Source organism: Arachis hypogaea, chromosome 8 (assembly GCF_003086295.3).
Source record: "Arachis hypogaea cultivar Tifrunner chromosome 8, arahy.Tifrunner.gnm2.J5K5, whole genome shotgun sequence".
Taxonomy (NCBI): domain Eukaryota; kingdom Viridiplantae; phylum Streptophyta; class Magnoliopsida; order Fabales; family Fabaceae; genus Arachis; species Arachis hypogaea.
This window is the reverse complement of record NC_092043.1, coordinates 40,106,581-40,167,528: the sequence shown is the minus strand read 5'-3', so window position 1 is coordinate 40,167,528 and position 60,948 is coordinate 40,106,581. Positions and strand designations below refer to the sequence as shown.

The window sequence follows — 60,948 nt, the reverse complement described above, 5'->3', positions numbered from 1 at the left end:
TAAAAGATAAAAAAAGTTAATATTAATTTAAATACAAGATAAATATAAGAAATGCATTAATTACTTAATATTTTTCAACGTGTAAACAAATTTAAAATATTAATAAAAAGGAGATGCAATAACAAATTAACAATACAATATCAAATTAAATAATATGCCAAAAATATATTTTTTATTTTTTATTTTGCCAAAAATATATTTTTTTTATTTTTTATTTATGTATTTATTAGTTTCTTTTTAACTATTAAGTAGCGTGCCGTTTATTTTAAGGTACTAAGACTGAAATTGAAAGATTGAGACTCAATATAATGTTTGTTGGCTCAGAGATTGGTACTAAAATTTTTGTCTCTATTTTTAAAATTTCAGTATTTTAGTATCTCCAAAAAGTGGAGACACAGGAGACTGAAATTTTTAGAAATAAAGACTGAAACTTTAATAACATTTTATTACCTAAAATACTCTCATTTTAATTAATTAATTTTAATTTTATTCTTGTTTCAATTTCTGTTTTTTATTTTACACCAAATAAAATACTAAAATTTATTTCAATCTCAATTTTTTAGTCTCTATCTCTTCACCAAACACTACCTAAAAAAATTAGAAGGGATTGGATTAAACATCACTAGCTATGCCGAAAACGTTAAAAGTAGTCTATATAGTACTGGATTGTAACAATTATATTAAAAATTAAAAGCTTCTACTATTACAAATGACATATCGTAAAATTATTTGATCTTTTAATTATGTTATAAGTTTATAACAAATCAAATTTTACATATTATGCACTTATGCTTTCTTTCAAAAAATTATATGCATCCGCTATTCAACTTTATTATTGTTATTGAGGTTATTAAATGATTTTTTAAAGAATTTTTAACTTATTTATTGTATTAAAATTTAAAAATAAAAAACTTTGATTTTCTAACACATGAGACTATTATCAATAAAATTCGAATTTTTTATTTCAGTAATTTATATCCTAACTCAATTATCTGTGTGATCAGAATATTGGTTAGCAAAAATTATTATTATTATGTTTAATTATTCTACAAATCTTCATAATTTTACTAAACTTTTAATTGAATTTTTATATTTTTTATTTAAATTTTTATATCATTTAATTTTTTTAATTAAATCACAATTGACATTAAACGTCAAAAAAAAATATTACTAAACTTTGAATTTACTTATTTATCCATATTTTATACTTATAATATGATTCATCTGAATCAAAAATTCCTCTCCTTTTCATTTCTCTTCTTCTACGGTCTCTAAGATAACACATAGATATATAGATCTAAATTAAAGAACTTTTTTTCTCTTTTCGGATTGCTCAATATAAAAGAACTCCAACCTCAAAAAAAGAAAACACTTATATTTCTGATGTGTACTCCAATAGACTCGGCAGAGATCACAACTGAAGGACCGATCATTAAGTCTAGAAACGGCCGAAAATTTCCAACCAAGTCATTCACACATCTGCATTATCCTCTAACCGTTACTCACAAACAGGAAGCCACTACCAAAACACGATCACAAATCAAGGATATCAACAACGGCACTTACCAAATATCTCGGAGCAAACAAAGCTCACATCAACGTACCAGTCACCTATATATACCAGGCTACACAACCCACAAAAGACAGGTTACAGAAGTCATTCTCACTTTATTACTCTTTTCTCTCTTTACTCAAATACTTACTTTAGCGTCGGAGTGCTTTTTGCAGGTGCTCCCGCCGCCGTGTTTCAGAGGGCCGAGGTCAAACCACACCGTTGCGCCTGGACGACGTATAGCTCAGTCTGTGATCCCAGTGCCCAACTGAAGAATACACACCTCGGCGCACTCAGGACGGAACATTTGGCGCCCACTGTGGGGCCCGAAGTTACATTAACCCCACTTTCTTTTATATATAGCACTGTATTTTCTTTCCACGCAGGATTTCCCAATCCCCACAAATGACGGATAATGGAGTTCATTAGCCCACTCAGGCCGAACTTATGGCCCAGATGATCGAGCTGCAGACAGAAGTCAAAAGGCTTGCCAAATTATCCACTCAAAGCACTTCTGGCAAGCATGAGGATGACGGATACAGAGGAAAAAGCAATGCAGACCTATTGAGTATTGACCCACCGAGGGAGAAACTGACCTTGGACAATCCGTTTTCTGAAGAGATAACCAATTACCAGATGCCAACACATTTTAAACTACCTTCTTCATTCGAGCCATATAAGGGGATTGGTGACCCCCGGACTCATATTAAGAAATTTCAATCTATGATGTTCTTTAATGGCCCTAATAACGAACCTGTTCTTTGCAGAGCCTTCCCTACTTACCTTGATAGCGCAGCTCTCCTTTGGTTTTCAAAACTACCAAAAGGATCAATCTCTTCTTTCGAGGAATTGGCAAAATTCTTCATAGATTACTTTGCTGCAGCACGGATATATGTACACGGATCAGACTACCTCGGCACCATTCGCCAAGGTCCCCAAGAAAGCCTGAAGGACTATCTTACCAGATTTGCGGAAGCAACAATGGAGATTCCCGATCTAGATCCCGCCGTCCACCTGCATGCTTTGAAAGCCGGCCTCAAGCCCGGAAAATTCAGAGAAACAATTGCAGTAACAAAACCAAAAACCTTGGAAGAATTCCGAGAAAGCGCGGCCGGACAAATAGAGATTGAAGAACTCTGTGAGGCCGAAAAAGCAAAACGAAGGCAACCCAAGGGGGAAGAAAGCCGAACAATAAGGTCGAACGACAACAAAGATCCTAGGAAACCATTCAAGCTTACCCCAAAGTTTGACAATTATACGAGGTTCAACACCAAGAGGGAGAAGATAATCAAAGAAATACTCAACGCTAAGATCATAAAACCACCAGTAAGAGCGGGGAGCTACCAAGACCAACGATTTGTCGACCGAAGTAAACATTGCGCCTTCCACCAAAAATACGGACACACAACCGACGAGTGTGTAATAGCTAAGGATCTGCTGGAAAGATTAGCTCGACAAGGCCTCCTAGACAAATATATTGAAGGAAGAAAGCATAAAGACAACAGCAGAGACCGAAATGACTATCGACAGACCTCGAAAAGTAAAGAAGACAACAAATGGCCACACAATACACCACCAAAGGCCATCATAAATTGCATATCCGGAGGATTTGCCGGAGGAGGAGAAACGACCTCAGCATGAAAGCGAAGCTACCGAGCAATGCTGGCAATCGAAGGAGCCACGCCGCCAAACAACAAAGACAAACCCGACCTCCAAATCACCTTCAGCCAGGCGAACATCAGCTCGGCAGCACCGAACTTAGACGACCCAGTGGTAATATCTGTCCAAACAGGCAAACTATTGGTAAGAAAAGTCCTCCTGGACCCAGGTAGTAGTGCAGATGTACTTTTCTATTCTACCTTTTTAAAAATGAAATTATCCGAAAAACTTGTGCAACCCTCGTCCGGGGAGCTAGTAGGTTTCTCCGGGGAAAGGGTCCCAATCAAAGGATACATATGGCTAAAAACAACCCTAGGAGAGAACTCATTATCAAAAACTATTGACTTACAATACCTGATAGTTGACTGCCCCAGTCCTTACAACGTTATCCTCGGAAGACCTGCTCTGAACATGTTCAGAGCAGTAGTATCCACTTATCATCTATGTGTTAAGTTTCAGGCACAGGACGGAAGTATAGTGACACTCCACTCAGACCGACAACAAGCTCGGCAATGTTACAATGCAAGTCTAAAAAGAGCGGCCTCGGGAAAAGAACACCAACAACAGGTTGGAGACATTCACAACACACATGAGGTACTATCCCTCGCAGAACTCGACCCAAGGGAAGACACTAAAGAAAGACCTCACTCGGCAGATGAGCTCCAGAAAGTCTCATTGACAGCAAAGCCAGGACAGGTCACATACATCGGCCAAGCACTACAAGGAGAAGAAAGATCGGAACTCATAAAAGTACTGAAAGACAACGCCGACCTATTTTCATGGACCCCAGCGGACATGCCCGGCATAAACCCTAATATCATATGTCATAAGCTCGCCACGAATAGCTCTGCCTGACCTATAGCTCAAAAGAAAAGGAACCTCAGAGCAGAGAAATCAAAAGCGGCCCTAGAAGAAACTGGAAAGCTCCTTAAAGATAATTTCATCAAAGAGATTCGATTCACAACATGGTTATCAAACGTGGTAATGGTAAGAAAGAACTCAGGTAAATGGCGCATGTGCGTCGACTTTACAGATTTAAACAAAGCATGTCCTAAGGTTGCTTACCCCCTACCTTGCATCGATAAGCTTATAGACAATGCATCAGGTTTCAAAAGCTTAAGCTTCATGGATGCATACTCTGGCTACAACCAGATCCTTATGCATCCAGAAGACCAAAGCAAAACAGCATTTATAACCAAACATGGAAATTTTTGTTATAAAGTAATGCCATTTGGCCTAAAGAATGCAGGTGCAACCTACCAACGACTGATGGATAAAGTATTCCACAACAAATAGGTCAGAATATGGAGATCTACGTGGATGATATGGTCGCCAAGACAGCCCAAGGGATGTCGCACTGTGACGATCTCAAGGAGATATTCGAGCAAATCCGAATATACAACATGAGACTCAACCCAGAGAAGTGTGCTTTCGGAGTACAGGGGGGCAAATTCCTCGGGTTCATGTTGACCTCACGCGGAATTGAAGCAAACCATGAAAAATGCAGGGCAATACTTCATATGACGAGCCCTAAAACGAAGAAAGAAGTACAACAACTGGCAGGAAGAATAGCGGCATTATCTAGATTTTTACCAGCAGTATCAAGCCGATCATACCATTTCTTCCAAACTATATCAAAGGCCAAGAAATTCCAATGGACCGAGGATTGCGAGAAAGCATTTGGAGAACTTAAAACCACTCTATCATCACCACCAGTACTACAAAAACCAGAAGTCGGTAAACCTCTATACTTATACTTGTCAGTTTCTAATTATTCTATAAGCTCGGCTCTTGTCACTGAAGCAGGAAAAGTACAACAACCAGTATGCTTCGTTAGCAGAGTTATGCAACCAACAGAGCAAAAATACCCAAAAGTTGAACAGCTGGCCCTGGCGCTAGTAATAACAGCAAGAAGACTAAGACCATACTTCCAAAGCCACACGATAATAGTAAGGACGAACCAACCGCTAAGGCAGATACTAACAAAACCAGAGCTCGCCGGACGCATGATCAAATGGTCCATAGAACTTTCAGAATTTGACATCCAGTTTCAATCAAGGTCGGCCCTAAAGGCACAGATCCTTGCAGATTTCATTTTCGAGCTAACCCTGACAAGAACAACAGGCCGTGGGAATTACATGTGGACGGAGCGTCTAGCCGAAGAGGAAATGGGGCTGGTATAATTCTGAAAGAAGGAGACGAAGTAATAGCCAAACAATCCCTCCAATTCAACTTCCCGGCAAGCAATAACCAGGCAGAGTATGAGGCCCTCATAACGGGACTCAAGCTCGCCCTGAACCTTGAAGTTCGAAGCCTGACAGCACATTGCGACTCCCTCCTAGTGGTGCAACAAATCCGAGGAGAATTTCAGGTAAAAGATCCTTTACTAGAGCGATATTGGCTCATGGCAAAGTATCTTATTTCAAAATTCAATTCATTTATCATATTGCACGTAAATAGAGAGAAAAATTTTAGAGCAGATATCTTATCCAAACTCGCCGCCACTAGGGCAGACACACAAATATCAACGTTATCCCAACTCACACTTGAAAAGCCTAGCATCGAACCATTATCAGTTACAAACATTACTCACCTCCAAGATTGGAGAACTCCTTTCCTTGAATACATCAATACAGGTACCATACCCAAAGATGAGCTCAACCCACAAAACATCAGAAGAAGGGCCAGCCTTTACACAAACGTGGCAGGAGAACTATACAGGCGCGGTTTCTTACAACCATTGCTGAAATGCCTATTTAGGAGGCAAAAGAGGTAATGGACGAAATCCACGAGGGGGTATGCGGAAACCACATAGGAGGCCGATCCCTTGCCGCCAAGATTGTCCGAACAGGATACTACTGGCCGACCTTGAAGCAAGATTGCATAACAAAAGTAAAGACTTGTGACAACTGTCAGAGACACTCAGCTATATCTACAAAGCCGGCCGAGGTATTACACAGCATGGAGGTAAGCTGGCCATTCCATAGATGGGGACTCGACATCCTCGGCCCATTTCCAGTAGCTCCAGGCCAGGTAAAATTTCTTTTGGTAGCAATAGACTATTTTTCAAAATGGATAGAAGCTCAACCATTAGCAAGAATAACGGCCGAAAAGGTACGATCTTTTATATGGAAAAACATTATATGCCGGTTTGGAATACCAAGAGAAATAACATTTGATAATGGTAGACAATTTACAGACAGTAAGCTCGGTTCATTTCTAAAGAATTTTAATATACATCATCATTTTAGCTCGGTGGAATACCCGCAAACTAACGGATAAGCCAAGGCTACTAACCGAGTTATATTATAGGCTATAAAGTGAAAACTCAATAGCGCAAAGGGAGAATGGGCAGACCTCATCCCGGAAGTACTATGGAACTACAATACAACAATACAAAGTACCACGGGGGAAACACCCTTCAAATTAGTCTACGGGTCTGAAGCATTAATTCCCGTTGAAGTCGGCATTCTAACTTTGAGAACCAAACTATATAATGAACAACAAAACGTGAATAGAAGAAATGCCGAGCTCGATCTAACTGAAGAAGAAAGGGAGGTCGCCGCTATCAAACAAAGAACAAAAAAACAATTAGCCGAGAGAAAGCACAATAAAAGAGTATATCCGAGGACATTCACAACTGGAGATCTTGTACTCAGGTGAACAGAAGAAGCAAGATGACCTCCCACACACGGCAAACTCGCCGCAAATTGGGAAGGACCTTTCCAGATAGCAAAAGTACTCGGATTGGGGGCTTACCAACTTCAAACACTGCAAGGCAATACAATACCAGGGAATTGGAATGTCTCTTCATTAAAAGTTTATAGATCATGATATGTACCAACAGCGGATGAAGGTACTCTTTTTTTCCCTTAGAGCTTTTCTCCCAAAAAAAAAGGGTTTTTGCCTAAGGAGGGTTTTAATGAGGCCGGATGCCCAACTCATTCAAATAAACGTCAATGACTACCTTCTTAAACAATCTTGATTCCTATAAACATAGCATATATTAATAAACCCAAAAGGTGCAATATCGTCAGCCCGGCCTAACCTCGGCCAAAACAAACACCATCCAAAGTTCAAACAAAATAAAATGACCAGAACTCGGTCAACAACGCCAAACAGTCAAAGAGCCATAAACAAAATAAAATAAACTAAGAAGGAGGAACAGTCTCATCATGTTCCTCCACAGTGCCATCTACAACTAACTTCCCATCTACCACTATTTTAGTCACATCTAGCTTACTACTATCAAATTCTGGAACAAACACGGCAATTTGACTAACGGCACGTTCAAAACCATAGGAGAACATCTCCATCCCGTTCTCCTCTAGCTCATGGACACGAGAAGTAAGTCGATCTTTAGCAAGGTCGCTCTCTTGAACTTCAACCTGTAACGACCAAATTTGACCTTGCAAACGGCCGACCTCCTCCAACGCCTCCTTCAATTTCGTTTCAGCATCAGCAAGAGCTTCTCCTTTTTCCTTCAGAGCTTCTTCTAGCCTAGCAATCCTATCTTTATATGCATTTTCTGTCGCAGCAATCTTATTCACCACTGCCTGCTGCTCGGCACCAATAAGCTCGGTTGTGCGACCAACACACAACAAACGAGCTGCAACGACCTACCAAAACAAACCCGACGTGAGATAGAACAGAGCAAATACAAAATATACTAAAGCAAAACAAAAAATCAACCTGAACAAATTTCCCAAGCTCTTCAACACCGGCCCGGCGAGTCATGAGCATATCTCCCGGATACTGTGATGCACGTTCAGAAAGTCCAGCAAAATCGAACTGCTCACTCCAAAGGGAATGAGAACTCGCACCAGAAACAAAACCATGCAACCCCCGCTGCTTGCCAAACGATAACTTACTACCCCCAGCAACCTCTTTATCGCCTTCAGAAATCACCTCCACAGATTTCTCAGCAACATCCCTCTTTCTCTTAAAAGAAGAGGCCGGCTGAAAAATGGAATGAGCAACATCACCTCCCCCCTCTCTCCCAGCCTCGGAAGCATCACTGAACTTCTCCTTTTTTTCTCTTAAGAAAAGACTGGAAACATGAAGGATCAAGGTTAGGAACTCGTCCACCTGGTTAAAAACAAAGGGTCAGAATAAACCGACAATATAAAGAGCAACGCACACAAGCAAAACAAAATTACCTATATACGTTTTCAAACCTTCCTCATCCCCTGAATCGTAATAACGAAGAATATCGGGTATAGACAAACATAACCCTTCAGCAAAAGTCTCTACCAAGAAATCTACCAACCCTTCCTCCTCCTCACTTCGCTCAACAGCCTCAAGTATTTGACAAGGCTCCGAACACCAATACAACGGAAACCTCTCTATTAACTCATCATCAAGGTAGAATGGATACTCAGACTCCACAGAACGCACTTTCACAAATAAAGACTTGAAATTTTTAAAAGAGGACTTATAAAGAAGAAAGAGGGAACGACCAGGGAAACTACTCAAACACACCCACATACCCCTACCCACCCCTTTCGCTTGAAACAAAGAAAAAAGCACAGCAAGAGAGCAAGGAACAGAAAGAAAACTCGTCAAACATTCAAAGGCGCACAAGAATGCCCACGAATTAGGATGCAATTGCGAGGGCGCGCAGTTCAACTGAGTCAGAACATCACATTCAAAGTCAGAAAATGGAAACTTAACACGAAGCTCAATGAGAACAGGAGTATAAAAATAAAAATACCGCCAATCCCCCTTCTCTCACAAACCCTATCCTCACTGGAACAAGGAAGAAACTCAACGACCGCACCTGAATCCTCCCTCACAACATTCAAAGCTCGAAGCCCACTAACGGCGTTAGCGCTAACAAAAGACGACGAACGAGTCCTCACGTCGTCATGCACCCAGTAATAAAGGTCAGTTTTATTCTCTTCAACAGTCTTTTCCTTTTCTTTCTCCCTCACCATTTCGAAAGTAAACAAAAAACAGAAGAACAGAGCAAGCGAAAAATAACCTCAGGAAAGAAACAAACCTCTAGAAGACATGGTCCGCCAAGAAGAATTCGAAGCAGCAAAATGTAATTTCCAAAAACAATCGGAAGATATCATTACTAGCCCACTAACTTAGTGGGTAACCAAACCCACAACCATTAAAACCGCATCGAAAAACCCAAACGTGAAAGAAGCGCATTAAAAGGGGGACACGTTTTACGAGAAGTATGAGTCTCACCAAAGTCTTCACAAATTCTCCAAAAAAAAAAAAAGTCAGCTCTAAGTCAAAAGCTCGCCTACCACTCCGATGCATTGCTAGCTGAGCTTGGGGGCTATGATGTGTACCCCAATAGACTCGGCAGAGATCACAACTGAAGGACCGATCATTAAGCCCAGAAATGGCCGAAAATTCCCAACCAAGTTATTCACACATCAGCATTATCCTCTAACCGTTACTCACAAACAGGAAGCCACTACTAAAACACGATCACAAATCAAGGATATCAACAACGGCACTTACCAAATATCTCGGAGCAAACAAAGCTCACATCAACGTACCAGTCGCCTATATATACCAGGCTACACAACCCACAAAAGACAGGTTACAGAAGTCGTTCTCACTTTATTACTCTTTTCTCTCTTTACTCAAATACTTACTTGAGCGTCGGAGTGCTTTTTGCAGGTGCTCCCGCCGCCGTGTTTAAGATGGCCGAGGTCAAACCACACCGTTGCGCCTGGACGACGTATAGCTCAGTCTGTGATCCCAGTGCCCAACTGAAGAATACACACCTCGGCGCACTCAGGATGGAACAATTTCTATCAGAAAACAGCAACTGTACTCTCTTTATCTTTCACCTTTACATTCATCTCCATCTTCATCTCTATTTTCATCTCCATTTTCTATTTTGACTTATTTTTTTTATGCTTCTTATTCTTCATATTTTGCATATATAATCTTTTTTTCTTTCATATACTTTTATTTGTATTTTTTTATTGATCGCAAATATCATTTTTTAACCTCTGATTTATTGAATTTCTTCACTTCTTTAGCTTTATCTAAAACCAGATAATCTTCAATCATGGGAATCACCTTCTTTTGACCGAGTTTTATTTCTAAAGTTATTTGTCACTAATTTTTTTTCTCTTGCTATTTGTTCTTCCACGTCAAACAAAAAATACAAAACTATTTCAAAAAATTTAATCAAGTGAATAAAAAAATTCCTCAAAACAACAAGAACAAATAAAATCACATCAAATTAAGTCATCAATCTTTTTTATAGATTACAATTTCGTATATTTATTTTTAATGGTAGCTTCACAAGCAAAAAAACGCAACGCATGTGTAGAGTTCATGGTGGTCTTCTACTCTAACTTTAGAATATTTATTTTTTAACAAAATATTTTGTTACATTAGACGTTTTTTTGCCGGTAGAGACTTAATTGAAACAAATTAATAAATAATATAGAGATCTAATTGAAAAAAAAATATATAAATCCAATTAAAAATTCAATGAAACTATAAAAATTGATAAAATAATTAAATCTTATTATTATTATTATTATTATTATTATTATTATTATTATTATTATTATTATTATTATTATTATTATAGTTTTGCTAAATTTATAATTAGGTCTCTATATTTTTTTAATTGAATTTTATATTATTTTTAATTTTATAATTAAGTTGTTATTGTAAAAATGTCAGAATTAATGAAATACTTTTTTATAAATTAAAAATATACATAATAAAAAATTTAATTAGATTTTTATTACATATTTTTTAAGAAAAATATTTTGTTAATTTTAATAATTTTTTATAAAAAATACCTTAATATAAAATTAAAAGTAATATAAGGGAAATTTACATAAATAAAATGAGTGAAAGAAATCCTTGCGCAAATACAACATTGAAAAATTGTAGACGAAAATGCAACAATCCCACTTATATGTAATCTGCAACACTCTAATGCGGATTCCAAATACACGTAATCCGCTACACCCTGTTGCGAATTACGCTGAGAGCCTGACATCATATAAACCGCTACACCCTGTAGCGGTTTATGACCAAATGTGCAGAAAGCATAATCCGCTATACCCTGTAGCGGATTATGAGTAGAGTGGCTCACTATAAAAACCACGTGAGACTGTAGCGGATTCCATTTGAGGAGAGTGGAAAAGAAACTTAGAGAGAGAAAGTAGAGAGAAGGGAGAGGATATTGTTGGAGCAGTGGAACAATAGAAGATGAAAGGCGGTTGTACTGGCTCGACGGCGTTGCTCACGTAGCCGGAACCATCAATGAAGAGGTAAGTCTCTTTATTTTCTTTCAATTGGATAATATCTGTATATTTTATTTAATATTAAGGAAGTTATTTATTAATTAGAAAGATAGAGACTTAGTTTAGCTTTGGGTTTGAAAATGAAAATTTGAAATTTAAACTTTGAAATTTAAAATTTAAAATTAAATATAGAGAATTTGGAATTTAAGTTGTGGATAGTAAATTAGTAATTTTAAAACCTATGTAGTTTAACACTTGAAACATAAGCTATGGTTTGGTGATGTCATTGTTAGAAATTAAGCAGGTGTTCTTTATTTCTGAATATGCAGCCAACCCGATGTATTTATAGCGTCTGTAGGCAACAGAATATGTCGTTACATGATAGGACCATACCTTACTTGGAGAGGGTTGGATTGTACCACCTGGCTAGGCTCAACGCGCATTGGTTCTGGTTGGATGAGCCTTTGGTCAATGCATTTATCGAGAGGTGGCGGCTTGAGACCCACAGTTTTATATGCCATTCAGAGAGTGTACTATCACGCTCCAGAATGTGGCATATCAGTTGGGGCTGCCTGTGGATGGCCACACTATTTCTGGGTGCATGACTGACTTCCACCTGCACATTGAGGGGCCAGATCAGCATAGGAGTGATTCCAATAGTTATTTGGTGATCTTCTGCCACTGGATAAGAGAAAGTTATACACGATCCACTTCACATGGTTCCATGAGCGGTTCAGGGTGTTACTGACTGATGCTTCCGAGAAGACCGTGCTCATATATGCATGTGCATATATTATGATGCTTCTGTTGACACAGTCGGTTATAGCGTACGGTCACTAGTCTGATATAGTTTGCAGTGATTGAGTGGCATCAGATAGACAGGATCTTCCCACAGCTAGGGGGCATACAGCATCTGCCTGAGCCAGCTCTGAACATAGAGTATCTTTATAGTAAGGATGATAAGGTGGAGATAGATGGTTCCCAACTTACTATAGGACATGGCATCAGCATTGGGACGAGCGAGTTTGCTTTGTGTTGAGTATCCAGAGAGTGGCTGATCCTGGTCCATCCGCTGAGTACCTGGACTGGTGGTACCGAGTTGCACATAGGATTATGTCATCAGGGATTGCGTTCACAAATCCCAGGCCGACACAAGTTCCAGACGATGCTGTACTCAGAGGGTCGTCGCAGGCGCCCATTAGAGTACCAGCGTCAGATATGCCCTATAACAGACGTGTGGAGCAGAGACGACGCATTGGTACACGTGCCACTAGTCGCGAGTGCCGCTGGCTCGACGACATGATGCAAGAGGAGCAGGTTGGTGGTGATGACGGAGGCCAGGCAGATCATCGCCTTCGTCGATCTAGTGCTAGACGACGGCCTGCTCGTGCTGGATGAGCACCTTCCGTCCACCATGATGACGAGGCTAGATCGTCCCGTGGTCACCCTACTGACACTCACGTTGGTGGGACTGCAAAGGCTAGTATGGGTGGTACAACTTTTACTCACGTATCTAGCTCTCAGGTACTGCATGAGTGTAACACGCAGATGTTTACTGATCTTGCTACCACTATTTTCACCATGGATTTGGACGATCAGTTAGCTGGACCACAGTTCTATGTGAATTTCGCTGAGATCATACGGGGTGACGACGTTCATCAGTACCAGAGTCTGATTCTAGGTGGTCTGTCCGAGCCTCCGGAGTACAGGCCACAGCCAGCAGATGTGCCGTCCCAGGTTCCTGAGTCCCAGTTTTCGGTCGACCTTAATGAGCCTACAGACAACCCATAGGACCCTTGGTTTGGCATGGGGGGGACGCCGCCATCTGCATTTGGAGTTGGGCTACAGGATGCTCCACCCGGAGATCAGCAAGCGACCAGAGTGAGCCTCCGACTCGATGTGGCACAGGGTTGCACCTACTTGGTCCATTTGGGGCCGACCATGATGATGATGGTGGCCAGTAGTAGCGCCCATTGTGTTTGTTCCGACCGTTATCATTGTATGAATCATGACTTATTTATTTTCTGTTAGTTTTAACAACTTGTGACAATATTTGTATGACTTATATAGTTAACTTATTTTTTGTTAGTGTTAATGTCTGGTGAGTTATTTTTTTACGACTTATTGCTTATGACGATTACATTTTGTATCAATTCGTCCACTTTGCATCATGAGTTGTTACTATCACATAGGTATTCCTGATTTTTTATAGTGAGCCACTCTACTCATAATCCACTACAGGGTGTAGCGGATTATGCTTTTTGCACATTTGATCATAAACCGCTACAGGGTGTAGCGATTTATGTGATGTCAGGGTAATCCGCGACAGGATTTAGCGAATTACGTGTATTTGAAATCTGTGTTAGGGTGTCGCAGATTACATATAAGTGTGGGATTGTTGCATTTCCTTCTGCGGTTTCCCAATGTTGTATTTGCGTAAAGGCTTCTTTCGCTCATTTTATTTATGTAAATTACCCGTAATATAAATATTTTATTAAAAAAATATAAAAACTTAATTATAAATTTGATAGAACTATAACAAATAACAAAATAATTAAATTTTAGGTTTAATTACTCTGTTGGTCCTTATAGTTTTACTAAATTTTTAATTAGGTTCCTATACTTTTTTTTTCTTTCAATTAGGTCTCTATATTGCTTTAATTTTGTTATTAAGTCATTTCTAGTATAAAAATATTAGAATTAACGGAATGTTTCTTCACAAATTGAAGATATTTATAATTAAAAACTTAATTAAATCTTTAACTGCATGTATTTTAGAAAAAATATTATGTTAATTTTAATATTTTAATATGTAAAGAAAGTAATTATAAAATTAAAAGTAGTGTAAAAACTCAATTAAAAAAATATAAAAATTTAATTAAAACTTTAGTGAAACTATAAAAACAAAATAATTAAACCTAAACCTTGTTGATGTTTCAAATACACTTTTCTCCCTGTTCGGACCTTGGGCAATGGGCATAGACATTAGCTCTGTTTGATTAATTATATAAAATAAAAATTAATTTATTTTTAAGTTAAAATTAAAACGATATTATATTTTTATTTTTATCTATTATATATTTTTTCATTATCATCAACAGCTATCTCAGATTATTATCATATCTCTATTATCTCTTTTTTATTGTGTAGGAAGATATTTTTATTTATTGATTTCTAAAAACAAGAAATAAGTAGTTAAGAAGTGGTAAATATTAAAAAAATACATGAGAAAAAGAAACATTAAAATAAAGGATATAAAAAAATAGGGATAAGTATTGTTTTGGTCTCTCACGTTGAGGGTCGGAATCAAAATCGTTCTCAACGTAATTTTCGATTTAGAATCATACTTAACGTTTTTTTCGTATTAAAATCGTCCTTTTAATTTTTTTTGGACCAAAATACCCTCACCACTACCAACACAATTACCTCCTCCACAGCACCACCACCAACACCAACACCACCACCACAACCAACACCAACACCAACACCAACACCAACACCACCACAACCACCACCACCGCCACCACTAACAACAACAGAATAAACAAAAGAAAAAAATTGAGACCTGGGAAGCAGAAATTTGGAGCAGGGAAGGAGAAGGAAAACACAGCACCAAAACAGCACAATGAACAAAAGTGATGGATTTAGGCAGTATTCTATTTGTTGAATTCAACAACCAATTACAAGTAAGTAATAAGAATCCAAACAATTACACTCAACTGAATCCAACAATGAAGGTCACATTGAAACAAGAACTCAGCAGCAATAACAACTTAAATTCATACATTAAGCAAAAATCATTCCTGCACAAGCAACCATTAACAATATTTAGCAGCTGATTCACTCCAAATCGTCATGAACAAACACACAGCAGCAAGAGACAGGGGTGCAGCAGAATTAGACAAGCCAATTTAGCACTGGGCAAATCAATGAAACAGTAACATTTCTAAACAGCAGCATTAATCAAAACAAAAAACCTAAATTCACTATCCAGCTCAGATTTTCTAACCACCTGGGAAGCAAAAAATTGGAGCAGGGAAGGAGAAGGAAACGTGATGGTGAGAAACGGGCGGAGCAACTCAGCTGGCCTGGTGGTGGCGCTGGCGACGTGGCAGTGGTCAGGACGCAGTGAAATGGAAACATGAATTTTGTCCTGTTCTAACCTTCAAAGACAGTGGGAGAAGCGATGGAGCAAGGAGAAGGGGAAAGGGCTTCGCACGAAGGGGAGGGGCCTGGACACCGCAGCGGCGCTGGGTTGGGTCGCCATGGCTCGTCGATGGTGGAGGCTACGGGTCAGTGGTTCGGCCATGAGGAGGTTGGTTCGCGATGGTGGTTCGACGCTGAAATTAGACGCGAGGGGGAGAAGAGGGTAGAGGGTCGCGGGGGTGGTTGGCTGGGTTAGGGTTCGGATAGGGGATGGTGACGGGTTGGGACGCCGGTATGGGCGCAGTGGCGAAGGTTGGGTGGCAACGCCGTCACTGGGGGGCGTGGTAGCTGTTCGGTGGCAGAGTAGAGGAGAGTGAGGCAAGGGGACAGAGAAGAGATGAGAGAAGAGGAAAAAGAAAGGGGAGAGGGGAAAAGCTGATCGCGGTGGCTCGCTGGGGCTGTTCGGTGGCAGAGGAGAGGAGAGTGGGGGCAAGGAGATAGAGAAGAGATGAGAGAAGAGCAAGAAGAAAGAGGAGAGGGGGAGCGGTGGCTCGCTGGGGATTAGGGATAGTTTAGGAATAAAATTAAAAATTTTATTAAAAAGCACGATTTTAATACAAAAAAAAATGTTAAGTATGATTCTAAATCAAAAATTACGTTGGGGACGGTTTCGATTCTGACCCTCAACGTGAGGGACCAAAATAATACTTATCCCAAAAAAATACATCAGCAAAGAGACTTCTCAATACCATTTTCTACGACTGCGTATCCTTTTTTTTAAAGACCACTTAAAGGCAATTAAGACAGAACTTTTACAAAAATATTTGCCTTTAAATTAATATTATAAAATGAAATATCTTTTATATTTTTATTTGTAATTATATAATAGATGAAGAAATTTAATTTTAATTTTTTATCTATTTTAAATATCAGATTTAATTTATAAATTAAATAATTTTCAAAAAATTCCAAACACAATTTATTATTATTGAATTTAGCTCACATGTATTTTTGGATACATGATAAATTTATTATTAATAAAAAATTTAAATTTTATTATTTAATAGATACAACACAAATATATTAAAATTTTAAATTTTTTATATTTTTAATAAAAAGATTTTTAATTTGTTTAGCTAAATCCATTATTATTTGTTGGTCGTATTTTATTACGGTATTTAGTGAGGCTGTATTTGTGTACACCGTATGATTATTTAAGGAAATACGACAAGTACTACTAGTAGTATACAGTACTAACAGTAGTAATGAGGCGTGAGAGAATAAAAAAGGGGGGAAGGAGGTGGGAAAAGGTGGAGACACAGGAAAAGATGGGGGCGCTACGCTGAAACATCACGTGAAGACAACATTAACCCCGACAACTACGTTGTCAACACGCAACGCCACATTCTGGGCCCCACCCCACATACGCGGCCACTTCTAATTGGTTCTCTTTTTCTCACGCACCGTTTTCGCCGTCGGTGCCGCCTCCATCCAACACACATTTATCTATTTTATTTTATTTTATTATTCTCATTTTCCTCACGCTCGGCTCAACCCACTTCTTCATCTTTTATCCGAATACGACAACTCTATTATTTTCAACTTAGTAATTTCAAGATTATCTTCATGTTGTTTTAATTAATATTTATTTTTGTATGATAAAAATTAAAATAAAAGAAAATAAAAACAGGTAAAGAGAAATGAGGCACGAAGCAGCGTATCACCCAAAACAAGAGCAAGAAGTGGAGCTGCCCCGTACAAGGATGACCGTTGGATTGAAAATTGAGCATGGAGATTTGCGCCGCAACGCAATAAACCAATACACGAATCTCGAGAGATCAATTACCCACGCTCCTTAATCCTCATCATGGAACCTGAACCTGAAAAAGCTCCTTTTTTATTCCTTTTTTCTTTAAAATTTTGATTATTTATTTTTAGTCATTGAATTACAAAACCGTGTCGTGGAGAGTTGGGTTGGGACCACAGTGACAGCATCAAGCAAAGTGAGCTTTGCTTCTCTCCTTTTTTCATTTTACTTAAAATTGTAACAATTTTCTATAGCAACGTCCGCGCAGCCGTCCACGTGACCACGTTAAACATTATTATTATTATTATAAACTATAAAGCCGCTTCTAGTAGCATTTTCATTTTTCATGATAATATTAAGGTGCCGCAACAAATTAAAATTAAACTCAGTTTTATTTCATTGTGCCTTTTAATAGTTTAATCAATACCAATTGGAGTAGTTAATTAAATTATGCTATTTGATTAGCGATGGTTAATCTAAATTATACATTTTATACTCTATAAAAAATAGAAAAAATTAAATAAAGGTAAATATACCAATGGGTTTTTCAAAGAGAGAAAAAAAAAAAAAACCTAATCAGAGTCGCAACAATGCCGGCGACGTGTCTGTCAGATCTCATCCAACAAATAACACACATCATCAAAATTAAAATAAACAATCGAAGGACATTCCCTCGTTTAATCGGAAAATGGCATCAAAATCGTTTGAACTTCACCGGATCCAGTTTAACCATCAAACACACATTATACTAACTAATTAATAATTATTTAAAATTAGCAGATTAAAAATTATTTACCTATACTCTTCCGTACCATAAATATTTTCTACTGAGAAGGAACAACAATTAACCAACACTGAATAGTTCGTTCATCTTCCCTTATCACATTATCATTGCTTCCCCCAACTGAAGCAAAATTTTATTTCTATACATTAAAATGTAACTCAAAACTAAAAACTTAAACACAATATAACAGATCTAAATAAGCAGAGGAGCTTTCGATTAATAGGACGAAAGACTGCATTAAAAACCATATATTATAAAATTAATTAACATCACTTGCAGGAACAACCATGAGAAACAAGGAGCAATTTCTCGGTTGCAAAAAAAGGCCACATGTGCCAGGTTTTCAGTTATGGACTTTTTATATACAAAAGAAAAAACCGTAAGGTTATGATCGTCATCGCCTTCATCTTCAAGGTCAACAAATCCAAATCCTCGTGTTAGCTTCTACTCACTCATCTCCCTCTCTCTTTTTAACACGTAACAACTTTGAGAGAGTGGTTCTTCTGTTTCGTCTTTTTTTTTTTTCATTTTTTTAACCTAATAAGTAAAAATTAAGAAAATGGCGAAAATTTTGGTCTCTGAACGAAAAAGAGAGAACGCCAAAACGGTGCCGTATCAAGCGACCTCAGGAGGAGGAGCGATGTTGAGGTCGAGATCCAACAGTCCCTTACGTGGCACGCCCTCGTAGTCCACCACGGAGGAAGAGTCGGAGTCGCTGCACGCGCCACCTATGAAACACATCTCGCGGCGGCTCACGTTCTCCGCCGCACGCGCGAACGCGTCAAAGAACATAACAGGACGCGACGCCGGGAACGCCATGACGGCGGAAGCGGAGGCGGACGAAAACGGCTTCAGCGTGAGTTCTAGCTGCGGCTGCGACTGCGGCTGCGCCGACGGTGGCGGCGGCGGCGGGGAAGACGAATCGAGCGTGCTACTCTGGCTAGGGCTACGCGCGGCGTTGCTGTTGTTAATGTTAACGAAGCTGTTGCTGTTGTTAAGAAGCTCCGCCGGAGTCGGAAAATTGGTCTTAGCCTTGGCGCCACGGAACTCCCTTGCGGCGGCGTCGTAGGCACGCGCCGCCTCCTCCGCTGTATCAAAAGTTCCAAGCCAGACGCGCGTCTTCTTGCCAGGGTCGCGGATCTCGGCAGCGTAACGTCCCCATGGGCGTTTCCTAACGCCTCTGTAACGGATCTCTTTGGCGTTGTGTGCGGTGAGATTGGGTCCGTTAAGTGCGGTCGCTCTGTCCCTTGGAGCCATCGGTTTCTTGTTTTTCTGTTAAGATTCAAACGTAACAGAAATGAAGAAAGTGTGAGAAGTGGTTGCGGTGGAGGGGTTTGTGATTGTGTGTTGGGATTGAGACAATGTCTGAAGGAAGCGATGGGGGTTGTGGGTAGTTTTATAGCAGAATGTGTAGAGAGAGAAAAGCAAGAGAGAGAAAGTAGTGTGTTATGCGTGCGTGTATAGTAAATAAAGAAGCTAAAGCTACGCTCCTTTTAGGCGATTGTTGCTTACACAAACGTGGCTTCCGTAACACAAACCACTTTTGTTTGTTTCATGCCTGCATTCCACTCACCTCCTGCCACCTTAGTGGAGTCATTTAACACTTTTCTTTTGTTTCATCCCTTTAGGTCTTAGTTACTATACCGGTATACCGACACCTTCTTGAGGCTGCAAAAATCGAACCACTCAATAAATCAATAAAATTAGTGATTAATTGATTTAATTAGAATTCAATCAGAGTTTAATCAATTTAATTAAATATTAAATAAATTTTTTAAAAATTTAATATATAATTTTAAATATATAAATTTAATAATATTTAATTTAATAAAATTTAAAATTATAATTTTATATAATAAATTATTTATAATTTAATATTAAAAATTTATAAACAATTTTAAATAGCAATATTTATAACTAAGAACAATCAAATACATACAATAATAAATACATAATGTTTTATTATTAAAAAAACATTAACAAATAAATTTTTAATTAAACATGTTAAATTTCACAAAATCTTATTAAACAAATATACATAATTAGTGACTGACTTTTAATAAAATCATAAATATAAATTCAACAAAAATAAAAAAAATAAGTTTTTAACTTAACTAGAATCTATTCGTAACCTACTAATTTTGTTATCAATATGATAATATTTTAACCCCATCAATCACTACCATACACACAAAAAAAAAAGAGCAGCAAAAACACACCACACAAAAATAAAGAGTCATTCTTTAGTACATAAATCGTATAATAATAAGCTGCATTTTGAAATATATCGAGTTCAACATAAAAATTAAACTCAAACTCTCATATTCAAACTTTCACGCTTTTAAATTACTGCAAACAGAAAAAATGATATTAGTAAAATCAGTAAGACCAACATTATTTCATTCATTGAGTCATGAAACTCAAAAAATAATATCAGCTAGACCTACTCAACTAAAAAGAACACTAAATACAGCAACACAGATTCTTCTCTTAAACGCAACATGAACAATTTTAATTTGAAAAAAGATTAATATCACCTAAAGTACGAAAAATAGAATTCAAAGTATTTTTTTCTTTTCACAATGAAGCACGCATATATTCCTCTCTTAAATGTAAACGAAACAACCGATTCTAATCCAAATGAGCCGAATTCAAAGTTTCTAGTTCCGAAAAATAAACTCTGCTGAATCAGAAAGGAGAATAAAAAAATCGAAGAGGCGAAACTTGTCGAGCAAGAAGTTAGGAAAGAGGTGACTGTTGGTAAGGTAATGGTTGTAGCAAGGGCAATCACTCTTGTTGCGGAAGTGAGTGATGATGCACATATAGCAGAAGCTGTGTTCACGATGGCAGAGATAGAGGTCGGCGCCAATAGTGGTAGAGATGATGGAGGCGTTTCTTCTGTGCGTTGGAGACTTGGAGGAAATTAGGGTTGAAACTTGGAAGGAAGAGGGAGAAGGAGGTGTTCTTGCGAGTAGGGGTGGAAACAGGTCAGGTCAGGCCAGACTTTGATCTTAACAGGCCTGGTCTATCATGTAGTCAATTGGCCTGAGTCTGGCCTGCAACCTATTATAGGCTTTTTTTAAAGTACTAAGTCTATCATGTAATTCAGCCTGGCCTGGCGTGAAATCTGTTAAAAGGCCTGATAATTTTTTTTACAAAAATAAAAATATTCTTTAAAAATTATTTTTTAATAAACATGTTTAAATGTAATATGTCATATTTAATATTTATAAAAAAATTTAAATTTTAAAGTATTTAAAATATACAAAACTATTTATAATTAAATATAACAAATTTAAAATATCTCATAATTTTATTAATAATAAAAAATTATTTATATATGTAATTATGTATTAACAGGCCTAGGCATATGTGACAGGCCAATAAAGCTAATTAATGAACTTGGACTTGACTTATTAACATAATAAGACTTTTATAAGAACTTGAGTCTGTGCCTATTTTATAACAGGTCAGACCAAACACAGGCTAGGCTAGGCTAGGCTACAGGCCCCTAGCAAGCTGCCTGACCTTTTCCTACTCTTATTTGTGAGGCTAGGTTTGAAAATTGGGGACTGGGTTAGTAATTTAAGATTTTCTTTTTTTCTTCTGATGTCAAAACGATGTTGTTTCTGAATTTGGCTTACAAAATCAGACTTTTTAAAAGTCCGACCAATTCTACTGAATAACCATCAGTTTTATTGGTTTTTAAACTGATTTTTTGTAGAACAATTTTAGAGTTAACTAGACCGACTAAATGATCAATTTCTAATTAATTTGATCAAATCAACCGGTCCGATTTTTTAAACCTTGCGTCTTCCTTCTCTTCATTGTTTTTTCAATTCTCAATTTTGTATTATGTCTTTAATTCTTTTAGAAAGAAAAATATGAAAATTAATTTTTTTACGGTTAATTTTATCATTTTCTTTCATTTTCTTATTTTCTTTTCTCTCTTATTAGATAAATATTTTTTTAGCTAGATAATATTCAAGATAATTCCAATGTATTTAACTATCTATTAATGAATGGAGTTTTAGTATTAAATTACTCAAATTTTTACGCATAATTATTAATTTCCTAATAACTAAATGTATTATTTTTATTTTTCTTAAAAATTCTCTACATATTTTTTAATTTTGTCAACAAATATCTTAAGATAACCAATTAAGATACTTATAATAAAAAATAATATATTACTTATAATAATATCTTAATATATTACTTATAAAAAATATCTTAAGATTATCAATTAAGATACAAATATATTTAAATCCGTTTTTTTAAAATAATAAAAAATTACTTATAATAATCTTAAATAATTCTAATTTCAATAAGGATTTTAAAGACATTAATTAAATAAAACCTAGATAATAAGTGTCTCAGGCGGCACATCATCATCAAAATCCTAAGGAAAATAGTATAGACTATAGAGTCTTACGCTGGCTGGCCGTTAGAGTGGCAAAACCAAAAGTGAAACTTTAGAACCTCAAATAAGGAATTCCGAACTTCCAAATTTGCATCTAATGAAAAATATGCTTGTCCTATTTTAGTTTTGTTCCATTTACGTCAAACTCAATTTAATTTCACATACTACCTAAGAAACGTCGCATTTCGAAATTAAATTGAGGTAAGCACTTCTAACTATATACAATCCAATAGAATATGTTTATTGTGCTAAACATCCTCTCATCCGATCCGAAGCTGAAAATCAAAACCAGAACGCACTTTTTTCTTTTGGTGTATGATAATTTTTCATTTGAAGAGCAAACATACATGGTGGTATATTTGCTAGAAGAAAAAAAGGGGGAGGGATTAGAGCATATCCACTAAAGAAGAAAAAATAGTTACACATGCTACAAAAGAGTGGTCCACACTTCACACTATACAGCCCACAGGATTAGGCGCAGACGCAGAGAGCGACCGGGAAAAGAAAGAAGAACAACGCGTACGAACACGCTCCCCACACGTGGCTGGTCCTCAACAAATCAAACAAAAACAGTAACGTTAGCTCCACTCATTAAAATAAAATGTATAAAAAAACGAAATCCAGTAGTAGTATTAATCCCCAAAAAAAAAAAAGAAAAGAGGAGAAAAGAGCACGGTCAACGAGGTTGGGTTGACTACACTGTTACGCGCAGCAACGTTTTAACACACACAGCATGGTTCCCATATTTGTTTACACTTTTCGACGATAAAGCGCCGCGCCGCCCCAGCGAGAGCGCGTGGGTGGTGGGTCCCGCCATGAACAATAATTATTAAGATTGTGGACCAACATGGCCACGTGGGGTGATGTAGCTTAGACACGTATAGAGAACAAAAAAGATTTGCATTTGAGGAGGCGGCGTGTCCCCACTTAACCGCCGTTTGGTTGTTGCTGTTGATGTGCTGAGCGACGGCGGTTTGAGTTAACGGAACGTGTGAGTGTTTTTCAAATTCTATTTTTTTGTGATGATTGTTTGGGAGACAATTGTCGGCACACTCCAGCTCGGCGCCGCGTGAGATGGAGTTTGGGATCGAAGGGTGGAGAAGAGTTTGTGGATAGGATGATGACACGTGGCACTTTGGATACCTGGCGGGAGACACGCATAGATATAGCCGCCCCCTTGACCCGTCATGGATGGTATTTAAGTACTGCCGTCCTTACTTTTCTCTTCCACTTCCACCGTAAGATATTTAAATGCCAAATATTTAATGCTGCTCTATTGTTTTCTTTTTGCTACCTGAAGGTTGAACCAATCTATGTGGTGAATCTCGAGTTTGGGTGGATAATCTTGTACTTTTTTTTATTTAATTTTTATTATATCTTTTTTTGTTTGATAGAGTAATCTCTTAATCAAAGTTTGGAATTATTTTTTATTTAATTAGTTTGAGTAGAAGTTTTACCCGCCACTATAAATATCAATAGATTAACTATCAATTCGTCATCCAAAAAATTCAAACATTAAGAAATTTTTTTAAAAAAATATTATTAATAAAAATAATTTTTCAATAATTTTAAAATACAATAAAAATAATTAACAAATGTTATTTTTTTATAAATTACAAAAGAATTTTTATATTTAACAATCAACTAATCACCAAAAAAATTTAACAATTAATTTATTTATTTGTTTTGAATTTTTATGATAATATTTGAATAAATATTTAAAAGATATATAAAAAAGAATAAATAATCATTTTTAATCATTAAACATTTAGATAGGAACAAAACTAACCATAAAAAACCTAAACTAATACTATACCACGAAACATATATTTTATTTGACAAAAATACTCTATTGTTAAATTTCAATTAACTCAGTTAAATATTTTTAAAAAATTTTTAAATTACCCAAACCATCATCAATATTTGAAATCATGGCCAAAACTCAAAATTATCGTAATCTTTCTTTCAACTCCTAAACCTTTTTAGCCTTCTTCTATCATCACCATAACCACTTTTAACATCACAATAATAGTCACACCACCACCACCAACATAATCATCTATGACATCAAACCAACCCAACACAACATAACAAATAAAAATCACAAAGAGGTAAAGTAGAAAGATTAAAAGATAAGATAGAGAATTGACTAATATAAAACATAGAGCCAAAATTGCTTCAACAAAAACTCACATTCCCAAGATGGATCTCATAGAAGGCTCAGGGTAAGAAACGGAACAAAGTAGGAAGAAAGGAATAAGCAACAAAAAAAAAAAAGAACGAAGAGAAAGAGCGACATTGCAAAGATCAGGAGCCATCGCCACTGAAGAAAAAAAAAAAGAGAGTAGGAAAGGAATGAGAGAAAGTCGGATAGAGAGAGAGAAAGATGCAAAACCGATAGTTGATGATGATATTTTGGTGGAAAAATGAATTTCTCCCAAAACACACAAATCTAACCGGCAAGTGCATCGGGTCGCATCAAGTAATAAAAACTCACGGGAGTGAGGTCGATCCCACAGGGATTGAAGGATTGAGCAATTTTAGTTTAGTGGTTGATTTAGTCAAGCGAATCAAGTGATTGATTGGTGATTTGCAGAATTTAAATTGCATTGAAAGTAAAGAGAACAGGAAATAAATTGCTGAATCTTAAATAACAAGAAATTAAATGGCAGAAACTTAGATTGCAAGAAATATAAATTGCAGAATCTTAAAGTGCAAGAAATGTAAATGGCTTGAAATGTAAAGGGGATTGGGGATTGGATTTGCAGAATTTAAACAAGGAAAAGTAAATTGCATCAAGTAGAGAAGTAGAAGAGGGTGTGGATGAAATCAGATCTTGAAGCAGAGAAGTAAATGAACATGAAAAGCAGTAAACAGAATGTAAATTGGGAATTTAGATCTCAGGACCCAGAGACTAGAAAACCAAGTCTAGATCTCAATGCCTTCCTAGATCCAACAAGAACAATTGCAAGGGAATTGTAAATTGCAAAGAAAGTAGATGAGACGCAAGTAACAGAAATGGAAATTCAATTGCAGTGAAAATAAACAAGATCCAAGGTGAGATTGAAACAGAATTCCTTCAATTCTCTAACCCAAGATCCAAGACAGTTGTAATTGAAATTGAAAGCAATAAAACTAAGAGGAAGAGAATGGAATTCTCCTTCCCCCAAACTAAGAAATTAAAGATCACTCAATATCTAAAACTCTCTGAAAATTCAAAAGGAAAGCTCTATGAAAACTAAGAAAAGGAAGCTCCCCCGAATAACTTGAATTCTATCCTATTTATACACTTTCTTCAAATGATCTTCAAGCCTTGAATTGGGCCTTTGCTCTTGGTGGAATTGGGTTGAAAGAGGCCTTGGTTGATTGCTCTTGGAGTTTGGAGAGGAACCAAAGTGAACCAATTGAACCGGATTGGATTTTTGTAAAAGTTGGAGTAAAAGTTTGAGCAAAAGTTAGGGGTCTAACTTTTGCTCCAACTTTTCATATCAGATAGCTTAATTTACTGATGCCAACGTTGGTGCAAAAGTTAGGGGTCTAACTTTTGCTCCAACGTTGGCCCTTCCTAATGCACCTATGGCGCCAACGTTAGCCCAAAAGTTAGGGGGCTAACGTTGGCGCAAACGTGAGTAGCCCAGGGAAATTTTTTTTATGCCAACGTTAGCCCAAAAGTTAGGGGGCTAACGTTGGCGCAAACGTGAGTCACCCAGGGAGTGATTTTCAAATTCTCACGTTAGCCTCAAAGTTAGGGGTCTAACTTTGAGGCTAACTTTTCACCCAAAAGTTTGTGCAAAAGTTTGAGGGCTAACTTCAAGTCCAACTTTATGCTTCCTGGTTCAATTTCACTTGTTTCATTGTCCTCTCTTTGCTTCTAGCCATTCCTTCTTACTTCAACCTTTCTCCAAGCTTTCTTCACCTATCATTAACCAACCAAACACATCAAAGCTATGCTCAAAATCATGAGATATTCATTCTATCATAATATGCAACCATTATGGCATCAAATCTCATGAAATAGCATGAATTTATCTATGGTTGATTCAATCAAAGGAAGCATGAAAATCTACCCAAATTAGCTTGCTTAGGCCTCAAGAAAGTGCATAATTCAATTAAAAACAAAAGAAAGAGACTAGTGAAACTAGGCTAAGATGACTTGTCATCAACAGTGTGGAGAGGATAGGGGAAGCGGCGATTGCGCGGCAAATGCGAGGGAGGCCAGAGGCACTGCTACCGTCAAGCAAAGCGTAAGATTAGGAGTTTGCGGAGAATGCGTCGGCTAATATAACAACACAACTTTTATTATGTCATGATCGTACCAAAAGTAAGGCATTACCAACCTACTTTCCTTTATTTTCTATTTAATACTAAGTCTTTACGCTTTAATCTATCGACGGTTTAATGCGTAAAAGTTCAATATTAAATAGATAATAAAAAAATTAGGTTAGTAATGCCTTACTTTTTGATCGATCATGACGTGTTAGAAGTTTGTTCGTTACAGCTAAAGTAAAAGTGCTGGGGTCATATACATTAGGAATAGCCCCATTAACAAAGCGGCTATGATGGATTTTTGCAACGTGTTTAAGGAGACGAGAACATCGAAAGGGGATTTGGAGGTGGTGGTGTTTTATTTGTGATTAGAAATATTTGAGAGCTTATGAATGAGGATGTGGGGGTTTGGTGTGAAGGATTGGATCTGGCTTACGGGGTTTAGTGAATACTACAAGAATATCGCTGAGTACCATTAGATTTTTTGTCGGATTTAGTTTCACGTGTTACCATCGGATTTACAGATAAAAAGTGGAACTATTTCTTAGTGTTAAACATTTACCGTCGGATTCGCTATTCCGACAGTAAAGTCACTGGTAATAATTGGAGGAAAAAAGAGAAACTTGGCGCAAATTTGTTAGATCCGACGGTAACTCAATTTAGTGCGATGCAGCGTTTTGGTCACCCACAAAATATTACCATTGGATTTATCTGCTAGTAAATCCGATAGTAATGAATCCTAAAATTCGAAGCGCAAACCTTCTCGCCCCTTATTTCAAATCCCCCTCTCTTTACCCTTTATTCTCCCTCTCTCTCTCTCTCTCTCTCTCTCTCTCTCTCTCTCTCTCTCTCTCTCTAACCCTCTCTCCGCCACTGTTGGCAGCCCCTCTGCAGCCCACTTTCGCCGCCTCCTCTTCTCTCACCCTCTGTAGTCTACTCTCTCTATAAGAGTCATAATTTTTGAAAATTAAATTATGAGTTAATTGAGATTTGTGATATTTATTTATAATTTTATTTTCAGATAATTATCTTACAAAAAGCTAATTAAAGCAAAGTTATGAGGTTTTAAGTTTAAAATTAATTAGAACTCCTATAATTTTTGTAGAAATTGAGTATTTGCTTATTTATAATTTAAAGCTTTAATTTGAATATTGAGATTTTGAACTTTATTTTATGAATAAAGAAAAATTTATTTGATTACCTTAAATTTTTGAATTGGAAATAATTATTTGAAAATAATAATTTTTAAATTGATAAATAAATAAATAGTATTTTTATAAATTACACACACACAACACCACGCACACAGAGGAGAATCAAAAGAAAAAGAAGAGAGACAGTGCCAGCTGGGGTTGATGCTGCCGCCGCCGCCGTCAATGTCACCCGCGAGAGAGTCGTCAAGTCGCCAAGAAAGAGACGTAGATGAGAGAGAAGGTCGCGTGGAAGAGGACGGAGCTTTGCAGCCATCGCTGTTCTGTCTTCGCTGAGCTACTGTGCTACCGCCGAGGACCATGAAAACGCGGGAGTGGAGAGCCAACGAACAAAGCCATCGCTACCGTCTAAGGAGCCACTGCCGATGGCGTTTTCCGTTGCTGCTCTCGTCGGTGGAGCTCACCGTCGTTGGAGATAAACCGGTGTCGCATCCCTGCTGATAGAGCCACTAGCGCCACTGCTACTCGTCAAATTTGGCATCTATTCCATTAAGGTTTGCTATCTCAGCCGGCTCTGCCTCTGCTTGCTGAAGGGCGATGGAAACTGCCACTGCAGTTGCCGAAGGATAATCCTACAACTGCCAAATTCCATCTGACTCCAGTTTGGGTTCTGGACCTGGTTCGTTTATGCTGGTTTCTATTTTTCTGAGTGTCAGAGTTGCTGTCGTTGGTTCGCTTTCACATTCTCCCTTTATTATAGTAAGTTTTCTTGTTCCAGAACTCTCGCCATTAATATTTTGTTATGGTTTGTTGAGATTTTTGAGACGTTAATGTCTCAGGGTTGAGTTACTGTGAGTGCATACTGCGTTTGTTGCTGTTGCAGTGTTATGGCGAAACTTCTGTAGACGTTGTGGCTGCCATTTCTTTGAGCTAAAAGGAGTTCATCACGTAGTTGAGTCGTGATTGAGGTAGGGATTTTTCTAAAACCTATTTTATTCAAAAAAATTGTTATAAATCAATATCAATATGAAAAATATATTTTTCTGTGATTGTGCAAGTCTTATGGTTTAAATCGAGCTGTGCTGGATAAACGCGATTGATTAAATATTTAAATAGAATGTGGCTGTATTGTGTGACTAATTGGTAAAGTTAAATTGTTTGTGGTTATGAACTGTGATTAATTTACTGATTAATTGAGAAGACTAGATAATCTGATTTTCAACTGATTATGTTAAGTTAGTTATGTTGAATGATAAATTGAATTATGATAAGATGATTATTGAAAATCTATTATTTGAATAATTATTGATAAAAGGCTGATGGATTGATAAGATTGAAGGAATTCGTAAGGGTGATTAAGTCAATTTTTAGGGGAGGTTATGTCTAAATTTTTATAAAAATATAAAAAAAGAGTTGAAGGATAATTGAAAAAAAAATATTAAGGTTAATGAAAGGTTAAGTAAAGTTAAAGAAAAATTAAGGTTAGAAAAAAATTGGGGATTAAAGAAAATGTTAAGTAAGAGGTTAAGGAGAGTTAAATGTTTAACTCAGAATCTTTTGTTTGATATTATTGAGAACAAATTGATTTGTGGCTATCAATGGTGCTTGGTTTGATATCATTGTGTTCGTGTCTATAATTATTATTGTTTTTTGATTGTGTTGATATTTTATGAGATTTATAATTTAGTTGATTATGTTGAATGGTATGTTGGGTAATGTTGGTTTGGAGGGAACCCTTGAAGGGTGGAAAGATTCGAGTTTTAGGGGAGGTTCTGCCGGAATTTTTATATGAATTAACTTACTTGATTTGGTTAACAACGAAGAAGATGAATGAAATATTTAAAAATTTCTTGAAAATGGGTTAGCTAATTAAAGTTTAAAATTTAATTAATTACTTAAAAAGTTTTGGAAATAAGAGTAAGTACGAGGTTTTAATGGAATTAAATATAAAAGTCGAGGAAGTTATTCAAAGAATACGAATTGCAAGTTGTGAATGCTAAGAATGATGAGTTTTATTTTATAAGTTGTGATTTCCGAAAATTCTAAGACGAGAGCTAAGGAACTTTAGTTATAATTTGAATAGAACTTAAGAAGTAGTTAGCCCTTAAAGTGATTGATCAAAGAATGATATATGATATTATGATTATCTTAATGATGAATTTGATGATGATAATGATTATGATTGATGTTGTGGGAATGGTGGTTTGTCCTGATCACATATAGACAAATTGAGTTTGAGGATTCTCTCTCTTGCGCATCTGGGAAATGGATAGAAGGTTAAGAATTTCCTTCGGTTTAATTCTCAATTATGGTGAGGACTGTAGTTTTATCCCGCTCACGATTTAGGGATAATTATCTTTGTGCTAATGTGAACAGAATAAATTATGATTATGATGAATTATGAAATTGGTTAAGATTGTGGTTATGACTGAACCTGATTTTAGATTGTGATTATGATTATTCTAATTGGAAATCGATTGATAATTATTGAAATACCTGGGTAAATTGTAAGAATTGTGGTTTGTCCCACTCGCTCCGTATTGAGATTTGAAATACCTGGGTAAGATACAAGGATTCTGGTCTATCCGACCTGCTCCTGGTTGAGATTTAAAATACCTGGGTAAGATGTAAAGATTGTGGTCTGTTCCACTTGCTCCGGGTTGAGATTTGAAACACCTGGATAAGACGCAAGGATTGTGGTCTATCTCACTTGTTCCGCGTTGAGATTTGAAATACCTCGGTAGGATGCAAGGATTGTGACTTAATCTTACTTGCTCCGAGTTAAGATTTTAAACACCTACCTGGGTAGATGCAAGGATCGTGACTCTGTCCCACTTATTTCGAGTTAAGCGGGTAAGAAGTAAGAGCTGTAGTTTGGTCTCACTTGCTCTGTGTTGTGGTGTTCCATATCCGGGTTAGCTACCAAATGTGTGTCGGATTTGGAATTATTAGAGATATTCTTGGATCGAATCCGTTCTGTATATCCGCGTATTTATCTAAATCCGATCCAAAAATTACAGATATCAATCTAATCTGCAAGGTTTTCGGATCTGATCGAATTTAATCCGCACACTAATAGGATCAAATTGTGGATTTCATGTAGGTATTTAAATATCCGATCTGCATATCTGCAAATCCATAAAAATAACTAAATAAATAACATTCTTTTTATGTTTTATTTCAACTAATAATTATCATATATGTTGTATTATTTTATTTTTATTATTTAAGAAAAGTATATTTAATAAAATTTTAACAGTAAACATGTTTAAAAAAGTAGAAAAATAGTATTTTATTGATATTTTTAATAAAAATAAGTTTTTAAAAATACTTATATGTTTTGCAGATACATTCGAGATCCACTCCGATCTGATATGCAAATATGCAGATCGAATACAGGCCTAAAAATCGCGGATATTGAATCCGATCTGATGATTTTAGTGCGGATCGGATCGAGATTTTAGCTATATCCGATTTGTTTTCACCCCTAGGCATTATAATCGATAAGTGAGCTCATGACCATTAGGACATGCATGCATCATATATATTTGTTTGCTATTATTTGGGTGTGCAGATGTGTTTTGGTTTGCCTAATTGATATTCTGTTAACTGCTAATTGTACTACTTGTCATAGTTGTTTTCTATGTGTGATTATTTGATTGTGTATCTGATTACTTGTGATTGTGACTTATTGGTTTGAATTATGGTGGCGTATTGTAGTGATTGTTTGGGTCGGAGGCCGTATTTGATCTGAGTTATATCTCTTGGTGTGTTGAGGTGTATTATTGGACCAGAGGTCATGATTGTTTGGGTCGGAGGCCGTGATTAGGTAAGTTATATCCCTTGGTAAGTTTGGTAAAAATTAATATGTATAGGTGTGTTTGTTGATGTTGAAATCCTTGAAGATAAAGTGTGAAATTGAATGAGGGTTTAAAAGTTGAATGGATTTTGGGTCCGAAACCGTGATTAGTTGAGTTATATCTCTTGATATGCATATTGATTTGTGGTGGTGTGATTGATAAAAATAGAATTTTGATGATTATGGTTTGAATGGATAATCATATGACTTTGAAATAAAATTTGAGGTTGGTGAATTAATGAGTAAGAAATTAGATGAAATTAAGAATGAAATAAATTAAATCAGAGGAAATATTTATAAGACGAGTAATGATCACTACTGTAAACCAAATTCTTTTATATATATATATATATATATATATATATATATATATCATTTTATAACAATTTTAAAATTTCTCTTATAAGACTGCGTGGTTAGATTCTCACCCCTACAGTCTTATCTTTTTCAGAAAACCGACGAGAAAGCCGATAAAGACTTTACTAAGTATTGAGTTGTACTTTGATTGTTTTATTTTCTTAGATATTTTTCCTCACCATTATCGCTATTACGTTTTTTTAAAGAGGGGTTAAGAGCTGTGATTTTATGATATGGCTTTGTATATACATATATGCTTGTATAAGATATTCTTGTGAATGTAAAGTGTGATATATATATATATATATATATATATATATATATATATATACACACACGTATAAAAGAAAAATATTTCCGATTTTTCAATGAAAAGTAGATACGGTTTCTTAGGTAAAAGCTCCTACTTAATATTATATATATAGAATTGGTCGTAGTGTCCTCGATATCAGAGTGGTGTAGCTGGAAGTCTGACATTCTGGTAGTAAGGGTGTTACACTCTCTCTAACCCTCTCCCTCGACTTCCTCTCTAGCGGCCCTTCTCTCGTTCGCCACGCTATTCAACTCTACCAATAGCCACCAACAGCCCTGGCCCTCCAACATTCTTCCATTGTCGCTGTCGTCGCTGCTGCCGCCGTCGCCATCCCCTTCTCTGTTCTCTTCTTTACTCCTGCATTCCAAGTTCGTATTTATTTTAATACTAATTCAAATATTTGTTTTAGTTATCCTTAGTATTATTATAGGTTTTAATTTTTAATTAATATTATGCTCGAGTTAGATATAATTTTTAGTTTTAGAGGATTTATGTTGTTAAGATAGGTTAGATTTAAAGTGTTAGGTTTTAAGTTGTTAAAAAGTGTTTGGAATTGTGAATGAATTGATCAATTAAAATTGTTTGTTTGGATATTCTGCTGAAAATGTTGTGAATTACTACAACTAGTATATTTTTAATATTAACTTCTTATCAGTTAGAATTGAAAGAATGCTTGGTTGTGCTATTTGATATGTTTGATGTTTTTGAATGCCAAGTGTTTGATAATATGTTTTTTGTAATAATTGATTTTTTAGGGTAAATGTAGTGATATAATGCCACATTGGTTTGTTTGTGAACTTACTTTCAATAATTATATATCACACTTTAAGACCTTTTTTTTTTTGCACAAATTCACCATAAATTATTGTTGTCTTTTGTATGTCTAGTAATATTTTTAGATTTGGTGAATTTATTTGAGTTTTGACTGATGTTGTAGATTGATATTGGTTGGATTTGTGAAAACCGTAAAATGGATACATGTCCAATTTTATGGGAGGTTATGTCAATTTTTTTTTGAAATAATATAAATGTTGAAGAATTTGTGTTGTATATGTTGATTAGTATTAATTGGTATTCTCTTTACAGATATGATTACAGATAGCAGATGTGTCATAAGTCAATCTCGTGGTCGTGGTAGAGGAAGGGTTTCTACTAGTACCTCAGAGACTTTTTGGTCATCACCTTCTACCCCCGATTACCCCGTCAACTCCTGCGACATCACAGGCAGGTCCACTGATCCAGCAGTTCATCATGGTCCCGAAGCCCAACTATGTGACTCCTTCTGCTACGTCCCCTCCAATTCCAATGACAGAGACCGCGGTACCAGAATCCTCTAATGCATCCCAGCCAGATACCCCTCCACTACCGCCCATCATACGGATGAGGATTTGGCCTGATGACTTAACAACGTGAGTACTATTTTAACATCTTTTATCTGCAATCTATTTTGAATTTGTTAAATTTTATGGGTTTTTATGTGTTTTCTAATCTTAAGTTTTTCATTGATAGGTTTGCATCACACAACATTGCATCAGGAGATATCCAATGTAATTAAGCCCATGTATGACAACCCATGATCGAACTATACGAAGATCTCTGCTGAGACCAGAGAGTGATGGTTTTAGAAGTGGGCAGTAAGAACCTAATGTTGTTGAATTAACTGTATTTTAACTATATTTTATTTCAACTAACTTATGTTGTTGAATTACTTTATGCATGATTTTATTTATTTTATGTCCATGTCATTGTATTTTACTTCTTTTAACTTTTTATTATATTCAAACATTTGATATTTAATAAAATTATTAGTTGATTTCTGGTATTTAGAATTTATGCACTAATTTTGTAAAAAAAATGAATATGATTACTAATTGTGCAAAAAAAAATTGCTTACAGTCGAATTTACTGAAAAAAAAATAATGAGAAATGGGTGCCACAAAACATAATATGGCTCCAAAATTACTGTCGAAAAAATTCTCCAGTAACCAATAGTTTTTTTTGTCGTATTGATTATAAATTCTGACACAAAATCCGTCGGTAATTAGTATTGAACAAAATAATTCACCAATAAATATCTTTCGGTGTCGTTTAATTTACCGTCAAATGTATTTTGTAGATAAATTTGACAATAGTAAACATTTTTTTATACTGAAAGATGGTGGTCGATAATCCCTAATTGAAGGAAATTAGGATATTTTTTTATTGTTCTATAGTTAAGTAATGGAAAGGAGGTTGGGAGAAAGACAATAGCCATAGTAGAAGAAGTTGGAGCTAGAATAGGTTCAAGAAGTTGTAGGAATGAAGATGATTAAAAAGGTGATTTGGAAATCAAAAAAAAAATTAACAGAGTTAGTAAAAAATTTAATGTTTGGATATTTTTGTCAAATGAAATATATTTTTTATGGGCATTAGTTTAAATGTTTTGTAGTTAGTTATATCAATATTTAAATCTTTGATGGTAAAAAATGGTGATTTATTTTACAAATAATTCGAAACAAAATTTGATCTCTAAATTTTTTATTTTATTTTTCAAAAAAGATTGGTCATTCACAATATTTTTTGTTAAATTCACTTAATATAAAATTACCAAATTTTAAAGATAAAATATCTTTTTTTAATAATAATATTTACAAAAAATTACATCAAAATTTGATTTCTAAAGTCTATTTTTCGAATATATATTAATATATAGTTTTTTTTTTGTCACATTTTTAAGTCTTCCGAAAATTTATTTGTCATTAAAATCTTTTGAAATTATTTTTGTCATCGATATAAATTTTTAAGTACTATTTTAATAGTTTATTCTCAAGAATATATTGCAAAAAAAAAATCGACTATTTTTGTTATAAATGTTATTTATACAAATGATAAATGTTGTTATTGCCACAAATATGGAATTAGTTTAAAATGATGGCAACTCTAAAAATTAATTGCTATATGATAATTTTTACTAACAGTAAAATCATATTTTTTAAAGAATAAATGACCTTCTTTATCTTTAAATTATATTCTTTTTCTATTTTTAAAATATATATTTTAATTTTTTATAAGATTAAAATAATATACACTTTAATCTATTTTACTAAAATACTCATCAATAATCATTATTTTATATATATATATATATATATATATATTATTTAAAATTATTTCGTAGATTTAAAATAATATAAACTTTAATTTATTTTACTGAAATACTCATTAATAATTATTATAAATATACATATAAATTAATAAAAATTATTTTGTTGATTTACATGAAAATGATAATAATTCAAATAATAATAATACTAACAAAAATTATATACAATATATATTTATTATATGTAATAAAATTTATTACATAATATATATATATATATATATATATATATATATATATATATATATATAATATTTTAGTTTGTTACAAAGAAATTTAATTTATTTTTTTATTATTATTGTTATTAATTATTATTATTATTATTATTGTAATAAAAATTTTATAAATTTTATTTAGTTTTAATTGTTTATCACATAGAATTAAATGTTTTAAATCATTATCAAAATAATTCATTTAAGCCTTTATATATATTTTATGATTGTTATTGTAAAAAAATTTATTATTTTTATCATGGGTTATACACTTTACTAATTTATATAAATATAATTATAATAACAAGGTGAATTCTACCCAACCCCCTCTAAAATAACATGTAAGTTACCCTTCATGATGTGTCACACTTTAATTGGTCATTATCTTAACTATAGTTGGATTATTTTATAATTTATTATTTGAGATGGGTAATTATATAATTTCTTAAAATATTAAAATTCTACCCCGTTAATTGAAGCACGTTCTCACGCAATTTCTTTCTACAGTGCATCATTCCTTAACGGATCGTTGAATTTTCATGGCTCGTAACTTCCGTTCTTCCCAGTATAGCCAGCGCCGACTTAATTTCTATATCTTGTCCTCTCATTCAATCCCCTTTTTTTAGCCATGAATCACTCCTTACCAACATCAACATCATTAATGGTTAGTTTGGTTATTAAATTTTTTCATTAAAAATATATCTTTATTTAATTACATGATGGAATATATATTTATTACGGTGGGTAACCGGAGATTAATGGGCTAGATGGCGTTGGTTGGCCCAAACGTATAAAGAATGAAGCTTCAAGTGGATCTGCAACTCGGGAACCTCCGTCCGACTTGTGTGTGTGAAAGAATGGGGGGTGGTACCTGCAAAGACACTCCGATGCCTAAGTCAGCAAAGGATTAAGCAGGTTTTTGAAAGTATTGGAACTTAGAGATACCTGAGGGGTGTCAATGTATTTATAGTGGTGAACCAATAACCACCGTTGGAGTAGTGCCACCTTTTTAGGGTGTTAACCGTCCCATTATCTTAGGGAGGTTAGGATATGGCTCTTGGAAGTGGCTAGAGAGATTCCAGGGGCAGTTACTCATTTGAATGAGTGTTTATCTGCCAGCTAACCCTCGTACCCGACTTCTTTAGAGCAAGTCGTGGTGAGAACCGACTTCATAGGACGAAGGTTGGTATTGGGTGAGACTCAATCCGTGGGATTAGGCCTTTTATTTGGACCAGGGCCTTTACTGTTGGACCAGGGTATGAACAGTGCCCCTACTCGAGCCCAATTTTCTTTTCAAGATTTGGGTTCGAGTATTCTACTCGGGGTCGTAGCCGACTTGTAGGAGGACCGACGTGATGGTCTGAAACCGACGTGACTTTTTGTAGCCTTTTGGTTCTGACAGTTACGTCTAATCAAGCGTCGTGTCCGTTAGGGATGTGCGTAGGGATTGATGGTCTTGGTAAACAAACTAGTAATTTCTTTTGTCTATCTAGCCATAGAGCAAAGCAGAAAGAAAAAACGTTTTTTATATTAAAAGAGTAAAGTATTGTTTTTATCCTTATTTTTTGGATAAGTTTTGAAGTTGTTTCTAATGTTTTAATCGTCCTATTTAAGTTGCTAATGTTTTAAAACTGACTCAATGTTGTCATGCCGTTAGGAATCCGTTAACAGAATTAATGGCGGGACAAAATTGAGAGTTTGAGACAATTTTAAAACGTTAAAGACTTAAATAGGACGAAAATATTGGAGACAAAAACGATACATAAAAATAAATTTTAATTTTATTCTTCAATAATATCAATTTTTTACTATACATAGTATTCTATTATTTTTTAATCACATCTAAGTAAATTACACTTAATCATATTACTTTTATTTTAAATAAATAATTTTTTTTTATAATTTTAATCTTAAAGATTTTTAGTTATCATGAAATGTTTGTAGAATGACTAGTATATAAATTTGTAGAAAAAAATATATATATACAATAAAATATAAATTATAACTTTTGTCTCTAATGTATCAAAATTATTTAAAATTATAAAAAAATTAATTTATTTAAAATGAAAGTAATGTGATTAAGTGTAATTTATTTAGATGTAATTAAAAAATAATTGAATATTATGTACAGTAAAAAATTAATATTATTGAAAGATAAAATTAAATTAAAATTTATTTTTATGTATTGTTTTTGTCCCTAACGTTTTCGTCTTATTTAAGTCCCTAACGTTTTAAAATTGTCTCAATTTTGTCCCGCCGTCAATTCTGTTAACGGATCCCTAACGGCAGGATAACATTGAGTCAATTTTAAAACGTTAAGACTTAAATAGGACGATTGAAATATTAGGGACAACTTTAGAACTTATCCCAAATGTTAGAGACAAAAACGATATTTACTCATATTGAAATTTAAATAGAGATTGTCAATTTAAGTGCAAATTAAATAACATAGCCACAAACATTATCATTGCTTGGTTTTATTCTTCCTTCTGTATAAAGTCGCTCTCATTCTCAGTTTTCTGTGTTGAGTCTATATCTGGTTATGTAGTTTTAATTAATGATTAAGTTAATAACAGAGAGATTCCTGCATAATGAGCTATAAATAATTGAAACTGATGTTGCTGAGTATAGCAACAAGAACTATAGGTAGCCAAAATGTTATTAATGGAAATAGATGCAACTACAAAGTCATACAATAATTTATGTTTATGTTTGCATTTGAATTAGAATTTAATAAGGTGATGTGACAAATAACCCACAAAATTATGACGATAATGATATTCAGCATTTCAGCTTCGTTTATACCATCCATTTGGAAAACATTTCCCATATTATATTGTTTGCAGAGTGTGAAGAGCATGATCGGATAGAGCGTGGCAATAACTACTACTACTACATATTTTAAAACAATTAGATCAAGATTACTATCATAAATTTATTATTATTTTGCCTTTTACTTTCTCTTACACACATGATTTCACCTTTTATCAATCAACCAAGTATACTTAAAATATTATATATACAAAAATTTAATTATTATATATTTTTAATGTATTATTTTTTTAATATATATTGTATATAAAAGACTAATAATATGGCCGTTATAATTTAGTTATACGTTAAAATTTGGCTATGCACATTATAGATTGGCTATCAATAACATACATCAAAATAAATATCAAAACGCTCCAATATGTTATTATTTTCCATTACGACAAATTACTCAAAAATATAACTGTTGATACATCTCAAATATAAAAAGGAGGTAAGACATTTATTTAAAACACAACAGCAATAAAAAGCATATTATTCACTCACTAACTTGAGCGTCGGAGTGTCTTTTGCAGGTACCCACCCTCTTGTTCTCCTCCTGCCGAAGTATAACTCATCTCAATGGAAAGCTCCTAGTTATTCACTGGCGGATAAGCCATACAGCGACTAACCTTCACAAAAACAATTAGCGTCTGCCGTGGGGCCATAAACAAAATCCCTTTTTTCTTTAGGTCCCAAAACTTTCAGATCTGCTCATCACTGACCAGCCTCCTCCCATACCATTCGAGCTTTTTCGGATGGTAACGGAGTTACAACAAGCTAATCAGCGCATGGCAGAAGAAAACTAAAGAATAACAAATCAGATAGCCGAGTTAACCAATGCTTGGATTCAAAATAATGATAATCACAACGAACAAACAGATAATGAGGAAGGACATTGTGATCCAACGCATGTCTCTGAAACTCAACAACCAGAGGGAGACCAACAAAACAATGAAGACAATGAATTCGATAGCGCAGCTGGACCATTCACGGCAGATGTCATGAATTTCAAACTGCCTAGGAACTTCACGTTACCAATAACTCTGACTCCCTATGATGGCATGGGTGATTCAAAAAAACATGTAAAAAATTTCGCTCTATGATGATCATAAATGGTGCTTCTGATCCTATCTTATGTCGTTGTTTTTCTACTTTTTTAGACGGTCATGCACTTGATTGGTTTTCATCTTCGCCTACAAATTCTATTTCATGCGTTTAGGAGCTCGCCAAGCTATTTGATGATCAGTTCGTTGCTTCTTCAGCCATATTTACACGACTCTAATTATTTGAACACTATCAAGTAAGGACAACATGAAAGCCAAAGGGAGTATATCACTCGCTTCACCAAAGTAGCAATGAGCATCCTAAACCTCCACCCAAAGGTACACTTACATGCTATAAAGAGTGGACTCCGTCTAGGAAAATTCCAAGAGGCTATCACAATAACCAAAACCAGAACCTTGGCCGAGTTTCGAAAGAAAGCCAAGTGTCAAATGGAGATTGAAGAGCTACGCCAAGCTCAGAGATTTGAAAAAAAAAACCAAACCAATAAGGATGACGATAAAGCTCGAGACAACAAGAAATCCTTCCAGTTAACACCGCATTATGATTCTTATACCCAATTCAACATTAAAGAGAAGAAATAATCAAAGAAATACTAAATACAAAACTAATCAAATCTCATCGGAAGGCCAAAAACTACACCAAATACATGGACATACTATCGATTAGTGTGTCGTAACCAAAAAGTTGCTAAAGCGACTAGCTTGGCAAGGACATTTAGACAAATACATCGGTTGTTACATTCAAAAGCGTACACAGCATTCAACCGACCAACTTTCTGCAGGGCAAGCTCGGCTCGTAAGCGCAACTTCAGAGCTATGCTTGCCGTTGAAGGTGTGCTGAACAGTCCACAACCTCTGCCCAATTTGCTAGAAATGATGTTTCAACTGTCTGACTTCTATAATACCCTACTTCATAGGATTTTACGCTTAAGTCGTAAAACAAAGGTAGCATGATATTATGACCTCTAAGATAAATGTACTATGTATATTAATTGAACGAATGGAGTAGTCTAGGAGCCTTGAAGAATAGGTAAGGCAAAGTCGCAAAATTAAAAGCTCAACGCTCGGAAATAAGGATTACTTGCGTGAGAAGAAGACTAAATTTCATAAGAATAAGTAAACAAAAGTAGAAACAGAAGGTCAAGAGTACAAAATAATAAGCTCCTAACTCAGCCTGCGAAGCTAAGGCTGGCCGGAAAATATTTACATACATATATACATATCCCAAAAATCCAAAATACATAGAAAACCCTAACTCTCCATAAACCTCTAAGAGGGACAAAATAACAAGTTGTTCGGAGAGAAAGTTAAGGCTAAATATGCAGAAACTATACAACAAAAAGGAACCCAAAAACCACTCTGCTTCAGAAGTTCAGACGCCAAGCGAGGTGCCTCTCGACCTGTATCTTAAAAAAATAACAACACAGTATGGGATGAGAACCGGAGGTTCTCAACATGGTAAAGGTGCCACGAACATGAGATATAAGGTCCTGGAAATGTTAGAGGCAATCCTAGAACTCCGATACTCAGATTATTAAGCTTAAAGTATTAAACAAAAACCATAAAAGGTGGTTTTCTAAGAGTATCTAAGTCTAACTTAACTTAATCTTAACTCTAAGTTTTATCGCCTTTCCTCCATACCTCCATCTCCGACAAGTCATCACAGACAAATAAGCAGATAAAGGCAAGCCAAGAAGGTTACAAGTACTACAGGTAACAAATATACATTTAACATAGCAAGTACATTTAGGCACACCCAGTTAATGTACAAACAAGTAATTCAAGTAAGATGCACATGATGCATGCCTGTCCTATGGCTGATGAGTCTCATCTGTCGGTTATCAAGCCAACCCGACAAGTCCGGTTTCCTGAACCCTTGGACTGTCCCTCATCGCGAATCCCCAAGAGTCTATGCATAGCTTTTTCTCATATATAGATATCAATTGCTCAATGGGGGTACCGTTCCCGGGAATTTATACGTGCCCGGTCACCCTTATGACGTAGGATTAATAGAGTATCGAGTTTCGACCTAGTACACGTGTTGGCAAGCCACGGTACTTTACCTAGGGAATTTTGTATCTCAGATCATTTGATTGTTTAAGCCAAGTATTATACATAATCATGTATAACATTTCATATTCAATTCATCACTCTTTCAGCTTTACTTCACCTCCAATTTATCCCTATTTCCTAACTTCGTTTGATTATCAGGCTTAGTACTATTATTTATGACAAGAAGAATAAAGTAGGGATTTGGAAGTTTGAAATTATTTTGAAATCACAAAAATACATGTGCTGAGAAACAGGGTGTGTGCGTACGCACATAGGTGTGCGTGCGCACACTTACGTAAAAAACCAAGGAGAAGCGTACGCACCAGGTGGTGCGAGTGCTCTCAGCAGCACACACAATTGTTCCTGTGCATACGCATCAGAGTGTGTGAGTGCTCCCAGCTGTGGGATTTTTCCTATGTGTGCGTGCGCACTATAGTGTGCCTACGCACATTTTTTGAAAATTTACAGGGGTGTGCGTGCACACAAGAGTATGCGTATGCACAAGTGAAAACTTGGCCCTGCTCAGATCGCGCGCACAATGGTGTGCGTGCACACACATACCAAAAATCCTGGTTCTGCCAGAACTAAAAAAATAGCTTTTTGTTCAAATTTTTCGACGCTTATAACTTTTTCGATTTAAAATATTTTTCATCCGTTTTTCGAACGACGTAAACTTCACGGTCCCAATTTTCTATTTAAAATAAGTTGGAAACAATTTGAGGGTTCAGAAGCTAAGTTATAGCTCGCCAAAATTTGGCCCAAAACCAAAGTTTTACAAAACTTCAAAACCTCATTTTCATTTAAAAATCCCATCCCATTCATTACCAAACCTGCAATTATCAACATAGTATGTCTTTCCTCAACATCACAACAACCACCATAATAAACCATACCTCAAATCAAGAATAATACACATACACTTCCCAAATTCATCAACCAAAACCATAGCTCACCAATTCTAGGCTTATATGTTTATGTCCTCAAATCATTAGTAAGCAATTGATCAAATCACCAACTAGTCAACAAGCACTAAACCAAAACATACTTCTCAACAAGATACTAAGCAATAAATATACACATACATTCCAATCTATCCTATGGTCATCTAGCCTAAGTTTTCACAGAACATTATATATTAAATGCAAGAAATCTAAACCATACCTTGGCCGATTTCAACGTATTGATCAAAATAAAACACCAAAGACACACACTCAGCTTTACTTGTCCAAAATCACCAAGCCTTGGCACCAATCCAAAGCCTCCAATGTCTACAATTTCAAGTTCCAATTACATACACCCCACCTAATACAAATATACAACACATATACACCTAAACTCAATACCCAATGCACAAATTCAGAAAATTAGATAGAGTTAGGGTATCCTCACCTTACCCTATCCAAATATCATATAAATAAGAGTGAATGTTTTTCTCAAGTTAATTGGATCCTAATACATCAAAGAGGAAAAAATTCAATGCCACTTATATAATTTCAAAAAAATTGGGGAAGAAGAGGCTGAGAGTAATAAAGTGAATTACGTATGAAATTGTTCTGGTAGAATCATAGAGCTCGACGCGGAGGTCGCGTGGCCGCAAACGGTACGGCGATCGGAGCTCGGACAGAAGAGATACGGTGATTTGAAGGTAGCGTAAGAGTTTAAGCTCATTTAAGTGTTGGGCTGGTTAGGCCCACGGGCCCAGTTTGGGCTTGATTCAACCGGTTCGAGCCATTCGGTTCAATCTTGGGCCGAATTTTTTGAAATTAGTGTCAAAATTGTCGTTTTGACGAGCTCTATCTTAATTTAATATAATTTTTATATTTCTAAGTTTTTTTATTTAAATTTAATTTATTGACTAATTATTTACTAATTTAACAGGGTTTACAACTTCCATTCAAATGAAATCAATTTAAATGACCCAGTCAGTATCTCCATTCAATTAGGGGATTTGATAGTCCGCAAACTGCTATTAGATCCCGGGAGTAGTGCCGATTTCCTTTTCTACTCCACATTCCAAAAAATGAAGCTGAGTGAGAATGCACTGCAACCATCCGCTGGAGACTTAGTGGGGTTTTCAGGTGAACGAGTACCTATCTTGGGATCTGTGTGGTTACAGACCACACTTGGTGAGAATGATCTAACAAAAACTCTAGATATTCAGTCCTTATAACTTAATTCTTGGCTGACCTTTCCTAAATAAGTTAAGTGCTACAATGTCAATAATTCATCTCTATGTTAAGTTTCATGTGGAGGACAACCTTATTGCCACAATTCACAATTATTACCGTAAAACTCGGCATTGCTATAATATCAGTCTAAAATTGCCTGCAGCAAACCGACCTATAGGAGCGCAAGTATACGCCGTCCATAACTCGCTCGAACTTCCATCACTAGCCGAGTTGGACCCAAGAGCCAAGCTTTAAGATAGACCCACTCTAGTGGAGGAGTTACAAAAATTTCTTTAACTAACGATCCAAACAAGTTCACTTTTGTAGGTTCAGCTTTGTCAGAAGCTGAGAAAGAAAAGCTCAGAAAATTTCTTCAACAGAATGCTGACTTATTTACTTGGACCCCTGCCAAAATGCCCAGCATTGATCTTTCAATAATATCTCACAAATTGGCATTAAACTCCTCAGTCAGACTTATAGCACAAAAGAAACGCAATCTCGGCACGGAAAAAAGACAAGCATCCCTGTAGGAAACTGATGTGAGAATTTATACCAGTTCAGAATTTAACAAAATAATTTCGTTGTGAGCATAGCCCAAACCAAAAATCGATCCTCAAATCAAAGTTTAATTTTGGTTGTCACAAGTCCAACCCAATAAAGATAACCGAGAATATTAGTCCCGGGTCATTCTCCCTAGGAATTACAATCGAGTGCTCAATTATTGGTTATGAGTTTCACGGGTTGGATTGATAAAGAAACAAGAATTTAAATGACAATAAAAGTAAAGAAAACAACTAAGGAAAGCAAATACTAAATAGAGACATTCATGGCAAGGATTGAGAATATAGACTTTCTATCCTAGTCATTAATGATCATACGATAATTATCAAGAGCTAATCCTATTTAGTCATCTTCAACATAGGAAGAAAGTTGGTGCACGAAACTGGCTCCTCACGTTTCGCACAGATAGACCGGCTAGTATAATGGGTCGTTCAAGTAATACCTCAGGTGAGTGAGGGTCGATCCCACAGAGATTGTTGGTTTGAGCAAGCAGTGGTTACCTTGCAGATCTTAGTTAGGCAGATAGAAAATATAGTTGTCACGAGAAAGAGCATAAAGCAGATAAATAAATAAAACGTTACTAGATGGTTGTGAAATCAATGGTATGAGAACGGTTGAGGCTTCGAAGTTGCTTTGTCTTCTTGGATTAACTTTTCTTACTGTCTACTTCATTAACCTTCTGATTCCTTCAATGACAGCCATTAGTGATTAACTCATGTCCTTTCATCAAGTTAATTTCCTCCACTGCAGTAATCCACCATGTTGAAGTAACTCATGTCCTCTCATTAAGTCACCTCTAGGTTTCTCACTGTAGCAGAAGATGAAGCTCAAAGTAATCCACTCCCCTTCACGATCCTACTCAAGGTGCCACAGACAAGGCAGATCCCCCGGATCAGAAAGTGTTACTTCTCTAACTCTAGCCTTAACGCCACAGAGACCTCACTTACCCACGGTCAACAAGATTTCATGTCACGTATCCAAAGTTGCCCAGGTACTCTATTGGAATACGCAATGCAATCTCTAGCTTTGGTTTAACACTATCCGGGTCAGGACTCGCACGAAACCAATGTAGAATAAGGGTGATTGTCACTGGTCACCCTCAATTCATAAGATAAAGAACGAGAATGCATAAGAGAATAGAATCAGACATATTGAACTAGATTAGTAATATTATTGATTTATGAAACTCAGCAAAGCTGCTAACCTTAACCTTAGGAGGTTAGTGACTCATAATGTTCAAAAATACAAAATAGGGGAGGAAGAAGATCATAAGTTAGGGTGATCTCCTCCTATATATACTAATCTGCTAACTAAGAATTATAGAAATAAGACAAACTAAGTTGATAGTGCAAAAATCCACTTTTGGTGCCCACTTGGTGAGTGTTTGGGCTGAGCTTGAGTGTCTCCCATAAGCTAGTACCCCTTAGGGGCATTGAACGCTGGCTTAGGACTCCCTTTTGGGTGTTGGACGCCAGTTGCTCCCTTGTGGGCGTCCAACACCAGGAATAGGGTAGGTGGCTAGCGTTGAACGCCAGTTTTGGGCCTTTATTTCCAAAGCAAAATATTAACTATTATATATTTATAGAAAGCCCTGGATGTCAGCTTTCTATATGAGTTAAGAGTGTGACATTTGGACTTTTGTAGCTCCAGAAAAGCTCCTTCGAGTGCACGGAGGTCATATCTTGACAGCATCTACAGTCCTTTCTCTGTCTCTGAATCATACTTCTGCTCAAGCTCCTTAATTTCAGCTAGAAAATACCTGAAATCACCATAAAACACACAAGATTAAATTAGAATCCAAAAATGTGAATTTTTCACTAAAACCTATGAAAACATAATAAAACTTAAACAAAACATAGTAAAAACTATATGAAAATGATGACAAAAAGCGCATAAAATATCCGCTCATCAGAACACCAAACTTAAACTGTTACTTGTCCCCAAGCAACCAAAAACAAAGTATGATAAAAAGAATAGAAGGATACAATAAATCTCAGAGTTCTCAATGAAACTCAGTTTCAATTAGATGAGCGGGACTAGTAGCTTTTTGCTTCTGAATAGATTTGGCATCTCACTTTCTATTGAAGTTCAGAATGATTGGCATTTTTAGGAATTTAGGCTGTGCTTGTTTATAGAGACAGGACACTGAGTCAGAGACACTGAGACACAAAATCGTGTTTGGCAGAGGAGACATAGACAGAGACAATGTGTTCAGAGACACTGAATTAGTGGATTTTGTGTCCATCCTGACAGGAAGGACACGAAGACACTAATAAGGGACACAACTTATTTTTTATTTTTTCTTACATTATTCTTGTTAATTTTTCATAATTATATTTTTTATTGTTATATTTTTCATCTCAAATTTTTTGAATGAAAAAAATGAGAATAAATTGAATTTTCATAATTTATTTTAGTGTATCACCAAACAGAATACAAGAACACAAAATTTTGTGTCTCTGTCCATCAATGTCTTGTCCTGTCCTGTTCTCAGTGTCTTGTCCTGTCCTGCTCTTAGAAACAAAAGCAGCCTTAGAGTCCAGATGATATTATTGACTCTCCTAGTTCAGTTCTTTTTTATTCTTGAACACAGGTTCTTTTGAGTCTTGGTCGTGACCCTGAACACTTTGTTTTTCAGTATTACCACCGAATACATAAATGCTAGAGACACTTAACTGGGTGAACCCTTTCATTTTGTGATTCAGCTTTGCTAGAATCCCCAGCTAGTGGTGTCCAGAATTCTTAAGCACACTCTTTGCTTTGAACCACGACTTTAATTGCTCAGTCTCAAGCTTTTCACTTGACACCTTCACACCACAAGCATATAGTTAGGGAAACAGCTCATTTGAACTGTTTAGGCTAAGATATTTCTTTTAGGCCCTCATAACCATTGATGCTTAAAGCCTTAGATCCTTACTCTTGTCTTTTAGTTTAAAGAGCTATTAGCTTTTTCTGCTTTTTATTTCTTTTTTTTCACATATTTTTTTTTTTTACTTTTTGTTGCTTTTTCTTACTTCAAGAATCAATTTATGAATTTTTCAGACTACCAACAATACTTCACTTTCATCATCATTCTTTCAAGAGCCAACATTCTTTAACTCCAACATTAAATATGCACTGTTTATTCATACATTTAGAAAACAAAAGCAATGTCACCACATCAAATAATTGAACTATTCTTATTATATAACTCGAGTTCATGCATCTTACTTATATTTTTAAATTAAAATTTTCTTTTAAGTAAGGTGAGAGATGCATGGAATATTTCATAGCTTTAAGACATAAGGATGATCATGCACTAGAAACAAACAATAAAACAAAATACATGAAAAACAGAAAAATAACATAAACAATGGCAATTAAAGGAACGAATCCACCTTAGTGATGGTGGCTACTACTCCTTCTGGAGGATCCAATGGAGTGCTTGATTTCTTTTATGTCACACCCCTGCCTCTGATGTTCTTCCCTTATAACTCTTTGATCTTCTCTCATGGTCCTTTGGTCTTCTCTTATTTCATGGAGGATAGTGAAATGCTTCTTGATGTCCCATCATCAACTTATTCATGTTGAAATTTAATTTTTTTTAGAGAAGTGTGCAATTGCTCCAGTTTTATTAATTACATGGGCCACGTTATTATTTTAATAAAATAATTTACATTATACACAATTTATTACTCAACCAAAAATAAGCATATTTTCTGAAAATTAGTGACACAATCATTAAAGAGTATAAAATATATGGTAGAATATAAATATATATTAAAAATAAATTAAACCACACATATATTTATATACAAATATATTAGTGACTGATTTTAGTCACTGATTTTAGTGTACAAATAATATTTTTTATCATTAAAATATGTATACATTTATTATTATATCAATGGGTGGGAATTAGAGAATTTTTTAAAATCAGACAAAATTAGAAATATTTTGGTAAGATAACTTTAATGATGTGTTATTCGTAGTTGAAGGACATGTAGTTAGTCCACCCAATACATAAAGACCATTTTTTCTACATTTTTGGATCATGACATTCATGAATCATACTCAAATGTCTATTGCTTTCTTTTGTAAAAAATGTGATAGTATCAAGGGTTCATGACTAAATATTTTTAAACGAAAAAAATGTGATAGTATTGGCCCAGATCCAGACGAATAATACATTGAAGCCTAGTCTTCAATTCTTTACAAACATTTATCCTTTTCGCAAATGCTTGGCAAACATGGTTTCTTTCATTAATTTTTGTTTCTTCGGAAAACGACGTCGTTTCTCTTGAAGGTTGGGCATTTGGCAAAATTAAAAAGTAAAAACAGCAATGTTTTGAAAATCGGATCGGAGCGACGGTAACCGGCCGGTTCTTGTTAAACAGTGACGTTTGATTTTTTTTTTTAAAGGAAAAAAACAACGTTCACTCGTTCAGCCCTCCCCTCACTCACCCCCTTCCCCCAACACACCCCCCTATTTGTGAACCACTATCCCTCTGAACTCTGAAGCAAAGTTCAAAATCACCCAACCAAAACCCTAGGTTCTCACTGCAACGGTTCTGCCGCAGTGCCGCCGTCGTCCGTTTTGTCGGCGACTCCGCGTCCTCTCTTGTAGCTCGGCGTCCTCCTTCTCCCTGTTCCCGTCCTCCCTGGCTTCTCTGTTCGAGGCTTGGAGCAGCTCGCCGCCGTTTCGCCGGTCTCCGTCGTTTCGCCGGTCGCCGTCCGTGTCTCCGTCGAAGGTTAGTGGCACTGCTTTCACTTCTTCGGTTCTTATCTTCCTTTTATGCTCTGTTTGCTGATTTTTGAATGTGAAATTGTGAATGGATTAATAGAAATCAAATAATTGATTTTTTTTCTGCTGCTCTTTTTTAATTCCTGAAATTTTTGTTGAAATTTTCTTGCTGCTGCTAAAAATGGATTAGGGTTTAGGGATTACTTGTTGCTGTTTTGTAATTAGGGATTATGCTCTGTTAGCTTTATTGATTTCAGGTTTAGTGTGATTAGGGATTACTTGTTGCTGGTTTGTAATTAGGGATTATGCTCTGTTAGCTTTATTCATTTCAGGTTTAGTGTGATTAGGGATTACTTGTTGCTGTTTTGTAATGTTTGTTGCTCAATGCTAAAATGGAAATCAAATCAAATGCTGTTTGTTGCTTGCATATATTTTCTTTGATAGTGTTTTCCCAATGCTGGTTGAGTCAAAACTTTGTATTTGTTTTGTCTGTAGTTTGATTTGAGATCATTAGATCTGATCCAATCCTATTAAGTTCAAACTATTCGTTTGGATTTTTGGTGTAGAATTGTTGGTTACCTGTTTGAAGTGTGTATTTCTTGTAATTGGATCTGTTTTGAACTGGATTGTGATTTTATGCTGCATTAGGTGTTGATAGTTCATCTTGGGTGTAGTTTTGGGATCATTTACTTGTTAATTCTCGGACATTCAGTTTAGTAAGGATCTTCTTGTACAAATTTGTTATCTTTCTTTAGGTTCCTTGTAGATTTATTTGTAATAAATTTATATAAATGCTGGATCATTTTGAACATGTCTGTTGGCGTAATTTCACTTTGTAGTATATATCATTATATCTTAAATGGTTTCTGAAGTCTTATTTTTGAACGAGGTGTTTTTGTACTCTTTATTTTTAGCTAGGCCATTTTCAAGATGGAGTATTAATTTTTTTTTCTTTTCAGTATATATGTAATCCCTTAGTTAAATTTTTTTGTTGCTGAAAATCATCACTGAGTTGAATTTTTGTTACTGATTGAACCTTGAATGTGTTGCTGTCTTGTGAATATCACTTGGTATAAATATCTTTTATTACTGAAAATCATCACTTAAGTTGAATTTGCTGTTGATTATCATCACTGAACCTTGAATTTGTTGCTATCTTGCTGAAATAATCACTTAGCTAAATTTTTTTGTTGCTGAAAATTATCATAGTTGAATTTGTTGTTGGAAATTATCAACGAGGTGAATTTGTTGTTGTAAGAATAGATTTGAATTTCGTTTTTAATGAATTTGTTAATCATTAACTTAGCGATTGTGTTATCTATTGCTCTCTTTTGTTCATTTAAATTGAGAAAGTATTTTGTACTGGCGACTAGTTTATTATCTCTTTTTGCATCATTAATTATGTCTAAGAATTGATACTTGATTGTTATTAACATGTTTGTGAAGATGTGCATTTTAACTTTTCATTTTAATTATGACCAGGTGAACCAATGACCCAGTGACCGGTCATATGACCGGGTCAATTATTGGTCGATTATAATAAACTATGCTTGAAATTTTTTACACTGAAAATTTTATATTGAAATTTTTTTTTTAGTTTCAAATTTTCAGAAATATAAAAACATTACACAATATACACCTCCTCCAAATACCTGCCAGATATTTGGGCTTAAAAGCTCCTTTCGCATAATAGACCTCACCATCAATTCAATTCCGCTGATGCCGTACATGTTCTGGCAACTCCGCCGGTGGGAACTCAAAATCCTATTCTACCCTACCACAGCCACTCTCCTCCGAACTCCAACCACATGCTTCGTGCATTCCCTTTCGGACCCACCCCACTGGAAACCACCATCACCACCACTGCCGATCGTTTATCTTCAGAATCTCCTCAAGTTCCGGAGGGACAAGCCCGCCATCGAAGTGGAGCGAGCACTCGACCTATGTGGGTTCCAGCTTAGCGACAAACTCGTCTTCGAAGTGCTTAAACGGCATCATTCCGATTGGAGGCCCGCCCTTGTGTTCTTTAATTGGGCTTGTAAAGTGAGTCCTGAGCAAAATGGGTATGTGCCAAGTTCCGTTGTTTTCAATGAGATTGTGGATATTCTCGGGAAGATGAAGCGGTTTGAGGAGCTCTACCAGGTGCTCAATGAAATGTCCCATAGACAGGGTGTCATGAACGAGTTGGTTTTTTCCACATTGATTCGTAGGTAGATTAAATGTTCTATTATAGAGCTTTGGATGTTTGATTTTCTTATGTGATATGTGATCTCAAAATGATTCCTATTAGCTTTTCTGAATTCTTTAATATCACTTTGGTACATTTGAAGAGCATTAAGTCAACTAACTAGGTGTCATGTAAATATGTGAATGGTTAATTTTGGGTGTTCTCCGATTACAGGTATGTGGGTGCACATAAGGTGGAGGAAGCTGTTGGAATATTCTATAGGAGGAAAGAGTTTGGATTGGAGATTGATTCTGAAGCATTTAGGACCCTCTTGATGTGGTTGTGCAGGTACAAGCATGTAGAAGATGCAGAAACTTTGTTTCGCAGCAAGGTGAATGAGCTTCCACCTGATATAGAGTCCTGGAACGTGATCCTCCATGGTTGGTGCATCTTAGGGAACACACATGAGGCGAAGAGGTTGTGGAAAGACATATTGGCATCTAAGTGCAAGCCCGATCTTTTCACTTATGCAACATTTATCAAGGCAATGACCAAGAAGGGGAAGCTCGGCACTGCACTGAGGTTGTTCCATGGCATGTGGGATAAAGGCTGCAAGCCCGATGTTGTGATATACAACTGCATCGTTGATGCTCTTTGTTTCAAAAAGAGGGTTCCCGAGGCATTGGAAGTTTTCAAGTGCATGAGCGAAAGGGGCGTTGAACCTAATGTGGCTACTTACAACTCCTTGATCAAACACATGTCTAAGATTCGGCGAATGGAGAAGGTATATGAGCTAGTGAGTGATATGGAAAGGAGGAAGGGGAATTGTTTGCCTAATGCTGTTACTTATAGCTACTTGCTGGGTTCCTTGAAGGAGCCGAAGGAAATTCCTGTGATTTTGGAGAGGATGGAGAGAAATGGGTGTAGCATGAATGATGATGTTTACAACTTGGTTTTGAGGTTGTACATGGAATGGGATGACCAGGATGGGGTGAGAAGAACATGGGAAGAGATGGAAAGGAATGGATGGGGACTAGATAGGCGATCTTATACAATCCTGATTCATGGGCACCTCGAAAATGGGAGGACGAAGGATGCCTTGCGCTATTTTAGGGAGATGGTGTCTAAGGGAATGGAGCCTGAGCCCAGAACTGAGAAACTGTTGAGTTCCATGAACATTCAGTCAAAAGAAAGAACAGAAAAACAAAAAGGATGATGGTATTGGAGTTATCTAGTGATCCAATTCTTCCAATAACTTCATTGCCATTGGTTCGGGTTCTCTAAGTCGAAAATAGCCAACAGTAATATATCTTTGAAAGGCATTGAGTGCTAATATACTGAGACGCATAGGATGTTGATTTGGTTGAATTTTCGAACATTGAGATATCTTGCCAAACTCTTTAGATTGTCAAGAAGCAAGGAAAAAAGATAACCCGACACCAAATTTTATGATTCGAGATTTTATGTTAATTAGAGGGTCCAGAAATTAGAAGGCTGGGGTTATTTTGCTCCCTTATCTGTTTATGATAGCTGTGTTAGTTGGATAAGCTTACATTTTCTCATCCAATTAAGCACCTCGGCAGATTTTCTACTAATGTTTAAAAAAGAGAATTAAGCCGGTGGAAGCAATAGGAGGGAACTATCTCAACTTAGTCTCAATCAAACAGTGCTTGGAAAATGAGAGAATGTACCGCTGAAGAAAGGAATGGAGGATTTGAAGAGTGATAGAGTTTGAAATGGAAGTTTCATATAAAATTGATGCGTGTATTATGTTGGTTGACTTTGGCCTCTGTTTGTTTTTCTTGATTCTGTGTGTTTTTAGTAAGTAATTGTTTTGACAGTGAAGGCATTTAGTTTTTGAGGCCTTGAATTAAAATTATTTACAATTTAGTCTGATTGAAGAGATCTGGTAATTGGGAATGATTTCTACAATTTCTTAGCTCAGTTTTGCAGCTTCAGTATGACCGGAACTACACACATGTGATCAAAAATGGAAATTTGTATATTTACAGCTTAGTCATACAATTCTTGCATGAAAACCAAAGCAGGGAAATATCAAAGACGAAAGTGCCATGTTACATATCAACTGGCTTCTGTGAACAGGACATGGTGCTTTAGCTTTGGATCATATTTCTTGAGGTCAATCTTCCTGCTCTTTTTCTTGGCATAGAAGAATCTAGTCCCAGCTGCTGAGACTAGCCTGATGATCTTGAAAAGCAGCTTCTTCTTGGACCCCATCCTTCTCCTGTGTGTCTTCTTGTCCGGTTCACCTCCCCTCTTTCTACTTAATCTCTGCCCAACAATAATATTGAAGTTTATTCCTTTTATTAGAAAATCACTGATAAAGTTTCGAATAAAACTTTGGCTTTGATTTGTTGGAATACAAATAGTTTGTACCTTTCTCTTTGTGGTGTTTGGAGCATATCTTTTGGCCTTACAAATAATGGGGTGAAAATTTTTGGCCTTCTAAACATCTCAGTTGACAAATAGCCTGAAATAACAAATGAGTGATTTTGATTCAGAGAAAGTTGAGAAACAGAGTCAACTATTGGTGATGGTTAATCAGCAAATAGTTGTAAGCTTTATGAGTTTACACTACATACAGTACTTACCTCTGGAGAACACAGCATGGGAGAGGGAAGCAGAAGAAAAATGAAGGTGATGAGAGAGGAAAGGATTTCTTTTGTGACAAGAAAGAGTTAAGCCTGTTTCTGGACAAAAATGTGCTATAGCTATAGCAGTCGCCATCTCTCTCTGTTTCTTTGTATCTGACAGCGTATGGGTAAAGATGAGATTTTAACTGCTAGCTCGCTTTGATTTCAAGTAAAGCTTTTTTCTGTGTTCTTTACCGCCACTGTTTTGTTGTGTTTATTTATTTATTTATTTATTTATTTTACTGGTTTCGATTGGTGATGATGGGTTTTTTTTGCAGCGTTGAACCCACACCCCCTCAAGCGAAGAAGAATGAAAATCTGACCACGGATTCCTTACTCCCACTTTTATGTGGGAGTATCATTTTAACCACCATAAAAATATTTGTAAGTAGAACCCCGTTATTTTTATTTTTGAAAAAATCAATAATTAAAATTTGCCTCTATGTTTTTTACTTTTTACACATTTCCTTCTCTTTTAATCAAAATTTCAAAGAGATAAATCAGTTGCCTCTGCTAGGGTTCATCATTCATTCTTCACCCTTTCTCCAGATGAGACAATTTCCTTTTACGCTTCCTCCTTCTCCCTTCCCTTTTTACACATTGCCGCTTTGTGCTTTGTTCTTCTTCCTCACTAATAACTCCGATCTGGTCCTTCTCCCGTGCCTCTGCCCCTGCGAACTACTCCTGTAAGGTTTTATTTTTATTTTATTTTATTTTATTGTCTTTTCTATGAAAATTATGTGAATTTGGATGCTCTTGTTCTGGTAAGATTTCACGATAAATTTGAGACTCGATGCAGGTATAACTTGTACCTAACTCAGTATCTCTATTATGTAATGATCTATGTAAATAGACAACGCTTGTCCAGTCAACTGTAGCAAAAGTGGAATATTTCAATGGATTTTGCAATAACTTTTGAGTATTCATGAACAAATGTTTCTGACCAGTAAAGATTGATGAGTTGTTCAAAATTGTTTCTCTTTTGAGGAATGCATTTCACGGTTTTCACTTGGCCAGTGAAACATCCACCCTTATATCTGGAACATTTTAACTGGCGTTTAAAGTTTTGAAAATGTTTGGTAATACTGATTTGAAATAAATCTTGAAAACTAGGTGTGAATTGTAGCAGGAGTCATTGTAGCAAGAGTCCTAAGTTGCTTGTAAAATTTGGCAAAATTTAAATGTTAGTAAAACTAGGATGATGTTAATATTTTACCTTTAAGATGGTGTAAGTTGGTGTCACTTGTTATAAACTTGTGTCTATTATGATGAAATGCATGAAGCAGCTAGGTTGCAGTTCCTATATTCTCTAATTGTAGGAAAGTATCGAGTAGCACTATGTTTCTTGTTTGCATTTCTGAACTTGTACCTCTGATTTATTCCATCATTATTTCCTTTTTGTGTTTAATTTGTGACATGCTGTGATTTTTAGGAATTTTTGGTTTTGAAGTATTGAAACAAAAGAAGTGATTCACCGGTGTATTAAGAAGAGTCTCACAATCTGAATTATATAAAAATTTATTTATCCATTAGTGCTCTCTCATTTTGAATGCATTTATCTGGTGAATGAGCTAAATATTACTTCATTGCATTGGACTTCATCTTTGTTTGTTCTTTTGTTTGCAGGAAAGAAGTTTTGCATCTTTACAAGTGCAAGATGAAAGCAAGAGTAGTGATTATTGAACCAACAACAGATAATTGTATTCTAAATATAAAACTCTAGAATATTCAAATAAAATGGTCTTGGAAAATAAATTTACTCATAATTGCTTTATGAACTTGAAGTTGACTGGCACAGAATGATTTTTACTATGTTGGTTGCTTAAAATTGGAAGTGATTAGAAAATGTTCTAGGCATTGAAGTAGTAGGGAAAGGTGTATATTGGTTCTCAAAAATCAGAGTAATATTCTGGTGTAATAATTGTGTGACTTTATTTTATGATTGATGTTGTACTTTGTCCCTTTATATAATTATTTGTTCCTTTATATAATTATATGTATTGAACTTTGATCGTATTATCTAATAAAAAAAGAAAGATTAACTATATTAAAATAGTTTATTATTCTAGAGATGTGATACAAGACCGCTTTTTAAAACTAAGATCCATGAAGTTATCCCGGAGGTAGAAGAGTGATAATTTTGAGAAAATAAGGGTGCACTTTAGGACAAAGATGTTGAGCAATTTTCGATATATAATCAGTTACTTAGAAAAATAGACAATATATTTATATGCTTGATGGTTCACTTTAAATCAGTGTGCAACTCAGTTTTAAAAACTTCTATAATGGTGACAATTTTTTTTATAAATAATGTTTAGGTCTAATTTATTAAGCCTTGAAATAACATAAGAATAAAGAAATAAAAGAATAATTATTTTAATAAAATAAGATGAGCAAGAGGGAAGGATACTCTTAAGAAATTTATATCATTTACAAGTCAAAATTAGCAAGTATGAATCAGTGACTACCATATCAACCGAAGCTTTACACGATTTTAGTATTTACAGTTCCTTAACTTTTTTTTCATTAGCCTATTTTAACGAACACCTTTTGCAACTCCTGGAGTTGACTTTGACACTATTTGTCACATTCACCAGTCGACACCTTGGTATCGTCCTCATCCATATACTCCCCCCCTCAACTTCTTCCTATTTTACTTCGTCTGCTTATATTGGTCATATGATATATGCTCACTATTAACCTCTTCTTACGAAAATTCTTGACCCATTATTATGGAGTATGTCCATGCGCACAACAACAAAGGGATGCTGGAAATGAAGCTCGATAACTTGCAGGAAGCAAATGGGATATTAACTCGAGAATTAAAAAATTGTGATTATTATTATTTGTTTAATCTACAAAGAAAATGTTAGTGTTTTAAAATTTAAATTTTCAGTTTTGATCATGGGGTTGGGATTTTTTTATTTAAATTAAATAAATATAATATTTATTAAAATGTATAATATATAAATAATTTACCATTTTAAATATGCGTGCACATGTCCCGTATAGAAACAAAAAAAAAAAATTCATTAAACTCACAAATTAGGTGCTGGGAATCCGGGACATGATAGAAGTTAGGGGTATACATGGCTAAGTTCGATTCGAAGATCTAGTCCAGTTTCAAATATTTTAGGAGCTAATTTAGTATAATTTCACTGGATTTATGGTTGGATAAGGGTCTCAAAAATAGATCCGGTTATTATTTTGGACTAGATCCGGATTAAGACGAACTTGACTTTACTCGACCCATATACATCCTAAGAGAATTAAAAAATATATATATGTTTAAAATTAATTTTAATATTATGTTATATTAATTATAAGCTTACTTTATTTTTAATCACACTTGTTGAATTATACAATAGATCAAAGAAGCATCAAATTATAATTTATGGACAAATTCAAGTTCAAATATGAATATCAACTTTTCAGTAACAAGTTTCTTCTTTATAAATAAGTGCATCATAAATAAGTTTTTTTATAAATTATTATTAAAGTTTTAAAGACCCGGTTTCATTCGATTTGGACTTGGTATAGTTGTGCCTCGAAAATATTTAGGTTTCATCTGATTTAGGGTCTACAAAATAAACCCAGTGTATATTTAGAGGTGGGTCTGAGTCAGGACAAATCTGGTTTCATTCGACCCATGAACACTCCTAATAGAAGTAAAAAAAAATATTCCGGGTGACACAAATATAGGCACAAACTTGTGGAAAATTCCTGTAAATATGGGTACAAATTATTGTTGGTTATGTGCTGGCCAAAAATATGATCTTTGCTGGTCATATAGCATTGCTGTAAAATAAAGCACAAAGATAAGCATAAAAGCCAATAAAAATGGAAGGCCTAGAGAAGAATAATATTAAATTTTATGTCATTATGTATAAAAATAGTATGATTTATTATATTATATCTTTTTTATACCACATAACAAAATAGTTAAATTTTATATTTAGTTTTCATTACTTATTTTACTTATTTATGGTGGTTTAAATTAGACTTATAAATATTGAGTCATATTTTTTGCAGACATAAAAAGATAGCTATCGAATCATTTTTATTTTTTATAGGAATACATGTATTACATCATAATTTTAATAATTAATATAAATTTTAAAAAATTAAATAAATTTATATTTATTTTGGTTATATTCAAAAGTAAATTATATGTATTTCTATCTTTTATAGTCAAAAAATAAATTTAACTTCTTCTATAATAAATAATTTTTTAATCATCTAATTTATAAAAATGTTACATCTTTTTATTTATCCTAAAAATTAAAAATTGAAACTAATTTTAATATTTTTTATTAATAAAATTAAAATAAAATATAAAAATAAATTTGGAATAAAAGTAAAAATACAAAATTTAGATCCAAAAATATAAAATAGTTTTAAAATAAAAATTACTTAAATATAATTTTTTAAGGTATTTCACAAATAAATTTAGATAAATTAATACAGATATAAAATGAATCATGATATTCTAGTGTGAAATTACTGTTGTATCTATCACAAAACTAAAACATAATACTTAAATATACACATATTCTTTAAAAGAATCAAATTCAAATATATTTTCTCAAACTGCTTGTTGATCAGATAGTTGCAACGGTTCAAACTAAATATATTCTAAAATTTTAATCTTGTAATCGACCTTAAATAACAGATGTAAAGTTTTACTTTCTCTTCAAATTAGTTTTATTTTAATGTTGAGAAGATTTTTGTATCCATAATCTTATTTATATTCAACATTCCAAAATAAATAAATAAATTAATTAATTAAATAAAAAGAATTCTATAAAAAAGTAATGATTAGAAAAATATAAAATATATGACAAAAAAATAATAAATTAGAATTTACATGACCAAGTAGAAGACGATAGAAAAAAAATGTAAATATTGACACAATAAGTAAACTACGTGTTAATTATAGGAAATTATTAAAACTATTTTTTGTACACGTAAAACTAATAAGATTAAGTGGAAGAAAGAAAGAAAATACTACTTATATTTGGTGGGATAGAGAAGAGGACAATATAGGTAGAAGTTATGTGTAATAAAAAGATAACTACAATAATGCAAGTGAAGAAAAATAAATAATAATTATATTTTTTTATCCGTTTTTAAAATAGCAGTTATATCCATTACTATTTATAAATAGATATATTTTAAATGACTTAAATCTATATTTGAAGAACAAATATTTGTAATATTTTATAAAGTTAAGTAATTTAATTAAATAGTCTTTATAAATGTATTAACAAATATTTAAGTAATATTTTAATTATCTTAAATTATTTTAAATGACAAGATATTTTCATATAAACTTGTATAATGTAAAAATATTTAAATGACCAAATTATTGAATTTTATTATGTTATTATATCTTTTTTTTTGCGTCTAAACATGGAAAGAAACAAAGCAAACACTATCCTATATTCGAACGGATAATTTGTTGGAGATCAATACAAGACTCACATCAAATAATATGATTAGAGTTATTCTTGACACCATATCTAGTCATCCAATTCGCAGCTCTATTTGCTTTTGCGGGACATACACTTAACGTGAACAAGCCAAGTACGAGATAAAAGCTCCTAAATCTTATGAACCAAATCTGTTACTTCAGATGAATATCCACTTGTAAGCTCATGCATGATGGGCAGAATGTCAAAACAATCCGTTTCATATATAATATCACTCAAACCGCAATCTCAAACAATATCTTTATCAGTGCTATATTGTATATAAATAATAGTGTAAAAAATAAAATTAATTAAAAAATTAAAAATAAAAATACATACATGTAATAGATGTGAGAATATTTAAAAGATTATATTATTGAATCTTCTTATGTTATTATATTTTTATCAGTGTTATATGTTAAAAAATAATATTACATAAAACAAATTTAATTAAAAAATAAAAATACATGTAAACAAAATAAATTAAGAACTTTTTACAATTAATATATAAAATTAAATCAAAATATAAAACTAATATTCAACCGAAAATAATAATTAAATTAATAAAAAATAGAAAAAATATTATTTTTATACATCGTATTTTTTTATTATCATAATACAAAATTTAATAAAATAATTAAAGTGACAGCAAATTATATATATAACACTAAAAGAGAATACCTATTCAGAACAAATAGTACAAACTAAAATTAAGGTAAAACTAAACAATATAATAAGAGAGTGGAGAAGAGAAAAATATTACCTTTATATATAGTATTTATTTTGATAATTAAAAAAACTCTAATAGAATAATTAGTGAAACTGAATCGTATACATCACTTACAAAGTACTATACTCAATAAAAATTATGCAAATTAAGATTAACATAAATTAAAAGACAATGTATTTATCGTACTATGCTTCTTTTTATATTGTATTTGCAATGAAGTATGTTACGGTTTAAAAAAAAAAGAAAGAAACAAAAAAATTCGGAGAGAAAAAGAAGAACAAAACATATAATAATAAAATAAAGATAAATAATTGAAAGAAACCATATTTTTTATTTGTTGTAGTTATATGTGTAAAATTTTGTAGTCAACATCCATGTTAATATAAATAGGAGAAAGAATTAGAAAAGAGTGAGAATGAAAATACAAAAAGAAAGGATAATGATAATAATAATATAAGAGAGTAAATAATATACATGGGATAATAGAAATAACAATATCCATAATAGAAATGACTACACATGATTTTGGGTTATAGTGCATAGGGATAAAATGAAAAGAAAGAATTTGATACTAAATTTCCATACCCCTTTATATATTATTATAGTTTGTTGTAGTTATACGTGTAGAATTTT

At 34.7% G+C, this 60,948-nt stretch overlaps 3 protein-coding genes across 5 annotated transcripts; 2 read left to right on the top strand and 1 right to left on the bottom strand.

Moving 5' to 3' along the window:
• Nucleotides 1-1,999: 1,999 nt before the first annotated feature.
• On the top strand, nucleotides 2,000-3,193 carry LOC112705367 (uncharacterized). Its single transcript, XM_025756202.1, has one exon. The coding sequence runs from the start codon at nucleotides 2,000-2,002 to the stop codon at nucleotides 3,191-3,193; it is 1,194 nt and encodes a 397-aa protein (XP_025611987.1).
• A 15,228-nt stretch (nucleotides 3,194-18,421) lies between these two features.
• On the bottom strand, nucleotides 18,422-19,846 carry LOC112707437 (ethylene-responsive transcription factor 4). Its single transcript, XM_025759177.3, has one exon. It carries the CDS (start codon nucleotides 19,443-19,445, stop codon nucleotides 18,804-18,806), a length of 642 nt encoding a protein of 213 aa, XP_025614962.1. The 5' UTR covers nucleotides 19,446-19,846; the 3' UTR covers nucleotides 18,422-18,803.
• A 28,873-nt stretch (nucleotides 19,847-48,719) lies between these two features.
• On the top strand, nucleotides 48,720-53,392 carry LOC112707434 (putative pentatricopeptide repeat-containing protein At3g15200). Of its 3 annotated transcripts, none has more exons than XM_072201301.1 (3): nucleotides 48,720-49,300; nucleotides 50,776-51,503; nucleotides 51,695-53,392. In XM_072201301.1, the coding sequence occupies exons 2-3, from the start codon at nucleotides 51,013-51,015 to the stop codon at nucleotides 52,674-52,676; spliced, it is 1,473 nt and encodes a 490-aa protein (XP_072057402.1). In that variant the 5' UTR covers nucleotides 48,720-49,300; nucleotides 50,776-51,012; the 3' UTR covers nucleotides 52,677-53,392. The 3 variants fall into 3 exon arrangements, with proteins under 3 accessions (XP_072057402.1, XP_025614961.1, XP_029144386.1); XM_025759176.3 differs by having other exon boundaries at nucleotides 48,794-49,300; nucleotides 50,891-51,503; XM_029288553.2 differs by having other exon boundaries at nucleotides 48,859-49,300; nucleotides 50,905-51,503.
• The last annotated feature ends 7,556 nt before the right edge of the window (nucleotides 53,393-60,948 follow it).

Bases quoted from the DNA above. Each gene is read 5' to 3' on its own strand.
- LOC112707437 (XM_025759177.3), bottom strand. From the start codon at position 19,445: ATGGCTCCAAGGGACAGAGCGACCGCACTTAACGGACCCAATCTCACC.
- LOC112707434 (XM_072201301.1), top strand. From the start codon at position 51,013: ATGCCGTACATGTTCTGGCAACTCCGCCGGTGGGAACTCAAAATCCTA. The intron at 51,504-51,694 runs GTAGATTAAATG...CTCCGATTACAG, and splicing joins TTTTCCACATTGATTCGTAG to GTATGTGGGTGCACATAAGG.
- LOC112705367 (XM_025756202.1), top strand. From the start codon at position 2,000: ATGGCCCAGATGATCGAGCTGCAGACAGAAGTCAAAAGGCTTGCCAAA.